This window comes from Thalassophryne amazonica, chromosome 18 (assembly GCF_902500255.1).
Source record: "Thalassophryne amazonica chromosome 18, fThaAma1.1, whole genome shotgun sequence".
Lineage (NCBI taxonomy): Eukaryota > Metazoa > Chordata > Actinopteri > Batrachoidiformes > Batrachoididae > Thalassophryne > Thalassophryne amazonica.
This window is the reverse complement of record NC_047120.1, coordinates 23,395,743-23,467,831: the sequence shown is the minus strand read 5'-3', so window position 1 is coordinate 23,467,831 and position 72,089 is coordinate 23,395,743. Positions and strand designations below refer to the sequence as shown.

At 41.6% G+C, this 72,089-nt stretch overlaps 1 protein-coding gene across 2 annotated transcripts; it reads left to right on the top strand.

Moving 5' to 3' along the window:
• The first annotated feature begins 50,338 nt into the window (after positions 1-50,338).
• On the top strand, positions 50,339-71,274 carry LOC117531435 (catechol O-methyltransferase domain-containing protein 1-like). 2 transcript variants are annotated; one of them, XM_034194539.1, is made up of 7 exons: positions 50,339-50,441; positions 60,432-60,553; positions 60,661-60,766; positions 60,940-61,058; positions 66,553-66,607; positions 68,443-68,576; positions 71,056-71,274. In XM_034194539.1, exons 2-7 carry the CDS (start codon positions 60,452-60,454, stop codon positions 71,209-71,211), a joined length of 672 nt encoding a protein of 223 aa, XP_034050430.1. In that variant the 5' UTR covers positions 50,339-50,441; positions 60,432-60,451; the 3' UTR covers positions 71,212-71,274. The 2 variants fall into 2 exon arrangements, with proteins under 2 accessions (XP_034050430.1, XP_034050429.1); XM_034194538.1 differs by lacking the exon at positions 50,339-50,441 and adding an exon at positions 50,782-50,937.
• Positions 71,275-72,089: the final 815 nt, after the last annotated feature.

The following is a 72,089-nucleotide window of genomic DNA, read 5'->3' as shown; positions in this document are numbered from 1 at the left end:
AAAAGTCCGGATCTCGATGAGAAACACATATCTTTTATTTTGAGTCCAGGTCAACCCTTGGTGGACCCTTGGCAGACATCAGAAATCTCAGATTACTGTTGTTGTAAAATGCTTTTCAATGCATATCGGTTAATTGACACACCCCTACATAAGGTACTGCGTCATCACTCTATTCCAGCCACTCTATTCAAGTTCTCTCAGGCTTCCTGCTCCTCAGAGGATCAATGTTCTACATTCACGGGATAAATGAAGCTATACTTTACATTTTGTGCTTTTCAAACAACATATAGTCATGGCAGTACAACAGTATATTTTTGTTGGTGTGCTCTCTGGAGGCCATAGCCGGAGACACTGTAAAGATTAATTTAATGAAAGAGTGCAGCTCAGTAATGACCCAAGTGATTCATATAAAGAAAATCAATTCCACATCGGCTAAGAGCAGAAACAGCAGGTTCGGCAGCTTTAAATCTTGGCAATGGGCAATACACACTAAACTGTAGATTACAATAAACTCCAACATGTCATTAATGTTCAGGGAAAAAAGCAGGACGCGTTCATTACAGACCTGAAAACAGGTACGCACGGACGGAGAGGAAATACTGGTCCAATAATGCGGCTTTGCAGAGAATATAAAAGGCAGATCCAAGGAGCTGCTTTGTCGCCGCGCTCAGACCGGCCTGTTGTTCTTTCCATCTGTGATTTAACACGGCAGAGCACGACTCAACGGCACCCTGGAGATGACTTGATTTTCATGTTTGCCGGTCTCCCTTTATATTTAACCGTGGCGACCATAAATACATTTTTATGCCTGCGGGAGAAACGATCAAAGCAGCAGCTTGTCCAAAGTCCTGCTTGGACTCACATGGCAACTGATTGATGACCAAAGCGGAGTTTAGAAGACGCCCTGGAGGGTTTTCATTCCCGTTTGTTTTGGAGTTTTAAACCAGCAAAATTGTAGCTCGGCTGTATTTATGCTGGTTTTGGTCACGTCTACTCAGAGCATTTTCTTCCCACAGTTCACTAATTAGGGTTAGCAACACTGGTCACGGTCACATCAAAAAGCATTTTGGACTGGAGATCTGGTCAGCCAAAGAAAGGATTAAAAAGGAGATGGCTTACAAATGCGCTCCCTTCACGGAAATGTTCATTTACTTTGGGTAGGTGATGCACGAGTTAGCTTGCTGGCTAGCCTAGCTTAGCTCACCGACTACAGTTGCTCTGTGCTACAGGTTAGCCACGGTGTGGTTCTGCTACTTGGGAAGCACATCTGCATCAATGGATGTCTTTGTGCAGAAGAAAATGACTGCATTTCTATTCTTTTACCCAGACTGACATCACATACCTAGAATTCCGTGCACAACACATAATGAGAATGATGGCAACAGCTGGATTTGTCATATTTCACACTGAAAGGGGTAAACACAGCCTTGTTGTTCAAATTTACAGACCACTACCGGACATGAATATTGGTCACGTCATTTGTGTAGTCACTGGGTAAATGTCGCGGATGTAGTATTCAGGGTTGTGGTAAGATCTCGTGCCCCCTGACTGTTCCAAAAGCTTTACTTTGAAAATCTCTCAACTCATCAGAAGGAAACCATTGTGCTTGTGTGTCATCACCATGAGTCATGAGTCACAGAAACTCCAAAGCACAGCACAGCGAGATGTGCACTTTCTATTCCACAAAAAACGGACAGTGCACATGTCGAGGAAGAGGGAGGAAGGCGTGCTGCTTCCTGACTCCCGATGTCAGCCTCAAGTGGCCATTCAAGGAACTGCATGATTTTCCAGACAGCCAGAGGTTGGGGCTTGTCCGGAATGTGTCAGCTAAGTAAATAACAAATTATGACTTATCAACTATTATTATAAAAACTTGTTAACTAGTAAAAATCAGTGGTTCCAAAAACTCCGACAAGCTAGTCAGTTGAGTTTGTAGTAAAACCTTTTACAGTGCCTGCATATTGTTCTGTCTTTTACTGCACATGATTCATTCTAAGAAAGTAGCAGATTCATGACAAGATGGTAAGTTAAAACATTTCAAAATGCATGTGCATTGTTGTAATTTTGACTTTCAGCCAAATTTAAGGCTATTCTTCTGACCATGTATTAAAAATAGTGTTAAAATATTACCCTATGTTATTCTTGTGACCCCAGTATCTTGTATCGTCTCATCTCGTGAGCTGAGAGCCATCACACCTCTAGTAGTAATACTAGAACTTAAATGTTTGTAGTCTGTTGTCTGTTTTGGGTTTGCTAGGGCAAGAGTGATCTATGACTTTAATGCAGAGAGCTTGTTGCCTTTAATTTTCAGTTGTGTCTCTTTGGGAGGTAGGTCTAGTTCCTTGGTGTCAAAGGTCAGATTCACACCTGGCAATGAATTGTGTTGTTTACCAGGAAATTCTATCCTAAACAAGGTGACTACATCCTCATTGATGCTTTACTTACACACCCAAACTGCCACATCCCTTAGCATCTTCGTGTCCACTGGTACTATTGCCTAGTATGAAGAGATATTATGTAACGCCTAAATAGAACTTTGTCATTTGATTGGTGGTTTGTATGTCACGTGATATGACCATTTGCCATTTTGTTCCTTTTGCTGTGAAATTTTGGTTCTATTTATCATGCTATTTTGGTGCTATACGTTTTGCGCTATTGCATGCCACAGCCATCATGCACTCACACTAGTGGTGACGGCGCTTAGCTTAAAAGCAAACATGGCGGGGTTTGTTTTGGTGACAGATGACGATTTAAATTAGCTTATTGATGGAACAGTACGTTGTAAGCCATCTGCAGGCATTTGTCGTATTCACTAGGACGTCTCTAGCTAAAATATAAATTTCTGTTGCGATTTTTCGCTGGATTGAGGAAAGCAGACGGCATTCTATACACGAAGAAGTCAATGCACAGCATCAGCTACAGACTACAACATCAGGACTGTTTTTGCAAGTTGACTGAGAACAATTTTGGATTGGATTAGACTACTATTTAAAGTTCGTGTTGGACTGTTTGGAACATCTTGACCTCAAAGGACCAGTGATGCACCAAAATATAAGTCCCTTTTCTCTTGTTTATAAATTAATAAAATACCAAATGACAAGGATCTATTTTAGGTGTTATATAAAACAAATAATGAATGTTTTTTTTTCATACATGCAATGAAAAGAATATTTCATGAGGTGAAAAATGGAACGTTTCATCTTTCACCTCATGAAATATTCTTATTCATTGAACAAACGAACAAACATTCATTACTTGTATACTGAACAACTGGCGTAATTAGAGCCAGGAAGAGAAGAACATCTTCTCTTCCTTTCTGGGAAGATGGGAGTTGTGTTTGTGTTGGCGATCCTCCTGTCCTGTGCACCAACAGCAATTCTTGTATATTCTTCCGTGAATTGTTCTGTGAATTATTTCTGTAATTTATGTTTGTAGCATGGCCCAAGCAGAGGGTCACCCCTTTGAGTCTGGTCTGCTTGAGGTTTCTTCCTCAGAGGGAGTTTTTCCTTACCACTGTTGCTCTGGGGGTTGGTAAGGTTAGACCTTACCTGTGTGAAGCGCCTTGAGGCAACTCTGTTGTGATTTGGCGCTATATAAAGGAAATAAATTGAAAAATAAATTGAATTGAAATTCCTGAAAAACATAGTCTGAATGCAAACTCAATTTTTTTTTTTTTTTTTTTTGCACAACTGACTGTAAATGTAAATGTTGTAAATAAATTGTGTGTGGTTGTTTGAACACTTTTTGGAGGTGGCTTTCTCTCTGTGTGTTTTGGAATAATTCATTAGATTTTTTTTTTTGATTCATGTTTTTTTTTTTAACTTAAAAGTAGACAAAGTAATTGAAGAGACAGGGACAGGTTTGTATAAAACATCCATTGGTATCTAAGTATTTCTTTCATTGGTCAACATTTGAACCTTGTGCATTGTCCCAACTTCATTCATGTTAGTCATGGGCATGAAGACAATAAGGGTGACAGAAAACGGAAACCATAATAATTCACCTCTGACTGACCTTGACAGGACAATTCTGGAAACCACCCAACTTTGTGCCACATCTGGTTCAAACTGGTTTGATATCAAATTTGACCTTGACCTTTCACAATTCTTTAAGGAGTACTTTGGGGTAAACCTTCACTGACATACACAGTTTAGTAGAAATCAGTAACAGGAACTTGGATGAGTAGGCCAACAAACAGACTTGATCTTTGGCTAAAATTATCTTGCTTGTGCATTTCCCAAACTCACCTCCACATGTGTACCAGGTTTGGTGCGAATAGGAGTAACAAATTTAAATTTTTATCTTTCACCTCAATAACCTTGACCCCAATGATTGAACCTTGGTAAATTTGACCTTGTCTTGGTAATTCCAGAAACCACATTCATATGTGTGCAAATCCAAGTGAAAATCCAAATTTTGACATTTGGCTCCAGTGACCTTGACCTTTCCCAAAACAAACCTTTTAAAAGCAATTGTGCAACCTATTTCCATGCCGCATTTGGAAGAAATTAGCCAAAAGGCTTGGGAGGCGAAGGGGAACAAACAGACAGATAAACCAAAATTTTGACTTTTGGTCCCAATGACCTTGACCTTCGCCAAAACAAACCCTTTAAAGAAAGGCCTGGCTCACCCTTCATGCACATACCAAGTTTGGTGGGAATCTGTCAAAGAACCTGGGAGGAGTGGGGGAACACACAATCAGGAAAACGTCTCTGCTGTCGATTTGACAACTTCCCATAATGCACTGCACACACAGTAGTTCCAGGCTGGTGGTTTGAGTGGAAAAGCTGAAAGCTTGCATCATCATGTCAAACTGAAGTTACAGTTAGCGGCATTACAGCGCCCCCTATTAATCATGTGTCATTCATACACAGTTACGTGTTTAAACTGGTTTGATTTTGTGTAGAATTAGACAAACATCAGTGTCATTTTTGCCACGGTGTCTGAAACAGAAGCGATCTCCTGCTTCTTTTGAAAAATAAAACATGATTTTAATTTTGAAAAATAGAAGAGAAATAAAATTAATCTTACAAACATGCCGTTAAGGTTTCACTGGAGATCCTTGAATGCTTTGTGGGAATACAAGTTGTCCCATCTGTCTCATTCCTGCAGATTGTTTTGGTGCTCATTGCTGGAAAATCTGTAGAATGTTACCTTTCTGTACACTTCTCCAAAGATAACTTCTTTGGACAATTGGTTTAGGAGGTATGGGCATTTGAAATTTGACAGTCATGCCATTTTTCGCTAAATTTACACACAAAAAAAACAACGCCTCGGCGTTTAGGAGTAGTCAGGACTGTATCTACATTCTCAATATGACATCATCAGATCTGTTCTCAGTGGACGTTGGACTCTGCCAGGTCTGCCCTTTGTCACCAATCCTGTTTGTGATTTTCAAGGACAGGATTTCAAGGCACAGTCAGAGATTGGAAGGTGTCCCGTTTGGTGACCTCAGAATTGCATCATGCTTTTTGTGAATGATGCAGTTCTGTTGAACTCATGAGAAAGTGACCTCCAGTGTGCACTGGACAGGTTTGAGGCCAAGTGTGAAGCAACTGGAATGAGGATCAGCACCTCCAAAACTGAGACCATGATCCTCTGTCTGAAAAGGGTGGATTGTCCCCTCTGGGTATCTTGGGGTCTTGCTCATGAGTGGGGGTAAGTTGGAGTGTGAATCGATCTACGCTCCTATCCTCACCAATGATCATGAACTTTGGGTAATAACTAAACAAACAAGGTTAATAAAAGCCTGACAAATGAGATTCCGCCATCTGGTACAGGGGCAGGGTGAGAAGCTCCAATATCTGAGAGAGAGTCAGAGTAGAGCCACTGCGTCTTCACACAGATTGAAAGGAGCTAACTCCGGTGGTTCATGTATCTGGTGAGGATGCTCCCTGATCGTCTCCTTAATGAGGCCTTCCAGGCACATCCAACTGGCAGGAGGCCTAGGAGAAGACCCAGAGGACACGCTGGAGTATTTATATGTCCCAGATGGCTTGGAAACACATTGGGATCCCTCATGGAGAGTTAGAGAACTTGGCAAAGGAAAAGGAAGTGTGACCTGATCTGCTTGGTCTACTGTCACTACGACCCAGACCTGGATGTTGTTGTCCATTTGGCTGCTCCCGTTTTGTTTGCTGTTGCCACAGCAGATACAGCCACATCTGCATCGGTATTTGGCAGAAGTTTTACACTGGATGCCCTTCCTGATGCAACTCCAGTGTAACCTGGAGAAATACACACAGCCGCTGGTGTTCCAAAGAGGTCTCCCATCCAAGTACTAACCAGGTCCCGCACTGCTTAGCTTGTGAGATCTCACGGGATCAGGCTTAAACAGAGCAAATTGATGACCCAGACCTAATTAAGTGGCAGAAAATGAATGAATGAATGAATTCTGCACAACACAATAGCATGGATCAAAAGACAAAAATGGTCTGATCTTTGTAATGTTCCATAACTGAAAAATTGCTACTTTTGCCATCCCTTTAGTACAATACAATGTTAAAACAGGTTTGTCAGTGTTGGTGGCCCCAATAACTATCAGTTCTCTCTTGTTTGAGTTGAGGAGTAGAAAGTTAGTTGACATTCATCTCCTCATAGCAATCAGAAAGGCCTCAATTTTACTCACCATACTAATGCTGTCGTCTCTCCAGGGAACGCAGGCAAGTACAACTGCAAAATGTCTTCATACCTGGAAAATAGCAATGGGCCTAGAACCAAATCATGAAGGACACCATGCTTAACAGTGGCAAATCCAGATGACACATTGTTGAAACCAACACACTGGGATCAACCCAACAAGCATGACCTCACCCAGAAGATGTTTGTGAATCCATATTAAATAATAAGCTGAACTTTGGGCATTGGGCAGCAGGGTAGCTTAAGTGGTTACCACTGTTGCCTCACAGCAAGAAGGTCATGGGATCGATTCCCACCTGTGGCCTTTCTGTGTGGAGTTGCGTGTTCTCCCCGTGTTTGTGTAGGTTTCCTGCGGGTGTTCCGGCTTCTTTAGATTGTCCATAGGTGTGTGAGCCTGTGTGAATGTGTTTGTTTGTCTACAACCCCAATTCCAATGAAGTTGGGACATTGTGTGAAATGTAAATAAAAACAGAATACAATGATTTGCAAATCCTCTTCAGCCTATATTCAGTTGAATACACCACAAAGACAAGATATTTAATGTTCAAACTTTGTTTTTGTCAAATATTTGCTAATTTTGAAAGGGATGCCTGCAACACATTTCAAAAAAGCTGGGATAGTGGTATGTTTGCCACTGTGTTACATCAACTTTCCTTCTAACAACACTCAATAAGCGTTTGGGAACTGAGGACATTAATTGTTGAAGCTAATTGTTGAAGTCATTGTGGTGTATTCAATTGAATATAGGTTGAAGAGAATTCGCAAATCATTGTATTCTGTTTTTATTTACATTTCACACAACGTCCCAACTTCACTGGAATTGGGGTTGTTTTTGTGGTCTTGCGACAGACTGGTGTCCTGTCCAGAGTGTACCCCGCTTACGCCCTATGACTGCTGGGATAGGCTCCAGAGTGAGAGTGAACTTTGGGTATTGACCAAAAGAGTAAGATCACAACTAGAATTTGTGGAAATGAGGTTCCCCTGTCAGTTCTCTGGCTTTCACTCAGGGACGGGTTGAGAAGCTCGAATAACCAAGAGTTACTTAGAGTAGAGCCACTGCTTCTTTGCATCAGAAGAAGCCACCAGAGGTAGTTTGAGCAGCTGGTGAGGATGCTTCTTGTAGTCTCCCAGGTATGTCCAACTGAGAGGATGCCCCGGAGAAGACCCAGGACATGCTGGAAAGATTATATTTCCCAGCTAGCTTGGGAATGCTTCAAAATCCCCCAGGCAGAAAAGTTAGAGGACAAGCACCCTAGATTGACTTCAGTGCACTCAATGTGTCCGGAGAAGAGTGTTATTGAGGTCAATACAAGTATCACATCGGGAATCGGTATTGAGGGATACTGAAATCAGGGACAAAAGAACTTGATTATAGTCACATTCTTTTCATAATGTGATACGCCTAATAACTAACAGATGACATAGTGAATAATTTATGCAACAGATGACCCAGTAGGAACATGCTGACAAATACGACTGACCTAAAATACACGATAATTCGATGATTGTAGTCACCCTGTCCAGACTTGTCACCTTGAACAGTACAATCTGTCAGTGGTTTGAGCAAACACATTATTCATACTTTTGCGTTACCCAACTTCATGATACAGCTGCCTCTGCGGGGATTCTGTCACCAATTTGAATCCATTTCAAAGAACAATGATTCGCTGTGTTTGAACTGATATCTGACACTAATTTATTTGGATGGTCACCCTTTGTTTGCACAGAGGAAACATTGAATTTTAAACATTTTCAGCTGTCTTGTATTTAATTTTATTTCAATAAACAAACTGTTTTATACTGATGGCACGCCACATGAAGAGTTTGCCGAAATCCACTTGGGATCACTTGAATTTGTCAATTGTAACTTCTAGTGGAAGATTTCTTATTTATACAAGAGTTGTTCAGACATGTAGAAACCAGAAGATGTGTATCATCAGTGTATCCACAAGTTCAGTGATATTAAGAATAACTAGAGCACCGCAAACCTTCATCAACGCTAGTTTACAATTCCACAAAATGTTACTTTGGAAATTATTTTCAAGGTCAAAGTCCTGTTAGAAGTGAATTTTCATAAGCTGAATTAGATGGGATCAAATGTCAGGAGTTTGTATTTAGTTCATGCGCTTGAATTGAAGGTTTTTGTGGTGTTGTCAGGTTTAGTTTAGTTTTTTTCTCTCTTCAACTTTTTTGGTTTCTGAATTCTTTTTCAGATAATTTTCACAGAACATTGGTTATCTCTGCTGTGCACAGTTTGTCATTGCTTTTTGGCGCTTGGTTTCCGACTGATAACTGGAAGATCGACAAACAGGCACAAAATTGGAACCTCCATCCAATTGTGGTGGTGTAAGTAAATCCAGAACAGAAAAATGAGAGTGACTGAGGCACTTTTGATTGAGATATAACGTAAAATGTCCACCAAATGGGCTTTTAAATATTAAATTCAAATGTCCACAATCCAGATCAGATCTGGATCAAACTTTGTCAGGTGATAATGAGTGCCAGTCTGCACCACAATTTCAAATATGAGAGTGATTGGGGCATGTTTGATTAAGATATAATGTAAAATACACATTAATCAATAAGACTCAATAAGACCAGACAGATAGATGCTTGTCTTGTCAATTGTGTATTATTATTATTATTATTATTATTTACAGTGTACAGTGGATTTTTGTTTGAGTATTTATTGTTTTTTTTTATGAGCCAGTTGAAGAATTTCTGTGACCTTTTTGGGACAGACAATAAAGTTTATTCTATTCTATTTTATTAAATGGGGCTTTGAATGTTAAATTTAAATGGCCACAAAATCTGCAGTTTGGAGCAGATCCGGTGTCGCAGACCAAACGGTCCGCCCTGCCTCCACTGAGCATGCATCATTTCGGAGGTCAGCAGCTCATCTGAGACAGAGTCTCTTCACCCAAAGCGATCAGTTGAATTAATGGGATTATTAACCATCAGATGACAAGGTAAAACCTCTTAAACATTCTAAAGTCAGTTTTAAGAAGCAGAAACGAGGCAGTTTTAAGCAGACATGAGGTGATACTCTGTGATGCATTGAAATAACCGACGCGCGGTGAACGCATCAGCTAGCAGCTCGTGTAGCTGTTGATTTACTGCTGGTGAATTAATGCCTTAGGTGCAGTTATTTCTGGCTGACTGATTCTGCTCTTTTTCTCTCTGTCCGATGCGCTGATAAGACCTTCTATCAATGCTGACCCTGCACCTGAGGGTGCAGGACTGACCTCAAGAAGCCCTGTCTGTTCAAGACCTTGAGGCAACAATTAAGCACCAAGAAGCACTGCCTTTAATCTCAATAGCGAACTCTGTTTTTGTTGCTCTTCAGTTTTTTGTTTTTTTTCTGTTTCTTCTGTTCATATAAAAATGGTAAAACTTTGTAAAACCTTGTAACTGTTAGAATGGCCTAAGCAGTGGGTCACCCCTCTGTGTCTGGTCTGCTTGAGGTTTCTTCCTCATATATCACCAGAAAGAGTTTTCTTTACCACTGTTGTCTGTGTGTTTGCTCAGGGGGGTTGGTAAAGTTAGACCTTACTCGAGGCAGCACTGTTGTGATTTAGCTCTATTTAAATCAAAAGAACTGAATTAAAATAAATAGAATTGTATGCACTCATTCATCAAGCAAAGGTTGTGAAATTAAAACAAAACATTGATATTAGCAAATAAACATTTATGCGGGTAAGGGATTTTTTTTATCATTTACTTGCAGATAGACATTGTAGCAGGATTGCCAATGATCCAATAAATAATCACTTTTTTACCCTGCCGGTGAGTACTGGCTGGACATCAGCAAAGTTAGAAGCATTATCACCACTAGCAGTGGATGGTACACCAAAAAACAGCAAATAGACAAGTGTAGTATGTAGTGTGTTTATTGTTGCCATTATCAAATAAAAATGATGAGAACTGCACAGTACATTTTGCAATGCCACTCTGTTAGAGTTCATTTTAATTGCAACAAACTGATGTTAAACTGACCATTATGTTAATGTGTTAACATTTCAGAATTACATTTCCTTTACTGAAAGTAAAACATTAACATGCACCAGCACTGGATAGTGGAGGAACTTAACACCACAAGTCTATAGACTCTTTTAAGTGTTAATATTCCACAATGTGTAGTTAATAATTTACACATTCAATGTGGAAATTAGTTTCACCAACATAAGGGATGTTTTACATGGTGGGCCCTATCTTGACAATATACAGTAAAACCCGTATATAATGGATTCAGGTGGACCAGTGAATTTTGTCCGTTATAGTCTAAACCCGCTATATGTATGTATGTATGTATGTATGTATGTAAACAGACAGAATTCGCTATTTGTGTGTCACGGATTAAATAGTTACAGTCAGGAAGTGCCGAACAATCTACAGGGAATCCCCAACACCAATTAGGTTTACGTATTTCCTTGATTAAATACCTTGAATCGGGACCTACCTCATTTAATGGCCGGTTGAAATGTCGTCTGAAAAAATAAACCCCTGCCTTAAATAAGTGTTGGGCATTATGTGCATTAAAAAGATTACATTTGGTCGAGTCACTCTTTTTTCTAAGTCAGCTGCAGAGTGGTACCTAAGAATCCTTAAAGTCTGATTTATGCTTCTCCAACTGCGTAACTCCAAGTACATGCAATGACGTTAACATGTGTGGCTCTTTTAAAGTTCTCCGTTACATCTTTATGGAATTTACAGCAGGTACAGTGGCTTTTTCTGGATTAATTCGTCCCTCAACGAGCTCCACTTCTTGATACAATCATCAACCTCCAAACCAACAATATGTTACAACTGATTTCCCTCCATGAATTGTGGGTCATTTGAGTGTCTTTTTCTGACTCCGTGTTGTAAAGTTGATTATATTTGCGGACTTTTTGCCAAACGTATTTGACCCATGACCAAAATGGGATCAGTGGGCGCACTGCAAAACTATTAAAATATGACGAGAGAGGAAACAGTGAAAACGTAAAAGTGAAAAATTGCAGCCTTTGCGGTCTCCATCATTTATCAGGTGCGTGTCATGCTACGGGGAGGGTTCGCAGCCACGTAAAGGGCTCTGATCTAAAGCAATTTTCTTTGGTTCATCATATCCAGGGATATGTTTGAAACGTAATGTCATATTACAGTGCAGGCAGCAGGAATGCACTGCACATGGCCACACCTCATTTTAGCATCAACACGTTAATGGGTGCACAAATGAACCAAGGTAAACTTGTGACTTACATACATAACATGAGCGCTGGGTGTGAAAATCACACAGTTTGGAAACTAGCAGTCACACGTACGTTGCGCTGTTTGCTACTTTCCTGCGTGTGGACGATGGTGCCCCGCATGTTCATCATCATCATCAATTTTATTTATATAGCGCCAAATCACAACAAACAGTTGCCCCAAGGCGCTTTATATTGTAAGGCAAAGCCATACAATAATTACGTAAAAACCCCAACGGTCAAAACGACCCCCTGTGAGCAAGCACTTGGCGACAGTGGGAAGGAAAAACTCCCTTTTAACAGGAAGAAAGGGGAGGGGCAGTCTTCTGCTGGGACTGGTTGGGGCTGAGGGAGAGAACCAAGAAAAAGACATGCTGTGGAGGGGAGCAGAGATCAATCACTAATGATTAAATGCAGAGTGGTGCATACAGAGCAAAAAGAGAAAGAAACACTCAGTGCATCATGGGAACCCCCCAGCAGTCTAAGTCTATAGCAGCATAACTAAGGGATGGTTCAGGGTCACCTGATCCAGCCCTAACTATAAGCTTTAGCAAAAAGGAAAGTTTTAAGCCTAATCTTAAAAGTAGAGAGGGTGTCTGTCTCCCTGATCCGAATTGGGAGCTGGTTCCACAGGAGAGGAGCCTGAAAGCTGAAGGCTCTGCCTCCCATTCTACTCTTACAAACCCTAGGAACTACAAGTAAGCCTGCAGTCAAAGAGTGAAGCGCTCTATTGGGGTGATATGGTACTATGAGGTCCCTAAGATAAGATGGGACCTGATTATTCAAAACCTTATAAGTAAGAAGAAGAATTTTAAATTCTATTCTAGAATTAACAGGAAGCCAATGAAGAGAGGCCAATATGGGTGAGATATGCTCTCTCCTTCTAGTCCCCGTTAGTACTCTAGCTGCAGCATTTTGAATTAACTGAAGGCTTTTCAGGGAACTTTTAGGACAACCTGATAATAATGAATTACAATAGTCCAGCCTAGAGGAAATAAATGCATGAATTAGTTTTTCAGCATCACTCTGAGACAAGACCTTTCTAATTTTAGAGATATTGCGTAAATGCAAAAAAGCAGTCCTACATATTTGTTTAATATGCGCTTTGAATGACATATCCTGATCAAAAATGACTCCAAGATTTCTCACAGGTCAGGGTAATGCCATCCAGAGTAAGGATCTGGTTAGACACCATGTTTCTAAGATTTGTGGGGCCAAGTACAATAACTTCAGTTTTATCTGAGTTTAAAAGCAGGAAATTAGAGGTCATCCATGTCTTTATGTCTGTAAGACAATCCTGCAGTTTAGCTAATTGGTGTGTGTCCTCATGGATAGATAAAGCTGGGTATCATCTGCGTAACAATGAAAATTTAAGTAATGCCGTCTAATAATACTGCCTAAGGGAAGCATATATAAAGTGAATAAAATTGGTCCTAGCACAGAACCTTGTGGAACTCCATAATTAACCTTAGTCTGTGAAGAAGATTCCCCATTTACATGAACAAATTGTAATCTATTAGATAAATATGATTCAAACCACCGCAGCGCAGTGCCTTTAATACCTATGGCATGCTCTAATCTCTGTAATAAAATTTTATGGTCAACAGTATCAAAAGCAGCACTGAGGTCTAACAGAACAAGCACAGAGATGAGTCCACTGTCTGAGGCCATAAGAAGATCATTTGTAACCTTCACTAATGCTGTTTCTGTACTATGATGAATTCTAAAACCTGACTGAAACTCTTTAAATCCTCTGCAGATGATCAGTTAGCTGTTTTACAACTACCCTTTCAAGACTTTTTGAGAGAAAAGGAAGGATGGAGATTGGCCTATAATTAGCTAAGATAGCTGGGTCAAGTGATGGCTTTTTAAGTAATGGTTTAATTACTGCCACCTTAAAAGCCTGTGGTACATAGCCAACTAATAAAGATAGATTGATCATATTTAAGATCGAAGCATTAAATAATGGTAGGGCTTCCTTGAGCAGCCTGGTAGGAATGGGGTCTAATAGACATGTTGATGGTTTGGATGAAGTAACTAATGAAAATAACTCAGACAGAACAATCTGAGAGAAAGAGTCTAACCAAATACCGGCATCACTGAAAGCAGCCAAAGATAACGATACGTCTTTGGGATGGTTATGAGTAATTTTTTCTCTAATAGTTAAAATTTTATTAGCAAAGAAAGTCATGAAGTCATTACTAGTTAAAATTAAAGGAATACTCGGCTCAATAGAGCTCTGACTCTTTGTCAGCCTGGCTACAGTGCTGAAAAGAAACCTGGGGTTGTTCTTATTTTCTTCAATTAGTGATGAGTAGTAAGATGTCCTAGCTTTACGGAGGGCTTTTTTATAGAGCAACAGACTCTTTTTCCAGGCTAAGTGAAGATCTTCTAAATTAGTGAGACGCCATTTCCTCTCCAACTTACGGGTTATCTGCTTTAAGCTGCGAGTTTGTGAGTTATACCACGGAGTCAGGCACTTCTGATTTAAAGCTCTCTTTTTCAGAAAAGCTACAGCATCCAAAGTTGTCTTCAATGAGGATGTAAAACTATTGACGAGATACTCTATCTCACTTACAGAGTTTAGGTAGCTACTCTGCACTGTGTTGGTATATGGCATTAGAGAACATAAAGAAGGAATCATATCCTTAAACCTAGTTACAGCGCTTTCTGAAAGACTTCTAGTGTAATGAAACTTATTCCCCACTGCTGGGTAGTCCATCAGAGTAAATGTAAATGTTATTAAGAAATGATCAGACAGAAGGGAGTTTTCAGGGAATACTGTTAAGTCTTCAATTTCCATACCATAAGTCAGAACAAGATCTAAGATATGATTAAAGTGGTGGGTGGACTCATTTACATTTTGAGCAAAGCCAATTGAGTCTAATAATAGATTAAATGCAGTGTTGAGGCTGTCATTCTCAGCATCTGTGTGGATGTTAAAATCGCCCACTATAATTATCTTATCTGAGCTAAGCACTAAGTCAGACAAAAGGTCTGAAAATTCACAGAGAAACTCACAGTAACGACCAGGAGGACGATAGATAACAACAAATAAAACTGGTTTTTGGGACTTCCAATTTGGATGGACAAGACTAAGAGTCAAGCTTTCAAATGAATTAAAGCTCTGTCTGGGTTTTTGATTAATTAATAAGCTGGAATGGAAGATTGCTGCTAATCCTCCGCCCCGGCCCGTGCTACGAGCATTCTGACAGTTAGTGTGACTTGGGGGTGTTGACTCATTTAAACTAACATATTCATCCTGCTGTAACCAGGTTTCTGTAAGGCAGAATAAATCAATATGTTGATCAATTATTATATCATTTACCAACAGGGACTTAGAAGAGAGAGACCTAATGTTTAATAGACCACATTTAACTGTTTTAGTCTGTGGTGCAGTTGAAGGTGCTATATTATTTTTTCTTTTTGAATTTTTATGCTTAAATAGATTTTTACTGGTTATTGGTGGTCTGGGAGCAGGCACCGTCTCTACGGGGCTGGGGTAATGAGGGGATGGCAGGGGGAGAGAAGCTGCAGAGAGGTGTGTAAGACTACAACTCTGCTTCCTGGTCCCAACCCTGGATAGTCACGGTTTGGAGGATTTAAGAAAATTGGCCAGATTTCTAGAAATGAGAGCTGCTCCATCCAAAGTGGGATGGATGCCGTCTCTCCTAACAAGACCAGGTTTTCCCCAGAAGCTTTGCCAATTATCTATGAAGCCCACCTCATGTTGTCTGTATAATTTGGCACTGTGCTTTCAACATTGCAGAAATTACAATGTGTATTAAAATAATATGTAAATGTTTAAATATTAATTGTCATTAGTACTATAACATTTTTTCAAGTTCGTTAAATCCCAGCTGGACTATCCACAGAAACCTGGTTCTTTAGTGTTGTCTGGCAGTGATCGCTGACTGCAGCATGAACCTGTCCACTCTGGCAGATGCAAGCTGTCATGAATTCCTCTGTTCACAGAACGGGAGCATGGAATGGGAGGATATTATATTTAATAATTTTAATAATTTCAGCTGAAATAACATCATTTGCACGATTCTCCCAAAGATATATATATATATATATATATATATATATATATATATATATATATATATATATATATATATATATATATATATATATATATATATATATATATATATATATATATATATTGGGTAGTGTTTATAAAATACAGTAGGTAGCTGACATTTTTCAAGGGTGATAATTAATTAAGCTTAAGTTTCAATAATGAGTTGGAATGGCGTGTGAGTCCAGAATGTTTTTAGAATGTTAGACCCCAACAGTTTTGACAAGATCTCAACCTCTTTATTTCCTGTTAATTATGTAATTTTTTTAATCTTAATTTACTGTTTTAATGTATTTATAAATTGTTTAGGTTCTTGTTAAACACTTATTTACACTATTGTTATCATTATTATTATTATTATTATTATTATTATTATTATTATTATTATTATTATTATTATTATTATTGCTTATATTCTGTAATTTGATTTTTAAATGGACCACAATGGAAATAAGTGCTTTCACTTTCTTGTGTCATCCATGTATTTTTAACACAGTGACAATTATATTATGTACTTACATTGAACTTACTAAATAAAATTACGCACGCACACATGCAGACTTGGGGTGTGAATCCAGAATGTAAATATCAATGTCCATTGTTCAGTGTTGTTAGCTAATATATGTACTTTCTCAAAAAATATTACTCCTATCAACGTTCTGTTTTGGTGGCATTCATTCTTGACCCAAAATACATAGTATACCAAAGGACAAATGTGAGCTCTCCCCAGTTTGTCCATGATTGAATGCATGCACACATGCACGCTTTTAGTTTTACACACCCACAAGCAGAGACGGTGGTGGAAGACATCAAATGCACTATTCTTCTCACTCATGGTAATGGCAACATGAGACTTAACTAGACTGACCAAACCAATTGAATGACAAAAACACAATAAATCAATAACACTTACAAAACTGTTAAACTAATATGAATCATATTAGCACCCTTTAAAACCCCAAAACGGCGAACTCACTGTGTCCCCACTGTGTCCTTTACTAATATCACTAATTTCTCCAAAAATATTAGTCCTAACAACTTTCAGTTTTCGCAGCATTCATCCTTGACCCAAAATACATAAGCATACACAACAAAATCACCACTGTTAACCCTCTGGGGCCGACGCCGTCATATACAATGGCTGAGACCATGCTTTACTAAATTATAAATAACTTTCTAATGATATGAGATAATAACTTACTTTATTCTGAAAAGATAACTCCGCGGACGTTTGAGCCAGCCATCGGCCATCTTTGTCCTCCTCATAGAAGCTGTGTGATGACGTGCGCAATATGAGTGTCCAATCTCAATTGGTTCACCATCACATGGTTTTCCAAAATCCAATCGTAGGGCAGATTTACCTCACGTGAAAAGCCAAAGATCATTTTCAAGAGTGATACATTACTAGTTGCCTGTTTGAATAGCCCCCTGGGTGCTCCAATGAGTACATACTGTTAGTACATACTCAGTGCACCCTGCACCATTACACACAGCGATCAGTGAAAGCAGATGGAGCAGACAGAGAGCCTCTGATGACAATCTCACCTGCTCAAACAAAGAGTGTGTAACTATCAGGATTGCTCCACTAGTTTGCATGTGAATATTAATGGATAACTCTGTTGCTTTCTCTGCGTAAAGCACTGTTTACCATATCAAAATAACAAAATGCATAGACCATTTCGTATATATTGTTCAAAATGTGCATTTGTGTTTATTGTTTGAACCTTTTTGTTGTACAGTCTTTCTCACATGTCTTCCTTATATGGCTTGCCCTCATCTCATTTATTTCTTTTTTTTTTTTCAAATTAGACATTGTGTATCTACTATTTTTCCGGAATTCCAAACTCAGCCCCCTAAACATCCTTGGGAGGACCTCTTTGAACTACCGCCCCATACAAAAGCTCTTATATCACAGATATATAATCTTGTTCTTTCAATGGACTGTCATCAATCCCAAAATCATCTGTAATTTTCCTTGCCCCAGACTTCAATCATATTGGATTTTTCTATTTTGACGTTAGGTCTCATGTTCTTGGAGTCAGGCTGGAGCCTTGTTCGCTGATCACTATCAAGTCCCCACTGTGTCCTTTACTAAGTCACCGGTTGATGTAATTACCTTTACCTCATTGCTAGCACAACGCAGAATACTATGGTCCTGGAAATCTCCACAGCCACCATACATTTCTTTATGGTTAAGTTTTAAGTTACTTTAGGTTAGTATGTTGGGATTGGATGTTCATGAATGACCGGGTTTTAGCACAAATTTCATTTTACTTTAATTGTGCTTCTACTTTTGAAAACAATGTGCTAGTGTTCTGTCTTGTTGACAAAAAAATTATAAATAAATTTTCCAAAAAAAAAAAAATCCAAAATGACCATGACATTCATGCCCATGATGAGTGTATGTAAACTTTCAACCACAACTGGATGTGATGATTTTTCTTATAGACAGATTTTAAATATATGTTTTCTATTTTAAACATACCTTGTGGTTTCACTGGCGAAAACCGGTTTTCACGTGGATGTGTTCTTAACCGGATTTAACCATGATGCATCACAAATGTCCCAACCCTCTCCTGAATTACCAGATAAATTTACATCGAATCTGAAGTTCGGAGAAACAATCTAAATGGTTTCTGCTCAGCTGAAAGCAAATAGGATGTTCCATAAAAACATTGCAAAAGGCTGGTGTCTGAAAAAAAAATCAATAACTAGAGGACAAAGAACCTACAGCCATCACTTAATTCTCTTATCACCGTGATTTACGGGACGAGGATGATGTTAAATAGCTGTAAATCTTTATCTTTGACTTTGTGGGTGGTTTATGGCAGTTTCAACAGCAGTTCCGACACAGAAAGTACATACCTTCTGCTGCAAAGACAATTTATAGCTTTATTACTCTTTGTCTGAAAGAGTGCGGGAACATATAATTGAACGAGATAGCAACTCGTGAGCAGAAGAGCTGCAGAGGGCACGGAGGAAACGTGAATCATCATCACCACAGACCCATCGTGGCGACGGCTTTATGGCTCCGGAACCAGCACTCTGATTCTTTTTTTTTTTTTTTTTTTTTTGGAGGGGGTTGTTTTTTATGAACCCGGCGAGATCCAATTTTCTGATTCATTTTTAAATGGCGCTGTGATGCCGACCCATGTGAGCGCGGAGGTCACCGAGAGGGCTCAAGGATTTGAAGTCATGAGTATGTACTCACACTGTCATAGGCCGGCTCATATTTTAGGCCGTAGCGACAACGGGCCTATTGTTGTGGATGATAAGGCTCCAGTGTGCGCTGTAATGGGAATGAAGCCGGCTGTAAGTCACAGAGGAATTGGGCGACAGCAGATCAATAGATAAGTGGTGAAGCCTGAGGGATCATTAGCCAAGAGCTCCCCTTTGTTTGTCCACTGGTGGGGAACGTTAGTGGACGTTCACATCTCAATTAACTGTCCAGCGTGAGGGACATATTGAGCTCTTAACAGAGGGTGGGTCACGTGTTCGGGGCCACGGGTTCATTAAGCTGACCGATTGGTTTTCATGTCCAGTCAGCCGTCATTGCGACACCAGACATCGACGTCGAAACAAAGGCAACACTGCAAATTCTGGCTGGACTGGCGTTTATTTTCATGATAATATTGAGCATTTCTGAATACATTTCAACTCTGAAATATTCCTCAGCTTTGGAGAAGCCCTGGCATGTACTATGGAAAATGCAGCGAGTAGATAGATAGATAGATAGATAGATAGATAGATAGATAGATAGATAGATAGATAGATAGATAGATAGATAGATAGATAGATAGATAGATAGATAGATAGATAGATAGATAGATAGATAGATAGATAGATAGATAGATAGATAGATAGATAGATAGATAGATAGATAGATAGATAGATAGATAGATAGATAGAAAGAAGTCCATCCCCTCCACGTTGTTAACATGATAACTCCGAAATAAGAAATGTTATCATCTTGTACTGTAAGTCTCTGTCTTAAAATGACATATAACAAGGACAAATTTACTACATCTGGTGCACTTTAATCCTAAAAGCAGTTTTGTTTTGCTATTGCTCAATATTTTAACTATGAAACTTGTGCAGTTTCCTAATATTATTAAGATACTTATTACGTCCCCCAAGGACGTAATAAAATCATTGGCGTTTATCAATTTTTGTATTTATTTGTCTGTCTGTCAGCAGGATTACATCAAAACTACTGCATGGATTTTGACAAAAATTTTCATGACAGAGAGATATTAGGCCATGGAAGACTCCATTAAATTTTGAAGGTGATCCGGATCCGCATCCAGATTCTGGATCAAGATTTCTCTCTATATAGGCTTTGAAGGATTACGTCAAAACTACTTCATAGATTCTCACCAAATTTGCACCACAGATAGATATTAGGCCATTGAAGACTCCACTGAATTTTGGATGTGATCTGGACTGGTGGTTGTCAAATCTCTGATTTCTCTTTTTGAACATTCTGATTATTTGCCTTGCGAAAGACTGGAGTCCTGTCCAGGGTGTGCCCCGCCTCACACTCTATGGGGGTGGAGCGTGGGCAATCCCAGTGTGACCTGGGTGAGAAGAACGAAGCTCCCCACCTTGTACTTCCGGTGGGTTGGTTACAGTTACAGCTGCAATGTTTAATTGATTATTAATCGACTAAACTTAAACATCCAAATTATTTGATTTTAGCTTTTTAAATGCGAATATTTTCAGTTTTATTTTACTGTCTGGTTTACTGCCATCTGGAGAAAAACTGATTAACTTTCGGCTGTGTATATATATATATATATATATATATATATAGTGAGGAAAATAAGTATTTGAACACCCTGCGATTTTCCAAGTTCTCCCACTTAGAAATCATGGAGGGGTCTAAAATTTTCATCTTAGGTGCATGTCCACTGTGAGAGACATAATCTAAAAAAAAAAAAAAAAATCCAGAAATCACAATGTATGATTTTTTTAATAATTTATTTGTATGTTACTGCTGCAAATAAGTATTTGAACACCTGTGAAAATCAATGTTAATATTTGGTACAGTAGCCTTTGTTTGCAATTACAGAGGTCAAATGTTTCCTGTAGTTTTTCACCAGGTTTTCACACACTGCAGCAGGGATTTTGGTCCACTCCTCCATAAAGATCTTCTCTAGATCTTTCAGGTTTGGAGTTTCAGCTCCCTCCAAAGATTTTCTTTTGAGTTCAGGTCTGGAGACTGGCCAGACCACTCCAGGACCTTGAAATGCTTCTTACGGAGCCCTTCCTTAGTTGCCCTGGCTGTGTGTTTGGGGTCATTGTCATGCTGGAAGACCCAGCCATGACCCATCTTCAATGCTCTTACTGAGGGAAGGAGGTTGTTTGACAAAATCTCGCAATACATGACCCCATCCATCCTCCCTTCAATACGGTGCAGTCGTCCTGTCCCCTTTGCAGAAGAGCACCCCCAGAGTATGATGTTTCCACCCCCATGCTTCACGGTTAGGATGGTTTTCTTGGGTTGTTCTCATCCTCTAAACATGGTAAGTGGAGTTGATTCCAAAAAGCTCTATTCTTGGTCTCATCTGACCACATGACCTTCTCCCATGCCTCCTCTGGATCATCCAGATGGTCACACTGGTGAACTTCAAACGGGCCTGGACATGTGCTGGCTTGAGCAGGGGGACCTTGCTGCCCTGCAGGATTTTAAACCATGACAGCATCATGTGTTACTAATGTAATCTTTGTGACTGTGGTCCTAGCTCTCTTCAGGTCATTGACCAGGTCCTCCTGTGTAGTTCTGAGCTTTCTCAGAATCATCCTTACCCCACAAAGTGAGATCTTGCATGGAATCCCAGACCAAGGGAGATTGACAGTCATCTTGTGTTTCTTCTACTTTCTAATAAAGTCCATCCCAGCCTTGTGCAGGTCTACAGTTTTGTCCCTGGTGTCCTTAGACAGCTCTTTGGTCTTGGCTATGGTGGACAAGTTGGAGTGTGATTGATTGAGTGTGTGAACAGGTGTCTTTTATACAGGTAACAAGTTCAAACAGGTGCAATTAATACAGGTAAAGAGTGCAGAATAAGAGGACTTCTTAAAGAAAAATTAACAGGTCTCTGTGAGCCAGAATTCTTGCTGGTTGGTAGGTGTTCAAATACTTATTTGCAGCAGTAACATACAAATAAATTATTAAAAAAATCATACATTGTGATTTCCGGATTTTTTTTTTTTTCGATTATGTCTCTCACAGTGGACATGCACCTAAGATGAAAATTTCAGACCCCTCCATGATTTCTAAGTGGGAGAACTTGCAAAATCGCAGGGTGTTCAAATACCTAAAAGAAAAGTGAATTTTGTTGTCACTGTTTTCTTGTTTTTTGCATAGTGTTTCCACAGAGGACATGAGCTGTGCACGGTGGGAAAAATGTAGAGCAGGAGGAGGGTTGATGCCCTGCAGGCTGGGGCTGCAGCTACAGGATGAAAATGCATTAGTCCTAATCTTTATAGTGTTCAAAGTGATTAGCGACAACATGTGACATCTCCAATAAAACTGATTCCCCCTGAAGTTCTTATGGCAAACACACATATTGTGGCCGTCACTTGCCAGCATTCTCACTTAAATGCACAGATAATTTGTTGCTGCATTGCATTATTGCTGCCCCATAACCAGGCCCAGCTGAGTGAGCAACGCTCCACTGATAACTAAAGATATTAATTAGTATATCACAAAGGGGGCACTTTCATTTTCACTGTTAATAAATTCCAAGCCATCAGGTTGCAATTTAATTCTGAATTATGTAAATGGCTGCCGTAAATCATTTAGCGCTCTGCATTTTATTAGCTAAATGGGAGAGCCGGATGCAGATGTATCACAGTGACGAGGCCTCGACACTCCAGGATCGACAGCAGAAGTACAGCAACATTTGGAGGCTGTATTTCAATGTATAAGCCTAAAACCAATGGCAGAAAATAGCTTCCATTTAAGAATAATTGATAGATGACATTTGCTGGCTACTAAAAGAATTATGCTCACCTGCAGACTTTGTAGTATAAAATTCGAGGTGGTATCTAGATTGCAGTACTATACAGTCCACTCTTAATTGAATGTAGTACATTATTATGTTGTTTAACAATAAAGAGCATGGATTTGTTTTCCTGAGGCTGACTCTGGATCTACTCTAACGGGATTCAAATATTCTTGTTCCACTTTAATTAAATTTTCAACACTGTGTCCTCATGGGTTGTTTTTCCATCTGGGTTTGGATATGAATTGTGGATTTTACCAATAAAATATACAACCATTTTCTTAGGATGAGGCACCCACAGAATTCAAATGACTGAATTAAAAATTTCACATCAAGTTAAATGTCACAAGGCTAAAAAACAAAACAACAATGACAACAAAAAAGTATTCACAGCGCTTCACTTTTTCCACATTTTGTTATGTTACAGCCTTATTCCAAAATGGAGTACATACTTTTTTTCTCAAAATTCTACTCACAACACCTCATAATGACAACATGAAAAAGTTTTTTTTTTTTCTTTTGAATTTTTGTAAAATTTATTAAAAATAAAAAACTAAGAAATCACATGTACATAAGTATCCACACTCTTTGCTCACTACTTTGTTGATGCACCTTTGGCAGCAATTACAGCCTCAAGTCTTCTTGAATATGATGCCACAAGCTTGGTGCACCTATCTTTGGGCAGTTTTGTCTATTCCTCTTTGCAACACCTCTCAAGCTCCATCAGGTTGGATGGGGAACCTCGGTGTACAGCCATTTTCAGATCTCTCCAGAGATGTTCAATCTAATTCAGGTCTGGGCTCTGGCTGGACCACTCAAGGACATTCACAGAGTTGTCCTGAAGCCACTCCTTTGATATCTTGGCTGTGTGCTTAGGGTCATTGTCCTGCTGAAAGATGGAACCGTCGCTCCAGTCTGAGGTTAAGAGCACTCTGGAGCAGGTTTTCATCCAGGATGTCTCTGTACATTGCTGCATTAATCTTTCCCTCAATCCTGACTAGTCTCCCAGTTCCTGCTACTGAAAAACATCCCCACAGCCTGATGCTGCCACCACCATGCTTCACTGTAGGGATGGTGCCTGGTTTTCTCCAAACATGACGCCTGACATTCACACCAAAGAGTTCAATCTTTGTCTCATCAGACCAGAGAATTTTGTTTCTCATGGTCTGAGAGTCCTTCAGGTGCCTTTTGGCAAACTGCAGGTGGGCTGAAATGTGCCTTTTACTATGGAGTGGCTTCCGTCTGGCCACTCTACCATACAGGCCTGATTGGTGGATTGCTGCAGAGATGGTTGTCCTTCTGGAAGGTTCTCCTCACTCCACTGTGGAAAGTTGGAGCTCTGACAGAGTGACCATCGGGTTCTTGGTCACCTCGCTGACTAAGGCCCATCTCCCCCAAGTGAAATATTTACTGGTGCTGATCCATCTTTTGCCTTTTGTGCAAATCTTCAATGGAAACCTGGCTTTTTTGTGATCCATTCCTCCTTTTATTTATGATTAAAGGTTAACATGGGCATTTAGCTCAGCGTACTGTACTGTGCCAGTGTTTATTCTTAGACACTTTCATATGAAACAGATGCGAGTCCATGACTCCCCCTTGTATGAGGCACCTGTTCATCACACTTTACTTCCCCAGGCCAGTGCACATCTCCACCTGGGTGGACTGGGAAAGAACACAGACAGGTAGTCTGAAGCACACATCTGGAATTGAACCCTGATCTATATACTGGTTGTCCAACTCCAATATATATCAGTAAGTATATATACAATTACTAAGCAACCAGTATTTTTTATTTTTCCCTCCAGTTGTAGGATGTACTGCAAAAAAAAAAGTGACGTCACAATGAGAAGAACAAAAAGATTTTTTTTTTTTTTTTTTTTTTTTTGCCTTTCAGCTTCTGTGGGGGAGGGGGGCTCCACCCCACAGACCCCCCTTATTTCAGCCCTCTTAACCCCCTGCTACTTTAAGCATTTTTTTTATGTAGATGTAAATTAATATTCAGTCTTTTCAGCTAGTTCACAGTAGGGCTGTACAATATGGCAAAATTATTGTATTTCAATATTGTCATATCAATATGATATAAGATATGACTGATTTCACACAAAGTGCAGCAACAGTGAAAATTAAACATTCTTAAAAAAAAACACTAATAATACCACACTCATTTTGCACTCATCATAAGGTTCAGGTACAGTGCCCTCCAAAAGTATTGGAACACTTTGTATTTCAAATATTTTAATTTGTTTATGCCATTTCAAATACAAGAAATACAAAAAATAAAATAAAATAAATAAAGAATAAAAATTTCTAAAATTATCTTCCTCAAACTCAAACTGAAAGCACATCTCTAAAACTTGATAAAAACCTGTAAATAATAATCAATTTTATTGACAGTTTTCTTCAGACAAGTTAGGGGATGGAAACATGAACATTTCCAAGACACTGAATATGTTTTGGGCTTTATTTACTTCAGTTATGAAGAAACACAAATTTTCTTTCACCAAAACATCAAATCTAGGCTTTCATCTCAAATGTACTTTCTAGCAAATTGTAGCTGGATGTTCAGGTCTTATTTTTAAGAAAATCCTCCTCTACACCACTTCATCAGGAAGCTGGATTTTATATTTTTAATTAATTTGTATCAAGTTGTAGAGATTTGTTTTCAGTTTAAGGAAGATAACTTTAGATTTATTTATCTAAAGTTATGTCACTGGTGTGTCATTCAGACAGCAAAATTAAGAGGTTATTTAATCAACATCTGCCTGCTCATTTAAAAATCACTGGAAAAACACACATATATAAGGCAACCCAAATTGAAGGAGAAATGCTGCTTTTAACAACCTGGACCACATTTATGGCATAAAATACGGTTGTTTACTCACCAATATAAGTTTGGTGTCATTATTAGACCATGGTTCAAACGGCATGTTTAGTTCAAATCTGAGGCAAATATTTTTCTTCTTCTACTAAGGTGGATTAGAACTTTTTGTGGTACACAGCACCAACTACTGGACAGAAGGAACCTAGCAGTCAGTATGACTCACTGATTTCAAAATGCAGCTCTTTTCAACCAGAAGTGCAGTGCCGTGACATGTCAATCATCTGTGTCCAATCACATTTCAGCCACCCATGCTAGGAAGTGTTCAACATTTGACATTTCCTGTTTCACTGTGGACTCAAAATTTGCCACTTCCTGTTTCAGTGTGAACTTACCACTGAGTTCCAGCGAGATTCTATGAGATCTCGTCTGCCAATCCAGGAAGTGTTGGACATTTGACATTTCCTGTTTCACTGTGGACTCAAAATTTGGCACTTTCTCTTTGGGACACCCAAAGAGAAAATACCATGATCATGTTCAATACCATGCACCATGATCAAGTTTGTATTAGTAGTATGAAAAAAAGTATTCAAAAGTGGACCTTTAATCTAGGGGTGTTGTGGGGGAGTTCCCCCCCCCCCCCCCCCCCCACACACACACACACACACCATCTTCCATTTGGATTCACCCCTGGTGTGTTGTCTGAGAAGGATGAATGGATAATATGTATTTATGCAGAAAACATGACCAGATTGACAGGTAAGAAAGTTTTCTCAGTGTTTTTTTTATGTCGTGTCATCCTCAGAAAGGAACTTTAGGCACATTTTAGTGGGGAAAAAAAAGCGTTAGCATTCATGGTTAACAGATCAGCTGTTTTTAGTGAGGACACACACAGAGTGGCTCAGAGTTTTTTTAAAAAAGCATTAAAAATGTCTTTGTAAAGCTCAGTGCATGTGTGCTGTCGTCACTGCGGTTTGAGAGATGACAACTGTTTTTCAACTTGGAGCTGCTGCACAGAACTGTGGATGAAAAGCACAGCTCGTTGAACGTGGGCGAAGTGGGCATTTCAGTCAAACTCTGACCTCCGGCTGGGAAGTTTTATTGCTGTGATTGACCCACAGTATTGATCAGTACATCTGGTATTTACATTGTGTATTTATATTTATATTTGCAAACTGCTGCTGGAACTTCAATTTCCCTGAGGAAGGGATCAATAAAATTCTATCTAATCTAATCTAAACAATGCAAAAATAATAGTAACGCACAGTGACTTGGAAAAATAGCTTTAATCTGATTACTGATTTGGAAAGATTAACATGTTAGATTGCACGTTACTGCAAGAGCGATCCGATTAGAGTAACATGTTGCTAAGTAACGTGTTTCCGGCATCCCTGGCTGTGACCAAAGGGAATGAAACACTGAGTTAAAGCCTGGTAATCTCCCTGAACAACCCACACTCTTTTCCAAACTTTTTCCTGCTTTCTCTGAACAGTCTGATATCACAAATTCTTTTTCCTTTTGTTATTATGAGCAGCTGCTGCTCATTAGAGTGAAAAAATAGCGTGGAAGATATGCTTAGGGATGGTTTTAGTAACATTTGGCATTACCACCATAACTCAGCACGCGCTTCCACATAGTTACAATAGTGATGTAACAGTTACTCAAAAGAGTTGTGACAGAAAATTAACTGGCAGCAGCTTTAATGAACCTTTTAAATGAATTATTAAAAAAGTCAAACAAATATAGTTTAGGCTTTGCAAACCTGAACTCGACTGAAATGACTTTTTTTCTTAATCAGTCCTTCAAAACAAGAAAATAAATGACAAACATTCCCTATTTCCAGCTTTTCAAAATGTTTTGTTTGATCTAAATGTAAATGTACTTCACCGCTGCGTCTTTGATTTGCAGCTGGAAAATTGTGATGAATATTTTACATAGATTTTGGCAGTTTTTAACTATTAAACCATGTGTGTGCTTGTGTATATGTATGTGTGTGGAGAAAACTAATGAAATAAAAATAAAGAATAAATCAAATACAGTAAAGTAAAATTAATAAATGGATAAATAATGCCTTTCAAACAGATACGTGGGTAAAAAAAAAAAAAAAAAAAAAAACAGCACAACTTGATGTGGAACATGCAGCTTGGGTCTAAAGGGACCATTTTTTCTGTTATTTTAGCCTGAAATGAATATTATTGATAACTAAATTGTTTTCTGACCACTTTTCATTCTTGTCAAGTTAATGTGTCAAGTTGATGTAGTGCCAGGAACATGGAAGTATATTTGGTTTGAAGACGCTTGTCAAATCAAACTGTCAGGCTGCACTTTTTTGATGGAGTCACATCACTCACTCAGCTGTCAGTCAAAGAGAAAGACTGCTGCCAATGTCAAACCGCAGAGCCGAGGGGCGCGGACGTTTGAGACGCTTTACCGCCTGTGAAAGCAGAGTGGTCTGAAGAGAAGAGTTCAGACGTTTAAACGTTGTAGGCGACGTGCGATTGTTGTAAAGTGTATTTTCACAGAGGATTCATATCCTGATAGGCAAGAACCGACTCAACTTTCAAGGTCGTAGATCAAAGCTCAAAGTCAGGTAAATTATTGGAAAAGTAATGAAAAAAATACCTATCCTTTAACGTTGAATGAATTTTCAAAAATTTGTAACTCTCAATTTCAATTTCAATTTATTTTCATTTATATGCCGCCCAATCACAACAAAGTTGCCTCAAGGCGTTTCACACAAGTAAGGTCTAACCTTACCAACCCTACTGACACAATTTACGAAACAATTCACTAAATGAATATACAGGAAATGTTGCCGGTGCACAGGACGTGAGGGTTACAGAAACAGACACCAGATCCATCCCTGGATAGAGCCGCACCTCAAACAGAGAGAAAAAAACAGAATCAGGCATCACAAAAACAACAAATACAGTATAATTTGTCAGCATTAAGCAACAAGAAAAACAGAAGAAATACTAAGGTGATCGCCGGCCACGAGCCCTAAGCTTCACTAAAAGACCCAGAACTTAGATAAAGTTGAGGCCATGTCCGCTTCGATAAATAATAAAATGAATTAAAAGAGTAAAAAGCGTAGTAACATACGATGCCAGTATGCTAGCCATACAAAAGGGAAAATAAGTGCGTCTTAAGTCTGAACTTGAATCTGACTCTTTTATTGACGCAGGGAGATCATTCCACAGAACAGGGACATGATAATAGAAAGCTTTTTTATTCACCCTAGGGATAAAAAGTAGTCCTGCAACCTAAGAACGCAGAGCCCAGGCCGGTACGTAGGGTTTAATTAGGTCAGCTAGGTAGGGAGGTGCCAGTCCGTGAACAGTTTTATAGGTTAGTAGCAGAACCTTAAAATTTGATGTCACAGGGACAGGAAGCTAGTGAAGAGACACCACAATGGGTGTAAAGTGGTCAAACCTTCTGCTTCCTGTCAAAAGTCTTGCAGCAGCATTTTGAACCAATTGGAGACCCCTAATGGTGGACTGTGGGAAACCAGAAAATAGAACATTGCAGTAGTCCAAACTAGAAGAAACAAATGCATGAATCAGAGTCTCAGCATCAGCCATAGACAGGATGGGATAAATCTTCACTATATTTCGCAGATGGAAAGCAGTCCTCGTAATATCTCTAATATGGAGGTTAAAGGACAATATAGGATCAAAAATTACACCAAGGTTCCTCACTTTGTCAGTGTGATGTATGACACATGAGCTGAAGCTAAGCATTAACTGGTCAAATTGATGCCAATGTCTCACTGGGCCAAGAACCATCATTTCAGTCTGATCAGAGTTTAAAAGTAGGAAGTTGCTAGACATCCAGCTTCTCACTGATGCAAGACAATCTTCTAAGAATTTTATGTGGATGAGATTACCAGCAGTTATCAGCATGTATAACTGAGTATCATCAGCATAGCAATGAAAGGTAATCCCAAACCACCGCAATATGTGCCCAAGGAGTGCTATATAAAGGAAGAAAAGCAGGGGGCCTAAGACAGACCCTTGTGGAACCTCAAATTTCATGTCACTAAGGTTTAGAGGTAGTGTTATTGTACAAAACACAGTGAGAACGACTGGTCAGGTATGATATCAACCATGCAGGGGCATTCCCAGTAATCCTAAAATGATTCCCCATCCTGTTATGGTGATCCATGGTATCAAACACAGCACTAAGATCTAACAGCACCCGAACCATAGTGGTGTCTGTATCCACTGCAAGCAGAAGATCATTCACCACTTTAGTGAGAGCTGCATCTGTGGAATGATATTTTCTAAAAGCAGACTGCAGTGGCTCAAAAAAATTATTCTCACTAAGGAGGTCCACAAGCTGCTGTGAAACCACCCTTTCCAGAATTTTAAAGAAAAATGATAGCTTTGATATCGGCCTATAGTTTTACAATATAATAGGGTCAAGATTAGATTTCTTAAGTAATGCTTTAATCACTGCAGCTTTAGGAACAGATCCAGAGGTTAATGAGAGATTAATCATGATAAATAAGGTTGTTGTTCCGCTAAACACGGCAGCGAAACTGTAAACCTAACAAGTGCCTCTTGCAACAGAAACCACTGATGCAAGAGGCATGATGTCAATATTTGTGACAGCAGTGCCACATGCGAGAACCAAATCCAGGGTATTTCCACTAATGTGCATCAAATCCTGAATGTATTCCTGGAATCCCAATACATCCATAATTTCCATAAATGATTTGCAGAGGGGATCAGAAAGCTTATTTATATGAATATTGAAGTCACCAATAATCAGAATGTTATCCGCTCTAGTTGATAGGTTAGAAATAAACTCACCAAAATCTTCTAAGAATTCAGAGTATGAGCCAGGTGGCCTATACATAGTGACAAAGTAATACGGCTGATTTTTATTCTTGTGATCTTGGCAATACATAGCATCGTGGGCAGAGCGGAGAATTAGATGTTCAAATGAATTATATTTATGACCCCCAACAGCTAATAAACTAAACCTAGATTTATAAATAAGACCAACACCCCCACCTTGCTTCCCATCATGAGGGATGTGGCTAAATGTGTACGCCGGTGGGCAGGCCTTATTTAAGGGGAGGGCAACTGTAGGTTTAAGCCAGGTTTCACATAACCCAATCATATCTAAGTAGTTAACTATAATTAGATCATTAATCAGCAATGATTTTGAGGACAGTTATCTTATGTTAATAAGATCCAGATGGATGGATGGATGGATGGATGGATGGATGGATGGATGGATGGATGGATGGATGGATGGATGGACTTCATAATAATGTCACACAGAAGTCATATGATAAAGTCATACATAGTCAAAAATTGCTTGTATGAAAATGCATCTTTGTTCCACTCCATGATGAAACTATGACTGGTGATGCAAGAAACAAAAGTTTCACTTGGCACAGTTTCTCCAATAACAGCCACAGAAGCTTGTACCTCCTTGAGAGTTACCCTGGGTGTCTTGGTGGCTTCCCTCACTTGTCTCCTTCCACCTGCTGACTTGAAACACTTTTACCACACAGTACCACAGTGTTTGTATTTCATAATGGCTGCTGCAAATTAAGGTGAAGACATATTCATTGGCTTGGAAATGTTCATGTTTCCACCACCACCCCCCACCCTGACTCGTCTAAAGAAAACTGGCTGTAAAAGTGATGATTTGAATGAGAAATATTACTTATATTTAGTTTGTTCAATTAGGCTTTTAAGGTGGCAGTAATTAAACCATTATGTTGGGAAAGTGTAGTGACACAGACCCACAACAGGGGGCGTAAATGAACGGACAATGGAAGGAGTCAAATTATAACACTTTACTGGTGTGAATGTCACAACCAAACACAGCAGAATCAGAATGTGCAACAGTCAATTAACAAAAGGTGTCGTGTGTGTTGTGTGGGCCGCCAGAAGAGGAGGTACTGCTGGCCCACCACCAGAGGGCGCCCTGTCTGGAGTGCGGGCTCCAGGCACCAGAGGGCGCAGCCGGCTCACAGGAGCAGCCAGGGTGACAGCTGTCACACATCACCGGCAACAGCTGTTACCAATCATCTGATCGGCAGGGGTATATCAGCAGGACGACGTCTCCACCTCTTTGCCGAGATATCGTTCTACCTGGAAGGTAATAATCTCAGCTGACTGCTTGACAGTAACCTTTGTGATTTTTGTGAGTGATTGCAGACTTTTTTTCTCCAACGAGAGGTGGAGGTAGCTTCCCTGCCGTGCAGGTTGCTGGGTGCAGACGCGCCCACGTTTAATTGTGTTCTTGTTCCTCGCCAGCAGTACCAGGTCCAACACGCGGAGGCAGTGGCCACCTGGGCGTTCGGAACTTGGCGGCTCCAGTATTCCCGGGGTCCTGTGGCGGAGGAAACCGTATGGTTCCGGTTCTACTTTGGAGAGGCGTCTCCTATCTTCGAGCCTGCCCACACGACACCATTGTGAATTGAATTTTGTCCATTGTTGTAATTTGTTGTATTTGCTGTGCACGTTCGCAACAGTAAAGTGTTGTTATTTGACCTATTCCATTGTCCGTTCATTTGCGCCCCCTGTTGTGGGTCCGTGTACTTACACTTTCCCAACAGTGTGGGCAGGCTCGACGATAGGAGACGCCCGTCTGGAAACGAACCGGAACCACACGATTTCCACCGCCACCTGAACCCGAAGAATACTGGAGCCGCCAAGTCCCGGAGTCCCCAGGTGGCCACCTCTCCGGTGTGTCGGATCTGGTACTGCTGGCAGAAAGCAAAGGACAGTCAAAGGGTGGGTGTGTGAACACCCAGTAACACTGGTGGGAATGCCACCTCCACCTCTCACTCAGCGCGTTGCAGCGGTCTCAGCTGAAAAGGAGCGCCATCTTGCACAGCCTCCTCAAAAACGACCAGTTCTCCTGCAAACACTCACAATAAACAGATTTACAAAAGGCTGAGGATATTACCTCCAGATGAAGATGATATCTCGGCAGTTTGGTGGAGGTGTCTTCCTGCTTTTATACCAGATGTGTTGATTAGTGGCAGCTGTCACGGATGATGGGTGACAGCTGTCACCACGGCTTGTTCCTGAGGCGGCAGCGCCCTCTCGTGCCTGAAGCCCGCACTTCAGGCAGGGCGCCTTCTGGTGGTGGGCCAGCAGTACCTCCTCTTCTGGCAGCCCACACAACAGGACCCCCCCCCTCAACGGGCGCCTCCTGGCCAGGCTTGTCCGGGTGGCGACGATAGAAATCGGCCAGGAGGGCCGGGTCCAGGATGAAGCTCCTCTTCACCCAGGAGCGTTCTTCGGGTCCATACCCCTCCCAGTCCACCAAATACTGGAAACCCCGGCCCATTCGACGGACGTCCAAAAGCCGGCGAACCGTCCAAGCCGGCTCCCCGTCGATAATACGGGCAGGAGGCGGCGCCGGACCGGGTGCACAGAGGGGTGAGGTGTGATGCGGTTTTACCCTGGAGACATGAAAGACTGGATGGATCCGCAGTGAGGCTCCAACTCCCGGCCTTGAGGATGGGGAAGGGTCCAATGAAGCGGTCCTTCAATTTGGGGGACTTGACCTGGAGAGGAATGTCCTTGGTGGAAAGCCACACCTCCTGCCCGGGCTGGTAAGTAGGGGCCGGGGACCGTCGACGGTCTGCATGGGCTTTAGCCCTCGTCCGGGCCCTCAACAAGGCCGAACGGGCGGTGCGCCACACCCGACGGCATCTCCGCAGGTGGGCCTGGACCGAGGGCACACCGACCTCTCCCTCCACCACAGGAAACAAAGGGGGCTGGTACCCCAGACACACCTCGAATGGGGAGAGGCCGGTGGCAGAGGACACCTGGCTGTTATGAGCGTACTCGATCCAGGCCAGATGTTCACTCCAAGCCGCCGGGTGTGCGGAGGTCATGCACCTGAGGGCCTGCTCCAACTCCTGGTTGGCCCGTTCGACCTGTCCGTTAGTCTGCGGGTGATACCCAGACGAGAGGCTTACAGTGGCCCCCAGTTCCCGGCAGAAACTTCTCCACACCTGCGAGAACTGGGGACCGCGATCCGAAATGATGTCTGTTGGTATCCCATGCAGCCGGACAACATGGTGGATGAGGAGATCCACCGTCTCCTGGGCCGACGGGAGCTTCGGGAGGGCCACGAAGTGGGCCGCCTTGGAGAAACGGTCCACTATCGTGAGGATGGTGGTGTGCCCCCGGGACGGCGGGAGGCCCGTGACAAAATCCAGACCGATGTGGGACCAGGGGCGGTGAGGCACAGGAAGTGGCTGTAGAAGTCCCTGTGCCTTCTGGTGGTCAGCCTTGCCCCTGGCGCAGGTGGTGCAGGCCTGGATGTAAGCCTGGACATCAGTCTCCAGGGACGCCCACCAGAAGCGCTGCCGGACCACTGCCACGGTCCTATGCACCCCTGGGTGGCAGGAGAGTTTGGACCCATGACAGAAGTCCAGGACGGCAGCCCTGGCCTCTGGTGGGACGTATAATCTGTTCGTCGGTCCTGTTCCGGGATCCGGGCTCCGTGCCAGGGCCTCCCGGACGGTCTTCTCCACGTCCCAGGTCAGAGCAGCCACGATAGTGGACTCCGGGAGAATGGGTTCCGGTGGATCCGACAGCTCGGTCTTGACTTCCTGTTCATGCACCCGGGACAGGGCATCCGATCTTTGGTTTTTGGTCCCGGGGCGGTAGGTGATCCTGAAGTCAAAACGGCCGAAAAACAGTGACCAGCGGGCTTGCCTGGGGTTCAGTCGCTTGGCGGTCCTGATATACTCCAGGTTCCGGTGGTCAGTGAAAACCGTGAAAGGCACTGACGCTCCCTCCAGCAGGTGTCTCCACTCCTCAAGGGCCTCTTTCACCGCAAGGAGCTCACGATTGCCCACGTCATAGTTCCGCTCTGCTGGGGTCAACCTGCGGGAAAAATAGGCACACGGGTGAAGAACCTTATCGGTTTCTCCGCTCTGGGATAGCACGGCTCCTATCCCTGAGTCAGAGGCGTCCACTTCAACCACGAACTGGCGACCAGGATCGGGCTGCACCAAGACCGGTGCAGTCGAGAACCGGCGTTTCAACTCCCTAAACGCGGCTTCGCACCGATCCGACCAGGTGAAGGGAACTTTTGGTGAGGTCAGGGCCGTCAGGGGGCTAACAACCTGACTATACCCCTTAATGAACCTCCTGTAGAAATTTGCGAAGCCGAGGAACTGTTGCAGCTTCCTACGGCTTGTCGGTTGGGGCCAGTCTCTCACCGCTGCGACCTTGGCCGGATCCGGGGCGACGGAGTTGGAGGAGATGATAAACCCCAGGAAGGACAAAGAAGCGCGGTGAAACTCACACTTCTCGCCCTTCACAAACAACCGGTTCTCCAACAACCGCTGCAGGACCTGACGTACATGCCGCACATGGGTCTCAGGGTCCGGAGAAAAGATGAGTATATCATCCAGATATGCGAAGACGAATTGGTGCAGGAAGTCCCGCAAGACGTCATTAACCAAAGCTTGGAACGCCGCGGGGGCGTTAGTGAGGCCGAACGGCATGACCAGGTACTCAAAATGACCTAACGGGGTGTTAAATGCCGTCTTCCATTCGTCTCCCTTCCGGATCCGAACTAGGTGGTATGCGTTCCTAAGATCCAACTTTGTGAAGATTTTGGCTCCATGCAGGGGGGTGAACACTGAATCCAACAAAGGCAACGGGTATCGGTTGCGAACCGTGATCTCGTTCAGCCCCCGATAATCAATGCATGGACGAAGACCGCCATCTTTTTTTCCCACAAAAAAGAAACCTGCTCCCATCGGAGAGGTGGAGTTACGGATCAGCCCGGCAGCTAAGGAGTCCCGGATGTAGGTCTCCATCGATTTGCGCTCAGGTCGGGAGAGGTTGTACAGCCTGCTGGACGGGAACTCCACGCCTGGCAACAAATCGATGGCACAATCATATGGACGGTGCGGGGGAAGAGTGAGTGCCCGATCCTTGCTAAAAACGTCAGCAAGATCGTGGTACTCAACCGGCACCGCCGACAGATTGGGGGGAACTTGGACCTGCTCCTTCGCCTGGGAACCGGGAGGAACCGAGGATCCCAAACACCTCCGATGGCAGGTTTTGCTCCACTGTACCACCACCCCGGACGGCCAATCAATCCGGGGATTGTGTTTCAACATCCAGGGGAACCCCAGAATCACACGGGAGGTAGAAGGAGTCACAAAAAACTCAATCTCCTCCCTATGATTCCCTGACACTACCAGAGTTACTGGTGGTGTCTTGTGTGTGAGTAAAGGGAGTAGGGAGCCGTCTAGTGCTCGCACCTGCAATGGTGTAGGTAGCGCCACCAGAGGGAGCCCTACCTCCCTGGCCCATCTGCTGTCCAACAGATTCCCTTCTGACCCTGTGTCTACCAGTGCTGGGGCCTGAAGGGTTAAATCCCCACTAAGGATTGTAACTGGGAGTCGTGCGGCAATATGTGTGTGTCCCACGTGAAGTTTTTGGCCCACCCTAAGCCCAGTCTCTAGGGGCGGGCGTTGGTGTTTAACCGTTCGGGGGCAATCGCTCAATTGATGCTCCATTGAGCCACAAACAAAACACGCCCCGCGTGGAAACCTCCTCTGTCTATTAGGTGGTCTAAATGTGGCCCTGCTCGTGTCCATAGCTTCGTCAGCAGGGGGAGCTGTCGCCCCACGGGACGTAGAGGCCAGGGAGCGTGGGAAGGGCGGACCCTTCTCGGACCCGGAAGGAAGACGGACGGCGCGCGCCCGGCCACGTCCTTCGTCTCGTTCCCGACGGCGTTCCTCCAACCGATTGTCTAACCGTATAACGAGATCAATAAGCCCATCTAATTCCCGCGGTTCATCCTTGGCCACTAGGTGCTCCTTTAGGACTGACGACAGTCCGTTTACAAAGGCGGCACGGAGCGCAGCGTTATTCCAGCCGGACCTCGCAGCCGCGATGCGGAAGTCGACTGCATAAGCGGCTGCGCTCCGGCGTCCCTGTCTCATCGACAGCAGCACAGTTGAAGTGGTCTCTCCCCTGTTAGGGTGATCAAACACAGTTCTGAACTCCCTCACAAACCCAGTGTACGTGTGAAGGAGCCGTGAATTTTGCTCCCAAAGCACTGTAGCCCAAGCGCGTGCCTCTCCCCGAAGCAGAGTGATCACATAAGCTATTTTGCTTGCGTCTGACGCGTACATGACGGGACGTTGTGCGAAGACGAGCGAACACTGCATAAGAAAGTCCGCGCACGTCTCCACACAACCTCCGTACGGCTCAGGAGGGCTTATGTATGCTTCAGGGGATGGTGGGAGGGGTTGTTGGACCACCACTGGAACATTAAAATCTAGCACAGGATCGACGGGAGGAGGAGCTGCAGCAGCGCCCCGAGCACTCGCCGCCACTTGCGCGGAGAGAGCCTCCACCCTGCGGTTCAGGAGGATGTTTTGCTCGGCTATTTGATCCATTCGAGCCGTAAAGGCGGTGAGAATATGCTGTAGCTCACCAATCACGCCTCCTGCAGATGCCTGCGCTCCCTGCTCTCCCATTGGTTGTTCAACAACCTGGTGACGCCCCTCGGAGTCCATGACGCTGAGATATCCTGTTGGGAAAGTGTAGTGACACGGACCCACAACAGGGGGCGTAAATGAACGGACAATGGAAGGAGTCAAATTATAACACTTTACTGGTGTGAATGTCACAACCAAACACAGCAGAATCAGAATGTGCAACAGTCAATTAATAAAAGGTGTCGTGTGGGCAGGCTCGACGATAGGAGACGCCCGTCTGGAAACGAACCGGAACCACACGATTTCCACCGCCACCTGAACCCGAGGAATACTGGAGCCACCAAGTCCCGGAGTCCCCAGGTGGCCACCTCTCCGGCGTGTCGGATCTGGTACTGCTGGCAGAAAGCAAAGGACAGTCAAAGGGTGGGTGTGTGAACACCCAGTAACACTGGTGGGAATGCCACCTCCACCTCTCACTCAGCGCGTTGCAGCGGTCTCAGCTGAAAAGGAGCGCCGTCTTGCACAGCCTCCTCAAAAACGACCGGTTCTCCTGCAAACACTCACAATAAACAGATTTACAAAAGGCTGAGGATATTACCTCCAGATGAAGATGATATCTCGGCAGTTTGGTGGAGGTGTCTTCCTGCTTTTATACCAGATGTGTTGATTAGTGACAGCTGTCACGGATGATGGGTGACAGCTGTCACCACGGCTTGTTCCTGAGGCGGCAGCGCCCTCTCGTGCCTGAAGCCCGCACTTCAGGCAGGGCGCCTTCTGGTGGTGGGCCAGCAGTACCTCCTCTTCTGGCAGCCCACATAACACATTACTTAAAAAGCCATCACTTGCCCCAGCTATCTTAGCTAATTATAGGCCAATCTCCAACCTTCCTTTTCTCTCAAAAATTCTTGAAAGGGTAGTTGTAAAACAGCTAACTGATCATCTGCAGAGGAATGGTCTATTTGAAGAGGTTCAGTCAGGTTTTAGAATTCATCATAGTACAGAAACAGCATTAGTGAAGGTTACAAATTATCTTCTTATGGCCTCAGACAGTGGACTCATCTCTGTGCTTGTCCTGTTAGACCTCAGTGCTGCTTTTGATACTGTTGACCATAAAATTTTATTACAGAGATTAGAGCATGCCATAGGTATTAAAGGCACTGCGCTGCGGTGGTTTGAATCATATTTATCTAATAGATTACAATTTGTTCATGTAAATGGGAAGTCTTCTTCACAGACTAAGGTTAATTATGGAGTTCCACAAGGTTCTGTGCTAGGACCAATTTTATTCACTTTATACATGCTTCCCTTAGGCAGTATTATTAGAAAGCATTGCTTAAATTTTCATTGTTACGCAGCTTTATCTATCCATGAAGCCAGAGGACACACACCAATTAGTTAAACTGCAGGAATGTCTTTCAGACATAAAGAAATTTCCTGCTTTTAAATTCAGATAAATCTGAAGTTATTGTACTTGGCCCCACAAATCTTAGAAACATGGTGTCTAACCAGATCCTTACTCTGGATGGCATTACCCTGACCTCCAGTAATACTGTGAGAAATCTTGGAGTCATTTTTGATCAGGATATGTCCTTCAATGCGCATATTAAGCAAATATGTAGGACTGCTTTTTTGCATTTGCGCAATATCTCTAAAATTAGAAAGGTCTTGTGTCAGAGTGATGCTGAAAAACTAATTCATGCATTTATTTACTCTAGGCTGGACTATTGTAATTCATTATTATCAGGTTGTCCTAAAAGTTCCCTGAAAAGCCTTCAGTTAATTCAAAATACTGCAGCTAGAGTACTGACGGGGACTAGAAGGAGAGAGCATATCTCACCCATATTAGCCTCTCTTCATTGGCTTCCTGTTAATTCTAGAATAGAATTTAAAATTCTTCTTCTTACTTACAAGGTTTTGAATAATCAGGTCCCATCTTATCTTAGGGACCTCATAGTACCATATCACCCCAATAGAGCGCTTCGCTCTCAGACTGCAGGCTTACTTGTAGTTCCTAGGGTTTTTAAGAGTAGAATGGAAGGCAGAGCCTTCAACTTTCAGGCTCCTCTCCTGTGGAACCAGCTCCCAATTCGGATCAGGGAGACAGACACCCTCTCTACTTTTAAGATTAGGCTTAAAACTTTCCTTTTTGCTAAAGCTTATAGTTAGGGCTGGATCAGGTGATCCTGAACCATCCCTTAGTTATGCTGCTATAGACTTAGACTGCTGGGGGGTTCCCATGATGCACTGAGTGTTTCTTTCTCTTTTTGCTCTGTATGCACCACTCTGCATTTAATCATTAGTGATTGATCTCTGCTCTCTTCCACAGCATGTCTTTTTCCTGATTCTCTCCCCTCAGCCCCAACCAGTCCCAGCAGAAGACTGCCCCTCCCTGAGCCTGGTTCTGTTGGAGGTTTCTTCCTGTTAAAAGGGAGTTTTTCCTTCCCACTGTCACCAAGTGTTTGCTCATAGGGGGTCGTTTTGACCGTTGGGGTTTTTCTGTAATTATTGTATGGCTTTTGCCTTGCAATATAGAGCGCCTTGGGGCAACTGTTGTTGTGATTTGGCGCTATATAAATAAAATTGATTTGATTTGATTTGATTTTAATTATGGCCTCTGAGCATGGAGGCACTGTGCATACAAGTTGATTCAAGTTAAAAATCTTCACTCTGCACATATCTTTAGTGCTTAACCCTCAAGCGACCAAACTATTTTAACAACTAAAATGACAGAGTGAGGTCATTTATCACCACGTTATATTTTATCATTTATTTGTGTGTTTTTGTGTTTATTATGCCTATAATGTTCCTTTATCTAGGACAGATATTCTGAAATGTTACAATATAATTAATTGTTGACTTTATGATAAAATCAAAGCCTGTAATGTTATAACCATAAATTATAAATTTTAAATATTATAAATTGTTACAATAATAATAATAATAGTAAAACACATCTTTCCGAGGTTATAAATCATCCAACATCGCTTTTTGTTATCAATGCTGTACTAATTGGATAATTCCTGTAAATTAATTATTTAATTAATTAATTTAATTAAACTCATAAATATGAAAAGCTGTAGGACAGGTAGATTGATAAATTCCTGGCAGAACATTTTATATATATTTTTTAATATCACAAATATTTGTCCCCATTCAGTTGCTTGAAAGTTTATTTCAGCTCCATTGTGGTTGTGTACAGAGATGTAGTTTTACAGAGGTACAAAATACATACACAAAAAAACAGTCATTGTCCAAATACCTTCGGACCTTTATCGAATAAAATGCAAACTCATATGGAGATAAAACCAACAGGCGGAATAAATATTCATGCAGAAAGCAGGAAGGTTTTTACTGCCCGTCATTTGTGTGACAATACTGCCCCTCTCTGTTTGGATGCCGCTATTACATGTCGTTTTTAATTAATTTATTTATTTCGAGACATTTTTTGTGTGTAACTCACAGATTTACTAAATGAACAGTTACAGACACGGTCAGGTAAGTAATAATAATAATAATAACTGAGTAATAAATGGAGGTCAGAGGTCAGAGGTCAGAGGTCAGCGTTTAGTTAATGCTGCCGCTGTGATTTTATCATTTGTGTGGGATGTTGATAATCTGTACAAATCAGCACAAATGTTTCCAGATGTGCAGACTGGAGTGTACAGATATTTGCCAAGTACATTAATAAATTATGGAATTTACTTTTATGAGACCAACAACCAACAAGGAGCTCTACTTTTCATCAAAAAAGATGTGAAAATGAACATTTTAATTTCAATTAGGGAAGAACCCCCTTGTGTCTGATGATTTGCGGCCGTTCATGCTGTTATACAATCGCAAATATCTCAACAGATAAAGACATTCAGGTAAGCTTCAATTTTGCATATGAAAAAAATAGAACGGTTGGAGTCTGAAAAGAAATCACTCAAAGCTTCGGTGGAGTTATTAACCAAAACAACAGACATGCTAACCAAAGAAAACAAGAAGGCTAATGAAATAATACTGGATATTCAGTCCAGGAGCATGCATGACAACTTAATTTTCTTAGTGGTGTCACTGGATGCAGAAAAACCCTTTGATAAGAGTCAGTTAGAGTTTTCTTATTAGAGTACTTCATAAATTTGGCTTTGGAGAATAATTTATTCATTGGATCACAACTCTATATAACTCACCAAAGGCCACAGTCACAACTAATGAGATTACCTCTCAAATTTTCACTTTGCAAAGAGGGACTAGACAAGGCTGCCCACTCTCACTACTATTATTTGTAATATTTATAGAACCACTTGCGGCTGCAATACGTCAGAACGTTAACATCAAGGGTATCAACTCTTCAATGTCTGACCACAAAATCAATTTATATGCTGATGATATCATACTATATCTCCAAGAACCCTCAAAATCACTACAAGAAGTATTTAAACTGATCACTACTTTCTCACAACTATCAGATTACTCTATTAACTGGTCAAAATCGATGATACTTCCTTTAACCGAGGATTCATGGAACCCTTCACCTCAAGATCCACACTATACCTTTCCCACTGGCAATATTAAGTACCTAGGCATAAACATCTCTCCTATATTAGGAGAGCTGACCCATTTGAACTTCGCCCCACTCACTGACAAAATCTGTAATGATTTGAAACGATGGAACAACCTCCCCATCTTCTTATTAGGACAGATAGCAACTATCAAAATGAAAGTATTACCACAAATTAACTACCTTTTTTCAATGATTCTATTCAAGCCCACAGTCAAATGGTTTCAGACTTTAGATTCGGCCATTTCAAAGTTTTACTGGAAAAATAAAAAAAGCTAAAATTAGTCTTGCTACTCTTCAGAAAAATAAATCTCTAGGGGGTCTGGAAGCACCAAATTTACTCCATTATTATCTGGCTAACCAGATACAATACTTGATTAAATGGATTCATCCCGATCCAGTCCACAGCTCCTGGATGGAATTAGAACAGTTAGAATGTAACAACATCTAACTCTCAGATTTACCCTTTATTACTACTTCCATTAAATGCCATAAATGTTTTAAAAATCTGTTGATTTCTTCCACTCTGACTGTCTGGTTGAAAACCTTAGAAATGACAAACTCACTAATGGAAATCTGTATAGAGGATCCTATTTGGCACAACCCAGACTTTAAGATCAGTAAAGCAACTCTTCATGTCAGCACATGGGAACAGAAAGGAATCGCACACCTTCATCACCTCTTTCAAAATAAAAGGTTTATACCATTTAATAACTTGATGCAGAGGTTTGGAATTATAGGAGGAAATTTTATTCATTACTATCAAGTAAAGCATGCTGTGATGTCAAAAATTCAGACGCATCAGTGCCCACCAGAACCACCAACATTAGTGACAGACATCAAGAACCTCTTCCCAATAAAGAAAACCTTATCTAAGGTATATAAGTTAATATCAGGTGTAGACACTGTCTTACATTTACCCATCTTAAAATGGGGGGTGGACTTCCTCCTCACCTCTGACCCTGACCACACAGATCTGTAAAAACACATTTTCAATGACAAAAAATACCAACTTACAACTCATCCAATACAAATTTTCTTCATAGAACAAACATCACACAATATAAGATGTATAAAATGAGCTTCTCAAACTCTGATGTTTGTTCACAGTATGAGCTAAACACCACTGATACCTATTTTCATGTTCTTTGGCTCTGCTCACCTGTCCAGTGTTTTTGGTCAAAAGTCACTGAAAAATTGTCCTCTATCTTGGGATATAGAGTTCCCTTATCTCCTAATTTATGTTTACGTGGTGACACAACAATTACTGAACTACCAACTAACTAAACAATCTAAAAGTATACTTATAGCACTGACTATTGCCAAAAAAACAATTTTGCTGAATTGGAAAAATAAACAATGAATCAATATTAACCACTGGTCAAACCTCCTTATCGAATATATATCAATGGAAAAAATAGCCGCTTCATAAAAAACCAAGTACCAAAATTTAATGAAACATGGTCCTTATTTATCAATTCATTAAATTTGAATTTGGAGGGCTAATATAAAAAAAAAAAAATAAAATAAAATTTCTTTTTGCCTGTTAGGGAATGCCACTTTTGCACCTGTACTGTATTAATATTAGATTATGATTTGTTCCTATTATTGTTGACCTACTGACTTTTCTCTCTCTTGTGCCACTGATCCAGGTTGCAGTTCTTTGGGGTACTCTTGTTGTCAGAGACTGATACTGTGTGGTTTGCTTGGTTTTTTTTTCCCTCTTCTTTTCTTGAATATGATTGAATTTGTGGAGGAGAGAAATTGTGGTTTTTTAGAGTGGCTGGCCCCTCGGGTGTGGATGGTCTGGTGTCCGGGTGTTGGGTACTGGACTTGCTGGGGGATTTGGGGTTGGGGGTTGGGTCGGGTGCTGGCCTGCGCTCCCTTCGGCTCGTCCCTTGTGGGGCGTGGGTGCGCCTCTGTGCCCGGGGGGGCCGGGCGGCTAGCCGGCCCGCCGGGGGGCCCGGGTGCAGCGCCGTGGGGCTTCTGGTGCTATTGGCGGTGGGGGTGGTGGTGGCGGGGGAGTTTGGCGACCATCGTTCCTTTTCAGTTGGGTCTGTCTGCTCTACCGTTGGTGGGTTGGGGTCCGGTGCCTGGACGGGGGGTGGTGCCTCTCCCCGGGGCTCGGGCGTGTGTGGCCCCGCGTGCCCCAGCCTCTCCCTCCGGGTTTGTGGGGCCTGCCTGTCTCCCCTGGCTCCTCGGCTGCCCCTGCCGGGCCCCCCAGCGCTGGCTGCAGTGGGGAGCCTGGCGTCGGGGGGCCTTGTGCTCTTTCTGACCCCGGGGTTGGGCCTCGCCACTTGTCTGGGGGCTGGGCCCCTCCCTCGTGTGGCTCGGTGGTTCCTACCTTGTGCTTTGGATTCGGTTGCGGTGGCTCCTTTGCTCCCCGTCCATGCCGCCGCTCGCCCCCACCCTTCAGGGCCGTGGCCCTGGTGGCGTGGTTCCGGGGCTCCCCCTATTGGTGGGCCTATGCCAGCGCCCTGTGTGCTTCCCTTGGGTGTGGGGCGGCTCCCTGTGCCTACATTGGGGGGGGGGGTTGTGTCGAGGGTGCGTTCTGGTGCCGTTGGGCTGCTCCCCTGTTGGTTTGCTGTGCTGCCCGGTGGCTCTGGGGGCTGCCTTTCCTGGCCCCCGTGCCCTTCCGCTGCCCCTTTTCTCCTGGTTCCCCCGGGGCCCTGCATCCTGGGCCCACTTCTGTTGGTGCTCGCAGCCGGCCGCGTGGCTTCTGGCGTGCCGGAGTGGTCCATGTCATATGGTAGGGTTCTGTACTCTTGTCTTGGCCCAACACTTCAGCCACAGTAGTGATCGGATATTTAGCTGTGATCTGGGTCTCTGTGTGTGGATGGTTGCGTGTTTGTGGCCGTCACCACAACTTGGTTTTTGGGTGCTCTTAAGAGGATTAACACTACGGTGTTCTAGATTAGGGTATGGATGCTCACTAATTAGACAACAGACTGTTGCTGTCACTGTTCATGTGTGGTTGTTTGTCCTGGTATGTCGTATGGTTGGGGCCCCGTCTCCTCTGTGTCTCACATCACAGTTATTGTCTTCACCACTTGTCTCTCATTCTTGTCTGTCTTTGTGTTGTTTTGGTGGTCGGCCCTTCCTGATAGAAGTTGTCGGTTGGCTTTGAGTAGGATGGGGGTCTCACACACACACCACATTCACTTATGCCCTACATACCTTTTGTCTTGCAAGAATAAATTGCATATATCGGTATTAATGTTCATAAATGGTTCTGCCAGTGTGGCATATATATATATATATATATATATATATATCAAAAGGGTTATTCCCATTCTAATCCAATTCCATCATTTGCACGGTTTATTTTTCTTTAGGTAATTCGGTCGGCGAGGCTTACCGTCGAGGCAGCGTCGCTCCAACAGCGGTCAGGGCGCCGAGTAATCCATCAAATGTGAAAATCCATCAAATCCATCAAATGTGAAACAGTAATTCTGTATTCAATTCAATTTTCAATTTATTCATTTGATATAGCACCAAATCACAACAGAGTCACCTCAAGGCGCTTCACACAAACAATTCAGAAAAACAAAATAAAATTAATTTAAAGATTAAAAAAAGCACAGTAAAATCCACATCAGTACTTTCGTATGGTAGCTTAAATTCACCCATTTCGGCGGCGGCGGCGGCATTGGTACGCGACTTTCTCTCGTTTTCCGCTAACAGCACCATTATGCAAGGGAGTAACTTTGATTTTGATATTGGTGGGGACACAAAAGTGCTCCAAGACAAAGATTTTTTTTTTCCATTACCAATCATAAGTTCATATCATGCAGATGTTATAGGTTAACGAGCCATCCCAATGGTTAGGGAGTTGGTCTTTCAGTCACAGGGTTGCAGGCTCAAATCCCAGCCTTGCCTCTCTTTACACCTCCATCCATGACTGGAGTGACCTTGAGCAAAGCAACTAACCCAACATTGCTCCAGCTATACATTTAAATTGAATTCATCGAGGATGGATATTTAACACGAAGTATTGCAATGACCCTATCTGCTAGTGTTGTGACATCCGTGATTCGTGAATGAATCGATTCCCGTTTGTCTGTCTGTTATTGTGTCCGCCCGCGCAGTCTTTTAATAAGTTCCCTGCAACTGTGCAGTAGCCTAGCTCTAACAATGCGTCCTGCCACGTTGCTAAAACCTGCCTATAGTGCCTAAAGAGCAGAAGAAGCCTAATGCTTTTAAGAAGGGTTTCCATTCATGAAAGGGATTTTGCTTAGTTTTTAAAGCTTGACAGAGACCCTGCACTTACATTCCTGACTGTGAAGAATGAACGAATATCTCGTTTCTTGGGAGGGGGGCCGTCATCCATTACCAAATATCACTGAAGTCTAGCTCAAGAGAGAGAGATAGGGGCGGGGGGGACGGGGCTCGATGGGCGGTCGCGGCCACTGTTTGAAGTGTGCTGCTTGGAGTGACAAGTGGGATAGCCAACCAAGTTAGTGAGAAACGGGTAGCTAATCAGACAAGGATATCTACGTTAAAGAGGGGGGCTTCGAGCAGTGGCATACATTTAACCCTTTATGTGCCATAATAATGGAGGACAGCGGTTTTATTGGTCATGATTACACAGTAGGGGGCTGAATATTGGTAGGGACGTGACCCTAGAGTCCCTACCCAAAATTACGCCCTAGCCATTATAACATCTGCATAGCAGCGCATGAGGCTGGTGTTCTGTTGAATCGCATGTCATGTTGCAAAAATCTATTTATGCAGTTGCGCGGAGGGCTGGCCTCTCGCCCGAATGACATCTCGTCAGAACACCGGTCAGGGTGCGGAGTGATACATCCAAATGTGAAATGGTCGAATATTTTGCCACTGTTACACTGATATTATAAAGTCTGAAATCTCACACGATTAACTGATCAGATTTGTGGAAAAAAATGTAATTGGATTAGAATTGTATTTAACTCATCTGGTTAAGATATGTTAAGTTGCAAAATTATGCATAGTTAGAGGCGTGGCCATTTGGAGTGACAGCTAGTGTGCCGTGTCCAAGCTGTCAGCTGCTGTGGATATGGTGCACTGTCACCACCACCACCTCAAACTAACACCACACCACCTAACCCAGAGTGACAGCAGGCCCACCAAACAACACTGATCAAGAGCCCATGCGTGCACCGTAAGCCACTGTTTGGGGGGACATGCCACGGGGCACCAGAGAGCCACAAACAGAGACCCAAGTATCCCCAGGTGCCCCAACCATTGGTCAATGGTAAGAATAGAGTCCAACTCCCAGCAGCCGCCAACCAGGCACCCCCAGAACGCCAACTAACCACCTCACCATACCCCTCTGCATTGTACACTGAGTGTAGTTATGTAGGGTAATTTGACCAAGAGATCATTGGATTACAAGCATACAGAGCCAGAGACTGGGGTCCAGGCTGTAACTGGTAGACCACCACCCCTGTTCTTCCAGGCCTCATGCTTGCAACCCAAGATTGTCCCGTAGAGAATTTTGTGCAAGAGCAAATGGCAAGGTGAATATGTGATCAGGGCCTCTGTGTTGTCCTTTTGTCCGGCCTTTTCTCACCACTGGTAGGACTTCTTGATATCAGCCACTACCTCTATCTGTTGATGGTACATCACATGGAGGGGCTTGGTCTTCCTTGATACCTCCTCCTCCTCCTGTTCCTTGTCACTGTCTGTCTTCAGCTATCTTAGGCGTTCTTGTAGCAGCTGATCTGGGGGGCGGAGGGGAGGGGGTCTTTGTGATGTATTCATGAATGCTCCTCATCTCATCCTGGATTATGGCTCTGACAGTCACTAATCCTCGCCCTCAATCTTTCCATTGCTCATAGAGCCTCAGGGTGCTGGACATTGGGTGGAGTTTTTGTGTGTTGATATCAGTGGCATCTATCTCCGTGGTCAACTTATTTTCCCAGCTGGGTATCTGATGACTGTTAGGGTGTACGTATAGATGGCTCAGGTCTTATTCCTCTAAATCAAGAAGACATGCACATCCAAAATGTATAAAACGGCGTGCTGGATCAAGGTGAGACAATATGAAACTAAGTGGTGTCTATTAGAGATTTTTGCATGGGAGCGTTCAGGCTGTGTGGATTTTTGCTTTAATTTCATCGGCTCTTATTCCTACCTTTAAGCTGGCTTCTCAGCACCTGTCTTACCTTCTGGATGTATTTGGCTGTGGTTGACCTTCTTGCATCTTCATCATGGTTCTCGTTGGCTTGAGGAGATTCCCAGGTACTTGTAGCTGTCCTGTATGTCCATTATCCTGCCTTCTGGCAGCAGTGGAGACCGTGCATCACCTTGGTCTATTCCGCACTTGATGCAATTGCCTTGGAGTTGGCCTCCAGTGATGTCTTCCAGAGTCCCACTGAGTTCCTGATGTAGGTTATCAGTGTTCTGTTAGCCTTGTATAGTTCCAAGCACTCCAGTATCCATGTTTGAGGCATTGAGCCGTAGGCTTTCTTGTAGTCAAACCACGCTGTGCTCAGGTTGGTTTGCCTGGTTCTCGAGTTCTGGTGTACTGCTCTGTCAACCAGTGGATGGTTCTTTGACCCTCTGGTATTGTTTCCAATGCCCCTCTAAGCTGTGCTCATGTGTTGACTATTGGTTGACTCAACTTGGTTGCTATGATGCTTGAGAGGAGCTTCCATGTTGTGGAGAGGCAGGTACCCAGTATTTTGAGGGTGCTGTACGTTTGTGGGGGTCCTTCATGATTAGGATTGTCCTGCCCTTTGTTAGCCGGTCTGCATGAGTACCTGCTGTAGCTCATGGAGTGCTGTTAGCTTCTTCAGCCAGTAGGTATGGATCATATCCAATCCTTGTGCTGTCAAGCTCTTCATCCCTGAGACTCGTTGTTGGATGTCTGACTTCATGATGTTGATTGGTTCTTGTTCTGGGAGGTCACTGTGGTGTGCTCTTAGATCCACCAGCCACTTTGCATTGGTGTTGTGTGATGTCTCTTTCTTCCAGATGTTCTTCTGTTCTGAGCAGGTCCTCTGCTTCTCTGATATCTCTTCAGCTGAGTAGTCAGAGCAGTGAGCCTTCATTTGGCAGTTTCCAAGGCCTCAGTTAGGGGGCATCTTGTTGTACTTCTTTTCCATCCAGGACCTGTCTCTCATGATGCCCTTCTGTACCTCTGTTAGCTGACCAACATCCTTCCAGACTTTCCAGATTTGGACTGTCAATGTTCTTCTCCACTAGGGGCTGTCTGCGCATTCATTCTTGATCTTATATCCAAGTGTGAGCCAGGGGGGTCACACTTGTGGTTTTGGTGTGGTTTGCTTCAGTCCAGCCACAATCTTCATCCTCAGATCAGTAGATACATCTGTCACAGCAGGTGTTTGGGTCTCATCTGCTTACTTAACACACTGCTCTGTTCTACCAGCATCTGCTCCTTACGTTCACACTGGATCTCCAACCCCGTTTCTCGAGACATTTAGATGACAGTCAAATTTCCATAAGTTGACATTATAATGGGTTTAGAATACATTGTTTCCCAAAATGGAAATGTGCACTGGGGGCAAATATTAGTTTGGAAGATTTTGTTTTAGTTATATAATGTCAGTGTTTGCCCACTGCTGTAATTGAGGTTAGTCATGAGGCCACCCAGGGTAGAAATACAACCAAAGCTGTTAACCAATCATTTATTATGCTCAGATCAACTGGCAGTGTTGCCAGGTCTGCTTAGTATAAGCAACTTTGCGCTTTGTTGTTTGAAAATTCAGTTTAACTATGTGTACATAGCAAAAATATCTTAAGAACGCCTTTTCTGACTTTGATCAAACTTGGCATATGCATTGGGTCTGCAGATGGAAAAAAAATGCATCTCATTTTGGTTGGGTGGGCCAACAATAGGTCAGGGATTAAGGTCAACTGTCCAGCTCCATGGTAATACAAGCAAGAGCGACCTTTGTGGCCAACAGTACCACGGGAATAGCAACAAGACTTCATGTTACTTGATAGGCCTGTCGTTATTTTATGTTTTGGACCTGCATGTTCATGGTTAACACCATGGCTCACAGGTGGAAGTTCACTGGTCCTCACCTGTATTTTCAAAATGTCAACACTACTGCATACAGTGCATTTGTTGTTTCTGAAAAATACATTTTAATTTAAAAGCTGCTTGAATTTTAACTCTGAATTTACTACTATACATGAACTGGTCACCTAAAACAATTCATTTCCATTCAATTTAATTTAATAATATTGCAGTTTTGTTTTTAAAATCACAAATTTTAGAGTTTAAAAAATGAATTGCAAAGTTACATAAACAACGTTTGATTTATTGAATTTCATTAATTAAATTCAGGACTGTACAGTATAACTTATTATTATTATTATTATTATAATTATTATTGTTATTATTATTATTATTATTATTATTATTATTATTATTATTGCTGGTGCTGCTGATGTGATGATAATGTGTGTAACAATTCAAAATTTTTCAAAAATAATTATTTGAAAAATGAATTTTGGACGTTTGTGGGTTTCCTTTTAAAGAGCAAAACAGGCTGTTTATACAAGCATGGGCGCTTGTTTCTCTCTTTAATCTGGCAACTAGCGCCGGCTGCATTGTTTGTGTGGTTTATTCACAGTCTGTGGCTGCATGCTGCAGTAGGAGTTCTATCATCCACTTCCCGAGAAGAAGCTTCCTGCTTTAGGATCACGCTTATTTAGGTAAGTTTTCTGCTACACACTGAATTTTGTAAAACAGCTCATTCCTTCTCGCTGACATTTGTTGCATTCGCGTCAGGGATTATTTTAACTACTTAGAAGAACATAGAATCTTGAGCTTTAACTGACATCTTGATCTTGTGAAGGCAGTATGTGTCGGTTGTTGAGTTTTATAATCCAGCCTCTTTCATCTATTTGGCATTTGCAATCGTTGCACGGCATATTTTATATTTATTAGTAATTAGCATGTGAGAGCGTTGGGATTTCTGACACTCTGTGAACGCAGCAGCTGCCAAACAGCTCTGCTGTGGCGCTTCGCCTCTATTTGTGGTATTACGGTAAAGGCGTTAATGTGTTTTGTGGCACATTTGCGGAACAAAGTGATGATCCGGGTTTCCGATGCGGCTCTGTGTTGCGATGTCTTTCCGCCGTGTTTATAAAGATGTTGTAGCCGGAGTCGTCACACTGGGACTCGTGTTTGTCGGCGGCTATTTCTTTGGTAAGAATGAAGACTTTCAGACTCTGCTGTCAGTGACGTCACAAGGTGTTGTCGGTGCATGTTTTTCATATCCAGTCGGTTTGGGGTCAAAGTTCGGGTTGAGTTTAAATTATGCAACTTATATTTTTCCATCAGGTGTGAAAAAGTGATTAATCACGTGACAGCAGCCGGAAAAATTAAAAATATAAAAAATATTGTTCCAGAAGCCAAAATCAAATGAATTCTTCACATTAGAGTTGCACCAAACAATTTTTAAGTCAGTTTATCTGTTTATTTTTGCTTAATCTATCATTAATCAATATAACACTACAGTTAGTCAAATTAAAATGTATGTCATGTTTAAATATTCAATCATCTAAGCTATGAAACAAAACAAACAAACAAACAAAAATCTGAATGTATGCAACCGCTTCCGTTTTCACGTCAGCTGATGAACACGTGATTTGGCAGAGGTTTCACGCTGGGGGCCCCTCCTGACACAACAATACATTACACAGAGGATGTGCTGATCAACATGACAAAGTCTGCACTACTGCACATTATTCCCCAACAATAAAGCCCATTTTTAACTGGACATCTGTCTTTTAACAATAATAATAATAATTTCTACTTATTTAATTAGTGAAATGTACAGTCTTTGAACAGTTTTGTTGGTTTATGGTCGAACAGACGGGTTGTGATTTTAGCAGAAGTTACAGGTTTTGTCAGCACACCTAGTGAAATAATATCACATTTGGTAAATCTAAGCAATGTATCAGTGATGGCACCCACATCAATAACAGGGTGTAGTGGTTGGACTAAGGCATGCTGGGATATATTTAACCTAATCAAATCAAATCAATTTTATTTATATAGCGCCAAATCACAACAAACAGTTGCCCCAAGGCGCTTTATATTGTAAGGCAAAGCCATACAATAATTACGGAAAAACCCCAACGGTCAAAACGACCCCCTGTGAGCAAGCACTTGGCGACAGTGGGAAGGAAAAAACTCCCTTTTAACAGGAAGAAACCTCCAGCAGAACCAGGCTCAGGGAGGGGCAGTCTTCTGCTGGGACTGGTTGGGGCTGAGGGAGAGAATCAGGAAAAAGACATGCTGTGTAAGAGAGCAGAGATCAATCACTAATGATTAAATGCAGAGTGGTGCATACAGAGCAAAAAAGAGAAAGAAACACTCAGTGCATCATGGGAACCCCCCAGCAGTCTAAGTCTATAGCAGCATAACTAAGGGATGGTTCAGGGTCACCTGATCCAGCCCTAACTATAAGCTTTAGCAAAAAGGAAAGTTTTAAGCCTAATCTTAAAAGTAGAGAGGGTGTCTGTCTCCCTGATCCGAATTGGGAGCTGGTTCCACAGGAGAGGAGCCTGAAAGCTGAAGGCTCTGCCTCCCATTCTACTCTTAAAAACCCTAGGAACTACAAGTAAGCCTGCAGTCTGAGAGCGAAGCGCTCTATTGGGGTGATATGGTACTATGAGGTCCCTAAGATAAGATGGGACCTGATTATTCAAAACCTTATAAGTAAGAAGAAGAATTTTAAATTCTATTCTAGAATTAACAGGAAGCCAATGAAGAAAGACCAATATGGGTGAAATATGCTCTCTCCTTCTAGTCCCTGTCAGTACTCTAGCTGCAGCATTTTGAAATAACTGAAGGCTTTTCAGGGAACTTTTAGGACAACCTGATAATAATGAATTACAATAGTCCAGCCTAGAGGAAATAAATGCATGAATTAGTTTTCAGCATCACTCTGAGACAAGACCTTTCAAATTTTAGAGATATTGCGCAAATGCAAAAAAGCAGTCCTACATATTTGCTTAATATGTGCATTGAAGGACATATCCTGATCAAAAATGACTCCAAGATTTCTCACAGTATTACTAGAGGTCAGGGTAATGCCATCTAGAGTAAGGATCTGGTTAGACACCATGTTTCTAAGATTTGTGGGGCCAAGTACAATAACTTCAGTTTTTTCTGAGTTTAAAAGCAGGAAATTAGAGGTCATCCATGTCTTTATGTCTGTAAGACAATCCTGCAGTTTAGCTAATTGGTGTGTGTCCTCTGGCTTCATGGATAGATAAAGCTGGGTATCATCTGCGTAACAATGAAAATTTAAGCAATTCTGTCTAATACTACTGCCTAAGGGAAGCATGTATAAAGTGAATAAAATTGGTCCTAGCACAGAACCTTGTGGAACTCCATAATTAACCTTAGTCTGTGAAGAAGATTCCCCATTTACATGAACAAATTGTAATCTATTAGATAAATATGATTCAAACCACCGCAGCGCAGTGCCTTTAATACCTATGGCATGCTGTAATCTCTGTAATAAAATTTTATGGTCAACAGTATCAAAAGCAACACTGAGGTCTAACAGAACAAGCACAGAGATGAGTCCACTGTCTGAGGCCATAAGAAGATCATTTGTAACCTTCACTAATGCTGTTTCTGTACTATGATGAATTCTAAAACCTGACTGAAACTCTTCAAATAGACCATTCCTCTGCAGGTGATCAGTTAGCTGTTTTACAACTACCCTTTCAAGACTTTTTGAGAGAAAAGGAAGGTTGGAGATTGGCCTATAATTAGCTAAGATAGCTGGGTCAAGTGATGGCTTTTTAAGTAATGGTTTAATTACTGCCACCTTAAAAGCCTGTGGTACATAGCCAACTAATAAAGATAGATTGATCATATTTAAGATCGAAGCATTAATTAATGGTAGGGCTTCCTTGAGCAGCCTGGTAGAAATGGGGTCTAATAGACATGTTGATGGTTTGGAGGAAGTAACTAATGTCATCTATTTTCTTCTCAAAGTAATCTAAGAAATCTGAGAAGGCTAGAAACGGCAAGCGACTTACAGGATGTTGTCCGTGAAGTAAGTGTTGCCACCATGTTAAACGGGAACATTGAATAATGCTTGTTGTTTTTAATCAAATCAGAGTAGTAGGCCCGTTTTGTAGCCAATAGTGCATGTTTATAGTCTAGAATAGCATTGCACCATGCGAGTTGGAATACTTCTCATTTTAAACTACGCCATTTTTGCTCTAGACTTCTAGACTTGCAGTGCCCTTCAAAAGTACTGGTACACTTGGTATTTCACACATCAACATTTGTTTATGCTGTTTCAAATATAAAAAATACAACAAAAAAAAATCTAAAATGATCTTCTTTAAAGTAGACCTGCATTGAAATAAATGTGGTCAGATTTCAGAAAGAAATAGCTGATATGTATTTATAAGACCCTTGTGACTGCAGTAAAGTAAATCTGTAAGACCAAATTTGTAATTCAGCGGAGAAATCTTCGTTTAAAAATGACAAATTTGCAGCTAAAATTTAGCCCTCTGTGAAAACAGTTTGTACAGCCGTATCATTTCCATGACGTCAGGGACAAGACGACGCGCTCCCGCCTTCAGTCCGATCCCGCATTGAAATTGATTTTATCTGTTAGTAATGTTACTTATACACATCCTGGTTTCAACATCCAAAAGTAAGCTGCATTGAATGTGAGATACAGAGCTCGTTAACTGCTGATGCGGGCCACTCACACCGCCCGTGTCTGCTTTGCAGCCGGTGTTGTGTCAGATTCAGCGCACAACACCGGCATCACCTCTCTGTCTACTGAATGGAGCTGCAGCACACTTGGCACAAGTCCTGAGATTACGCTCACTGTTTTAATGCGAAGCGGCCGGTACACCTGTTACTGCAAGGACAGACTTCTTGCGGCAAAATCCACAGCACCGCACGTCTCGGCAATCGGAGCCCCAGAGCTCCATGGACGCTGAGAGAGGTTTATATATTTTTAATGACTGGGATTCTTTGCGGGTCTCGCCTCCATATCCCGCGATGGTACCGGAGGCGAAAGACAGTAGATTTTCATTGCGACACCACTCAATCAAACGGGCGTATGAAAAAGTCCCCCAAAATAATTTTCAAGCACAAATAAAAGAAATGTGTACTCACAAAACGTGCCGCAAGACAATATGAAGTTTTTAAAAAAGTAGATCCTTCCGTATAAGACAAGAAAAAGGTGCAGATGCAAACTGACGTAAATCCACAAATTACAATTGGCACAATGCATGCTGGGAGAGGGTCTTGTCCGTGATGTCTCGGCAGCGTCCATGATGAGAGGGACAATTTGCGGAGGGCTAAATGTTAGCTGTAAATTCGTCATTTTCAAATGAAGATTTCTCCGTTGAATGACAGATCTGGGCTTGCAGATTTACTTTACTACATTCAAAAGGATCTCATGTGTAAATGTAAGTCATTTTTTGTTCAAAAAATCTGACTGCATTTTTTTCAATGCAGGTCTCCTTTAAACTCAAACTGAAGGCAAATCTCTACAACTTGATATGAAATAATTAAAAATATAAAAGCCAAGATGATGGGTTTCATAAGTAATGGAAAGCTTTGGTATAATACCTGTAAATCAGTTTTATTGCAAGTTTTCTTCAGACAAGTCAGGGGATGGATACATGAACATTTCCAAGTCACTGAATATGTCTTGGACTTTCAGTGGCTGTAGCTTAGCATGGCGGACGAAGAGCTAATTCAGTCAGCACCATCTTTGCTGAAGGCAAAAGTTTGGGCGCATTTTGGATTTTATTATTTGCCGCATAAGAAGGAGCTTGACATGACTTATGCAGTGTGCAGAATCTGCAAAATGAAAGTCAAGTACTTCAGAAACACTTGAAATCCGCAAGCCCACATGCTACGCTATCACCCGGAGCTAAACGGAGTGGAGTAGCGGTCTCTGCCAACTACTGACCAGCACTTTACTAAACTGCCAGCCAACTTTGAACGAGCAAAGCAGATAAGTAAATTTACATCTAGAATCACTTGATTAACCTTGTAAAGCTGCATTTTCTTAAACATAAACATTTTTAAGTAATATAACTATTTCTCAGAGCTCTTTGAATCGAAAATCGATTCTGAATCGAATCGTCACCCCAAGAATCAGAATCGAACTGAATCGTGAGTTGTTGTACGATTCACATCCCTAGTGTCGAGTCACTTTCCCCGTATGAGATCACACCGCATTTGAGTTTAGACACACAACACCACCAACTTATGACAAAAGCTGATCTTTTATATGAAATGGTGTAAAAATTCCATGGATGAGTTTGTGGCTGGACAGACTTTCCTTTTCATTTGAATGGAAAAGTGTGTCCAGATCATTCAGCAGGATAACAACGGTCAAAATCAAAGATCATTCAGCAGAATTACAGGTCATCTGTCAAGATACAACCTCACTGAGACTGGATTAAAGGTCAACCTCAAGGTTCTCGGGCTGAATTTGAAGGAGTCCGTGTTCGGCCGTGGCAACACGTATGTCATGCGGGAAATCTTCATTTACTCTGCTAGAAAACTTAAGACCTTGGTTTGTCCTGAGTTTCTGTAAAGCCTGAGGTCCAGATTATCACTTTAGAACACTGTATGAATATTACAGCAGCAGAGATATTTCCAAACAGATCATGCCGGGGGTCATATGGGTTCCAGCTGGACCTCACGTGGTCAACAGGTGGTGGATAAACATCATTTTATCTGTATGTTTTGTTTTTTTTTTCCACCCGCTGAGGTAAGGTAAAGTTTTCAGTTTCTGCTCCTCCACACCTGAATGCTTGAGACCAAGAGTAAAACTGGTCTTTCCAGCCTCCTTTCATTTGAATCTCTAACGATATTTTGATTGGTCTGAAGCCAAAGAGCCGCTGGGTTCCCTTGTGCAAATTGTTTTCTCTGAAGCTCATCATTCCTAACTTTTTGTAGTGGTTCGATGGCAAAATAAGAGGTCCACTGTTTCACACATGATGAAATACTCAAGGAATGATGAGGAACAACTGGAGGGAGCAGCATAGTTTTTGTCTCAAAGTAATGGAAGCCGCTTACCTCCACATCCAGGAGCAAATGGTATTGTGAAAGTGAACACCCATGACCATAGGTAAGACTAGCAATGAAGATTGGCCAGTAGATCCAGAGCTTTGCCTTTTGGCTCAGCTCCCTTTTTGTCACAACAGTACAGTAGAGGGAATGCAACACCGTCCCTGCTGTGCCGATTCTCCGGCCAGTCTCATGTTCCAAGACCTCATTCCCTACCCGGAGTAGGCAATCCATCGGTTTCCTACTGAGAACCATGGCCTCAGATTTAGAGGGGCTGATCCTCATCCTCATCGAACCGATCCAGTGAGTGCTGGAGGTCACAGGCCAGTGAAGCCAACAGGACCACTAGGGCTGAAACGATTAGTCGAGTAACTCGAATAATTCAATTACAAAAAATGTTCGAGGCAAATTCTGTGCCCCGAAGCTTCGTTTAACGTTGTAGTACATATGCCAAGCCTGTGTGGCGCTGTAACATCCCCAGAAAAAAAAAAAAAAACAGAAGAAGACTAGAGCACGCGCATAAGCTAATCAACTTAGCACAAAAGCTACCGCTTTCAAATGCGGCACACAGAGTAAAATAAAGCCTTTTAGGAAAAAGAGGGTCCACGCTGATCATCTGAAATAGCTTACTGCGCATTTAAAGCGAAGCAGTGTGTTTGTCTGTTTTTAAAAAAAAACACTGTTTAATCCGCTGCCAGATCTACGTGGGGAGTGACTATTCTTCTGGTGGCCGTCTGCTGTTTCTCTCTGCCTGGTGTGAGCGGCTCAGCGCTCCCCTCACACCGGGCGAGTCACAGCTCCATCCCCAGCCACACAGACAAACAGTCTCTGAAAGAAGATCCTCTCAGCTTCTGTGTTTTGCTCAGACTCGCACTGACTGTTTCCTTTTTTAATTTTCCCTTTTTTGGGCAACACAACACTTCACAAACACGGTAATTTAAATAAAACAATAATAATAATAAGAAAAAGCGACTGCGAGGCTGCATGTTCAACTTCCAGCTCAAATGCACCTGCTGAATCGCAGAGAAAGTGATTAAAAAAAGTTCATGCAGGGAACACAAAACTTAAAAATGGTTATATTTTACAAGTTTGGGAAAACAAAAAAAAAACAGAGCCACATCCCATCACCATTTCAGCAAAATATCAACACTTTGGCCCGACTTTGGCTGAGCTCCTGACACCTGGAAAAATCTAAAACTTGTAAAGATGTGAAAAAATAAGTAATTACCCAAATTTCAAGTTTATTCGGTTCAGGGAAAAGAATTTTGCAACAAAACAAAATAAATAAAACTGTTTTCTCAGCCAGTCAACCCATGCAATGAAAGGGTGTAGGTAGGAGCACCTACCCCTTTTACATCAGCAACTTTTACTTATCACAACCAAACCAACAAAACAAACAAAGTGAGCAGAACAGCAAAACAGATAATAATCAATAAACTCAAATTCCTCATCATAGGCACACATTGCATAATCTTTCTGTCTGTCTACACAGTTGAGTGCAAACGTTTACATACCCTGTCGGAATTTTTGTTTTTCTTGGCAATTTTTTAGAGAATATGAATGATAACAAAAAAAACTTTTTTTTTCACTCATGGTTAGTGGTTGGGTGAAGCCATTTATTGTCAAACAACCAAGTTCACTCTTTTTAAATCATAATGACAACACAAACTACCCAAATGACCCTGATCCAAAGTTTACATACCCCTGTTCTTAATAACGTGTTGCCCCCTTTAACATCAACGACAGCTTGGAGTCTTTTGTGGTAGTTTGTGGACGAGGCTCTCTGATGGTAAAGCTGCCACTGAATATGTTTCGGACTTTATTTACATCAGTTACAAAGAAATACAAACAATATGGCACTTTATGGTAAATCTGCATGGGGTAGACCAGGGGTGGGCACTTAATTTTTACAACGGGCCACATAGGGAACCTGAATTATGTCAGAGGGCCACACCATCAATAACTCAGCTGTCTCCCATTACAATTTATTAGCTATTTAATAGCTTTTATAGGTAATTTTTATTATTGTAATAATATGTAAATATACCTAAATAAACCTCTCTAATGATTTGCAACACACAAGCTTGACATTTTTAATATATGTAATAATAATCACAGACCTCATGAGGGCCAGACAGAGACATGCAAAGGGCCGCGGTTTGCCCAGGTCTGGAGTAGACAGTTCTCAAAAACTGAGTAACTGTGCAAGAAGTAGAAGAGTGAGGAAAGCCACCAAGACACCCAGACAACCCAGAAGAAGTTAAAGGCTTATGTGGCTGTGATTGGAGAAATTATGCGTAGTGCAAGCTTTGCATTTTGTATCACCAGTTACCCATCTTCATGATGAAGTGGTATAGAGGAGGATTTTCTTAAAAAGAAGACCTGAACGTTTAGCTACAAATTGCCAGAAGGTACATCTGAGATGCAAGCCTGGGTTTGATCTGTTTTGGTGAAAGAAAATCCTTCTGTGCTCTACTCCACTATGAAGCTAAGAGCAGTGATGCAAAATGCAAAGCTTGCATTTTGTAAATATATTGTCAGTGAGAGTAGCTGAATGTGAAGTTATTCTTGAAAGCCTAGTGATTTTTGGATATAAATTTAAACTGTACATAATATTAATGAAATCCTCTGTCACTTTATGCTTATGCAGATTTAAAAGATCAATATGTATATCTCCACAAACAAATACTCGTTTGTTATACATCTGTAAAAAGAATTTCTCAATCCATTTTTGAAACTCTTCAATTTTAGATCCCGGAGTTCTGTATATGCAACTAATAATTAAATTTTTACCTTTTTCCATTCATTTGTTATGCATTCCAACAGATTTTCCACGGCCATTGTCAAATGATCTTTAATTTTGTATTTAAGCCTTTTGTCAACATTTTACCTATTCAAATTATTGAATTCATAACCTTCCAATTCGTAATTCCTGTCATCAACCTCTGCAAGCCAAGTTTCCGATATGGCAATTATACTAAAGGGATGACAAAATTGCTTTAAATAATCTTTGATATTCCCCAATTTTTTGTACATAGTCCTACTGTTAAAGTGGATTATTGATCATTTCCCATCATTTGAAATGCGGTTGTTGTATTGTTCATCTGTGTAATACTGACAATTACTATTTCTAAAAGAATTCCATATCCTGTATATGGTGCTCAGTATACTGAAAAGATTGTAATTCCTGCACAGAAATAAAATCAAAGGAATCAACTGTCATCATATAATAAAAAGAAAAGCACACAAACCAAAACCCAAAAACAAAAACAGTCAAATTAGGTCCCACTACATAATGTGAACACCCACATAATATGAAAGTCATTTTCCAGAATTGCTTATACCCAAACGCTTATTGAGTGTTGTTAGACGGAAAGGTGATGCAACACAGTGGTAAACATACAACTGTCCCAGCTTTTTTTTAAATGTGTTGCAGGCATCCAGTTCAAAAAGTTTATCAGTTTGAACATTAAATCTTGTCTTTGTGGTGTATTCAACTGAATATAGGTTGAAGAGGATTTGCAAATCATTGTATTTTGTTTTTATTTACATTTTACACAATGTCCCGACTTCATTGGAATTGGGGTTGTAAATGATGCTTTGCTGCTCATTGTTTCCCTCAGGGCGAAAGAAGTCTTCCAGAATGAGTATCTTCAAAAGTCACAGTGGAAAGGACAACCCGCTGCTGCAGTACGTCCTCAGTCACTCCCTGAGGGAGCATCCAGCCCTGAAAAAACTCCGACTGGTAAGACCGCCCTGGTACCCAGACTGTTTCTGTGCACTCGCATCTAATCATATTTCACATTCTAATTCATGGTCATAATGTAATTGTTTTCTGCTCGTTGCTTCCAGAGGACGATGGAAGATTCCCTTAACATCATGATGGTCGCCTGTGAACAGTCCCAGTTCATGGCCAATCTCATAAAACTGATCAATGCCAAAAAAGCAGTAGAGATCGGTAATGACATCACACTCATCTCTGTCACAGTTCAGATGACACACCCCTCTGCATGTTAGAGAGGACGTGGTCAAACTGAACCATGTTAGGAGCACAGGTCTGAAGGAAAGTGTCTTTTTCTGATTTGCACCAGTGTCCCAGCTGATTTCACGGTCTTCTGTTTGATGTTTCAGGTGTGTACACTGGTTACAACACTCTGAGCATTGCACTGGCTCTGCCTGATGACGGGGTCATCGTGGCGTGTGACATCAGCGAAGAGTTTACCAATATCGGCAAACCTTTCTGGAAAGAGGTGCAGCACACAATTATTATTAGAATATTTTTAACACACTTTCGAAACATGGCAGCGGGTGGGGGGGGGGTATTAAAGGTCTAAAATTTAACCAATGCAAATCCAAAATCGAGTTTTAAAGTAATAAATACGACTATGTTAATGCACAGACCCTTGAATTGATTCAAATATACTATGAACCGGTTGAGGGCTCGAATTTAACTTTACAAATAAGTGAATACGCTATCTCAGTATGCGCAATGAATCATGGGTACTCCCAAAGGTCATTTGTGATATAGTTGACCCAGAAGCAATAAGCCGCCAATGTTTTGATAGCGACGTAGAAATCGTCAACACAAAAAGTGATTTAAAACTTGCTTTAGGACCCGATTTTGGACAGGACAGATGAAATTTGTGTAAATTGATGACACGGGGATGAGTTTGGGTGCTTTTCAGCGATGGACAGTGATGAATTTAATAGCATTTTTTTGAAGAAACAAGGAAAAGAAAAGAGGAGTTGGTGGCACGAACATTCAAGAAAAGAACATGGCAATTTTGCCGGACTCGGAACAAGTTGTCCAACAAAACCAGGCAGATTATGAATCAGTACTTAGGGCCAATGACAGGGAAATGATACCACACCCCCTGAAGATTAACAAAGAAAAGTGGATGGGGAGAAGAACAGAGGGTGCCAGTAAACATCTACAATATATTAATTTATTTGAATGAAAAAGAAGCTATATTTGTTATAAAATCTTGCTAAAACAGTTGTTACAGTTTCTGCAGTATATTAATTTATTTGACTGAATAAGAAGCTATATTTGTCATAAAATCTTGCTAAAACAGTTGTTACGGTTTCTACAATATATTAATTTATTTGACTGTATAAGAAGTTATATTTGTTATAAAATCTTCATAAAACAGTTGTTACGGTTTCTGCATTATATTAATTTATTTGACTAAATAAGAAGCTATATTTGTTATAAAATCTTGCTAAAACAGTTGTTACGGTTTCTGCATTATATTAATTTATTTGACTGAATAAGAAGCTATATTTGTTATAAAATCTTGCTAAAACAGCTGTTACGGTTTCTACAATATATTAATTCATTTGACTGTATAAGAAGCCATGTTTGTTATCTAAAAGCAGTTTGCGTAAACAAACATTAGCATTCATGTTACCCGTAAACGGCGGTATCACAGCTCAATTAAATGTCGTATTTACGTAAATCAACAAAAACAACTTCAAGAAAACAGTTCTAATACGCTTCTATTACATATTACTGCTTCATTTCACAGAACAACACATGAAATTCGTCTAAAAACAATGATATAACGGGTGGTTTCGATTCTCGTCAGAAACATAAACAAATGATGGTGTTCATTTTTCCCAGAAACGGCGATCTCTGTGTGCGCTAATATGCTCCACTTTCAGTAAATTTACAACTAGTTCACATTAAATTTGCTAAGAATGGAAGCACAGACACCCAACCTTTGATATTTTAATACGACACAGATTTGAAGGAGTGTTCACAGTTCACTTTGTGACCTTTAAAAAACAAAATCGACACCATTGTTAGTTAGTTAGTTAGGTAGGTTGGTTGGTTGGTTGGTGGTATACCAGATAAATGTACCCGTCTGAGCTTTGTGTTGACGTCACAGTTGAATATTGTCACTGCAGTTCAGAACAGTTCTTCCTGAGGTGAAATCTCAATGTGGAAAAAATCTCATGCTCCAGTCAGTCAGGGGGATTATTTTTTGCTTTATGAGATTAAAAATAAAAATGTTGTGAACAAACATGTTAATGATACTGGGGGGAGGAGGTATTTAATTAAAGTATTCAACAAGAAAGGGTATAAAGATTAATTCAGTTGGTTTGTTTGTTGAATTAAATTGCTCACCGCTCATCCCAGTTTAACTTTATCTTAAACTGAAGCCTGGCATTAAAATAACTGAGCAGCCACATGTTCTACAAGCAACTAAAATAGAGAGAGAAATGATTTGTACTACAGATAAGAGACAGTTAATATTCCATGGATCTGTCAGCATTTATTCATACTAATATTGTAAGCAGTTGGTCATTAAGCGTGACCCCAGTGGTGAAAAATGAAGCAACATGAGTACAGCAGTGTGGCATTTGCAACACATGGGAATTTGTTCAGCAGTAATTTCTGCTTAATTGTAAAGTATTATATAGGAAATATACATTTTTTGTTCTCTAATGAAATGAGCGAGTTGGGAGGGGGGGTGTTGAAACACTGCAGGCAATGCATGCACGCTGCATCCTTGTTAGGGGCTGAGCCCCCCTAAAGATCTGATCCTAGATCCGCCCAGATCTGTAGACATCATGCTGGGCTTTCTATGAGTGACAAAGACATCACACACATGGAAAATATAAATACAATTTTTTTTTTCAACAATTGAAAAAGGTCCCAAGACTGCTATTGGGTTACAAGACATCAATTTCTGCTCTGTACTTTCATCGAACTCACACAGAACTTGTGTTATGCACAATTTCCCTAATCACAGACACAGAAACCGATAACCTCTTCAGGGTTGTCTTAGGTGTCTTGGTGTACTTCCCTCGATCGTCTCCTTGCACAGTTACTCAGTTTTTGGGTATTGACACCTCCAGACAGATTTACCATACAGAACCACACTGTTTGTGCTTCTTAAAAACTGAGGTAAATGAAGTCTAAGAAAACTGGACGTAAAAGTGACTGTTTACGAGGAGAGGTTTTGAGCCTGACCCAGAAAAAGTAGGACATGGTTCTCAATCTTTAGCATTCTGACGAACCAACATTTCTCATGGCGCCTTCACACATAACATGAGGTTGGGTGAATGAGGCCGAAACTGGTCGAGAAAAAAAAGAATTGGCAAACCTCGAAAAATTCCAGCCACTGTCGGGAGGGACAGATTGCGCTCACACAGCAGCAGAAGCAATTAAGTGTTGTACAAATGTACACAAATTGACAAAAATGTGTAAGGACAAAACAATCAGAGCACAGAACATTGTAAGAACAATGAATGTAGTGTTTAAATGTAAGACAATCATGTTACTGGTAATGATGTGTAATTGATGCCTGATGACTTGACATTCTGTGTTGGAAATGATGAGACAAATGGATTTCCTGTTGTCTGCTAAAACATTTAATTCCTGTTATGAAGAGCAGACAACACAAGAATTATTGTCCTTCTGTTCTTTCATGTTCATCAAACATGCCCATGGATGTAAACAAGGAATTCATGAATTGACATAATAAATTGATCCACTTATATCATGATCACATCAGCTGGCTCCACGTGTCCAGCACATGGCGTGCCGAAGGACACCGCGTCATGTGGACTATAACTCACGTGGTGGATGTGACATTTGGCCCCCCGGCAGTTCACAACATCAGACGGATATTTTCACATTAGGCAGCCTGGCTGATGGGGTCTGCAGTGCACACTGAGGTGCAGCTGAACACATTGTAAAGGTGATGTGTGTTTTTATTTTTATCCGAGGCCAACACATGGCCATCGGGTATTGCGAAGACCTGGCGTCCGTCTGTCTGTGTGTCTGTCTGTGTTCAGCATAAGTCCACTTCTTCTACCACAGTCTTCAAATTCACAGGGAACATTCTTGGGACACAGACCTTGGACATGTTCGAGATGGCTAACCTTGACCTATTTTAAGAGGTATTTTAAGACCTTAAAATATCACATTCTGTACCTACTTTTATGGCATAATCTCAGACGTTAGTGCTCGGGCGTGGTGATGTCGCTTCCTGCTATTGCTAGGTGCTAACATTGCTTCATTTTTTGGGGGGGGCCAGAAATAATACCTTTCTCATACATTATGGAAAAGCTAGCGAAAAATAAACACTTCTAAAACTGAAAATGCTGTTTGTAACGTGATAACACCTGTGGAAGGGTTTAAAAAACATTTAGTGAACATTAGCATAGTGATGTCACAGGTTGGTAGCAAAACTGTTTTGTTTTGTGTGTAAATATATCCTCTTATATATTATGTAAAAGCGAGCAAGAAATAAACACTTCTCAAACAGAAAATGGTGTTTTTAGAACCAAATAATACCTCTAAAGTGATTTAAAAGACATTTAGCAGACGTTAGCTTTGTTTAGTTTTGGAATGGCGGGGGTAACAGCCAATCAGAGTACAGTTGCACCATGACATCGTCTGGTTGCTAGCTGCAAACTCAGTTTTTGGAATCTAATAACTACTTAAACAACTGCAAATTATACAGAACACAATGCTTATATGGATGTGGGTATTTTAGCATTGCATTATTTATTTATTTATTTATTTTTCTATATCAGGAGAGCATGCCGACACGTGCATCACGGTGGTGTGGTGAGAGGTGATGTTCTTCATGATATGATATGCGTTCTCCAGCTGTGTGTTGTGATGACACAGCGGACATGACAGCCATGCAGAGCCTTCGCCACCTCAGCCGCACCTTACAATGTTCGATCATGGTGTGGGGGGAAGGGGGGACGACACACTCGCACACCATTTGTGTTGCTTGGGGGCAGACACAACACACTGACCACCCTTTGAGCTTTTGAACACCTGGACTGCAGCTCGAAAGTAGTCTGCCTGCTCTCTACTTTCGTGTTGGCTGTACGAATACCGTGAGTGGTGTTGGATGTTCATGGGTGGCAGCTGGACTCCAGTCGAGATTGGGTCGAATGAGTACGTGCACGCATTTACCCTCATTTGGCTGCTGGTGTGAAGACTGCCTCGATCGCGCCATTCTGCCAGGGTTTGACATGGCCACTGATTTTGTGCAGCCCCTCGGCTGCGGCGCGATTTGTCCAGCCTGCGTTTGACATGCCGTGCGAATCTTGCAAGCACGATCAGATGGCAGTGCGGCCTCATCTTGGCCGCCAGTAGAATGGATTTCTGACGCGAGCAACACGCAAATGTAAAGTGCATGTGCTGTGCCAGAATGGATGTGGCAACTGCTGTATAAGGCGTTCGAGGCGACTCCGAAATGTAACGCGTGGCATTCAAATCCTCGTTTGTGCGCCGTTTGGCCTCAGTCGTGTTTTGTGTGAAGGGGCCATTAAGGTTACACGATGAGTCAGAATTTTGGTGTAGAGATTCCTTTTCACTGTGAGTTTAAAGGGCATCATTTTAGAAATTTTAATGTAAAAAGCCTGAATGATTATTATTTTTATTTTTTTTAATCATTAAAAAAAAATCAAACATGGAAAAGCTCAGGGGTGCACAAACTTTTTCACATCACTGTTATCCCATGAATCTGTTACATGCTCCTTTTACACATAATCTTGTAATTAGGAGATATTGGAATATTTTGAACAGGCGCGATGTGCATCTGCATAATATGTAAAACTACACACTACACCATACAGATTTTGAATATGGGAAACAGCACAACCGAGCTATTTCTGGTGTTTATATAACAAACTCCAAAATAAATATTGTTCATGACAAAGAAATCCGATACCAGACGTTTGTAATTTATTCCTTCCTTTTCTTGTTTGCAGGCTGGAGTTGAACAGAAAATTGATCTCCGCATTCAGCCAGCACTGCAGACTTTAGGTATGATCATACAGTTATTTTATACACTGGACAGAAGTTTGATCTGCATCCAGGACTGGAGGTGGTCCTCTGCAGAGAATTCCTTGTTTGGGTGGGGTGGGGGGGGTGACAGGATTGATACAGTCGCTGTACAATAACTTGCAAAGCCCGACGCTGGACAAGATCTTTAGTTTCATACATTTTGTGTACGGTTGTGATGTTGGACCAGTGACCGAAGGAGATGATTGGATGTCTTTGGTACGAGACACGTTGGGTAGGAATGCATTATGTATTTAAAGACAAAAAAGTTGGGAGTTTTTTTGTATTTTAGATTAATTAGCACTTTCTCATTTCTTTTTAAATCTTGCATTTCTACTCTTACTCCAGTAATTTTTTTTCAGCCAATAATCTACTTTTTACTTTAGGTCATTTGCCATACGGCTTTGTTACTGCTCCAAACTGATATGAGACAGCGTGTAGAGCAGCTGCAAGTCCTGAGCTGTTGCAAGCAGTTTGGTTAGGGTTAGAGAACAATAATGAATGAGAACAACCACCTGGTTTTGGATTATGACTGATGTCACACAGAACAAGAAGCAGCTAGCGACAATCCCTGGCTACATCTGAACACAGTTTTTAATCCAAAATCTACACAAAAAAAAAAACTGTTACACAGTAGAGATAATCTGCTTTTTCAAAACTCGTTTTTCACCCTCCCTGAAGCAGGTGAAGGCCAAGGTGACGGCAGACTGATATTCTCTTTTACAAAGAGCTAAACCAAATAACTTACTTACCGAGAATCATGGCTGCCATTTATGACTGATCACTTAAAACCCTTTCTGCCGCCATTTTGTTTTTAATGCATCTTGTGGATTTGGAGCGCACAGTTCACCCCGCTGAATCTCTGAAGTGCAATGAAAAAGGGAATATGCATGCACATGCTGACAGCAGATGTCGTGGCGTTTTCTGCAATTTTTCAGATCGTCCGCAAATCAGCAGTGCAAAAAAACATTCCACCAGAAATGCATGTTCCTGGTTTAATTATTGTGACACAAGTACAAAGTACTTTGTTGCACCACAGCCAGTGTGTGCATGCTCCTACATTGGGATGAGGTGCACATAAATGTTTTAACTTTTGCTTTGCTGAAGTGGTAATAATCCAAACTGGAGTCTGTGAATGTAATTGCTACTGATGCAGGCGGTAGCGGCAGGAGTTTAGAATTTTCATGGGACCACAGCAAGAAGACAACCCAGACCAACAGCTGAAGAAAATAAGTTGCACTTGGAGTAATTTATTAACTTTGTACTTTTTGACTTTTACTTGAGTAATTTTTTTGGTACTTTTACTTGAGTATAGATGTTACTACATCTCTTTGGATGATCCTTGGGTATCGCTGGAGTGACTTGATGAGGTATATCACTTGCACTGTGAGGGAGTGTCGGCTACAGCATTTTGGCCTTGTGTCACATTTCTCTCTGCCTCGTTGTTGAGGACCCCAGTAACTAGCTGTGCCGAATAGATGGTTTCTTTCAAGAAGTGGGGATGGACCGGTTGTCTGCCTGCATGGTTGCCATCCAGGATTGAAGACCATTCCATAGTGTGCTGAATTTGGTAGCACGCGGCAAATGTGCATGCTTCCAGACTTTACCTGATCCCACAATAATCAGTGTTCAGTACTTACAGCTGCTTGTTTGAAAATACAGTTAACGTGCCGAAAACACACTCATGATATTTGCTTTTTTTTCCATGAAATTATGCAGCCTTAATTTCTGTTTTTCTCAGAATTGTGCAGTAAAGTATGCTTGTAAGTCCTCCTGAAATTAACGTTGCGTTGTCATTTCCCTCGCGTTGCTTTCAGATGACCTCCTGGCTGCTGGTGAGGCCCAAACATTTGACTTTGTTTTCATCGATGCCGACAAAACTAATTATGAGAACTACTACGAGAAGTCTCTCCAGCTGCTGAGAAAAGGAGGCATCATTGCTATTGACAACGTAAGTGCCTTCATCACGACAAGTCTTGGGCTCTGTGCTGTTGATCTCTAGACTGTACCAAGTGAGTGGATCCAACTCTGCTTTACATGATGTGTGTTCTGAGCACAAAGTCAGGCACAGGATGAAAAGCGGTGGGATTTAATCTCCATATTAATTAGGCCCACTGACGGCATGAGGAATGCTGGATGACCCCTGCCTGTGGTGCAAACGCCTGCGTGGACTTCTCATCAAATGCATCTTCTTTTCTTTTGTAATGTTGTGTTGTTTGATTTGCTGTTTTCTGTTTCTTCAGCTTTGTAAAACTTTTAAAATCCTTCTAACTGCTAGAATGGCCTAAGCTGTGGGTCACCCCTTTGAGTCTGGTCTGCTTGAGGTTTCTTCCTCAATATCATCAGAGGGAGTTTTTCTTTACCACTGTCGCCTGTGTGCTTGTTCTAAGGGTTGGTAAGGTTAGACCTTACGTGTATGAAGCACCTTGAGGCAACTTTGTTGTGATTTGGCGCTATATAAATGAAAATAAGTTGAAAATTGTCACAGATTGCACAAAAGAGGGTAATTTACAGGAGCACTACTCATCCACCAAAGCTCCCTGAGGTGAAGCAGATGGGGGAGGAGGGGGTGTCAAATATGTCAGCAGCAGGACAACAACTACACAGCAGGGGTGAAAGTAGGCCGGTGTTGCAGACCGAACGGTCCCCCCTGCCTTCACTGCACGTGTCATTAGCCGCGGTTCACCGATCAACACCTCGTTTCTGCTTCAAACTGCACTCCAGTCATCATCTATCTCAGCGACAGATATCTAAATTTTTTTGTACAAAAATAACTTCCACATAAATTCAGCATTATTTCATCATAATAGATGGATGAAGCAATCAGAGCACCGTGGCTAAACAAGCGGCTAGCTGATGCGTTCACTGGAATTTCGCAGAATTTTGCAGAGTTTCTGCTTAAAACGGCCTCGCTTCTGCTTAAAACTGACTTTTGAATGATTTCAGAGGTTTTACCTTTATCATTTGATGGTTAATAATCCCATTAATCCATTTGATCGCTTTGGATGAAGAGACGCTGTCTCAGACGAGCTGCTGAGCTCCGAAATGATGCATTCACAGTGAAGCAAGGCGGACCGATTTTTAGGGGGCGACCATTTGGTCTGTGACACCGGAACGCTGTACTGGGAAGAGATGAGCAGTCCTCTGTAGCCGGAACACTGTACCGGTGTCACGGTCTCAGCACTCCCCTCATCTGAGATGCAGTGGCAAAACACAGAATCTACAGATACACTTAGATCTCAAATCCAAACATGAAAAATACAGTAACTTCATTGAAATCTATCTTTGATGAGTTGAAAACTCCCAAATAGTATGCTTCACAGATAACAGGTGATCAGAGAAAGGGGAGCTGCCAGACCAGCCGGATGTTCATGTACTGACCCACTGACTGGGGGAGCACTGAGACTGCGGCAGCTCTCTATGGTCTTTTTTTTTTTTTTTTCTCATTTTTCTCTCTTATTTACAAGTTTATTGCTACACAAGCATTTTGAAAAAGGTGATCGAAATGAGCAGACTTTTTAAAGTATAACAAGTGTCCCGACGAGATGAGCTCCACCGTGCAACAGCTCTCTCTACCCTGGACTTGACACTTTTTTTTTTATTATTTATTTACACAAACAAAAAGCGACACAGAAACCTTACAGAGGATAACAAACAGCAAAAACAACATACTCAACTCAACCTTTATTTCTAAAGCACGTTTAAAATTACAGCAGTCAACCAAAGTGCTGTACATAATTTAAAAAAAAAAAGGGCACCAAGTTACCCCAATCGTAAATAAATGAGTGAAAAATAATAAAATTACAACAGGCAATAAAACAGACAAAAGACAAAGTAAAATAAAGAGTAAAAAGTAGTAGGAAATAATTTAATTTGATTTAATTTTGTTTTATTGTATTTATAGCGCCACCATACTCAATAACGGGTCAATTAAAAAAATTCAAGGCTAGGGGGAATTATTTTGTAAAAAATGTGGGAAAAAAAACACCTTTCCAAAGGTACACACATCATGCAAATGTAACAGACAGCAAACTGGAGCAAAGACAGAATCATACAGTTTGGCCAGTGCTGCCTTTGTGTTCCCTGCCTGTAACCAGGACAAGACAACCCAAAAATATATGATAAAGACTAGATTTAATCATGATTTTGTGTATTTTCCATTATGGATTCTCCCCCCAAGGAATTCTTTGTTTTTAGTGAGGGACCAGATGGCTGTGACTGCACGTCCCTGTGTGTACAAGCAGAGAAGGTCGTGAACCCGTCTGTGTCAGGCGTGCCGTATAAACAGCACAAAAACTCTGTGCTGGATTTCAGACCATGTGTTTGCTGCTCTGTGGTGCAGTGACTGTCTGCTGCCTCATGGTGGCAGTGCACCAACACCGTGCACTCAGCATTGATGTGGACTGATGTTTGTATGTGTGACCCTGCAGGTGCTGTGGGGCGGGCTTGTGTTGGACACCCAAACTAACAACGACGTGGACACCGTGGCCATTGACAGACTCAACAAGAAGCTGCACCGGGACACCAGGATCAGCCTGAGCATGCTGACTGTGGGGGACGGACTCACGCTGGCTGTCAAACTGTAGATCGGCGATGAGTGGGTGGATATTGTAGAGGTAGACGTAATCGGCAAGGCCTGTATGTCGTACGAAAAGAAACTAACTTTGTTACGTCACACATCATAACAACCTCATGATGGTTATTTTACATTCGGTCTATACGATATATAGACCGTATAGTGTTGGTGTAAAAGCACCAAGAAATTTTGATTATATAATTTCATATAAATTCAATTTCTGAGTAAATAGTTTTCGTCTGTGTGTCATTATTTAACAGGGTCATATTACACACCTTTATCTTAAAATCTAACTAAAGTTGAAGCCAAATAATACCTCATATGCACTGAAGTGATGCATCTTTTTAAAAAAACCAGGGAGGAATTAAGAGAGTAGTGACCTGAGTCCAAAAGAAATGGTCATGTGCCATCTTGGGTTAAAAATAGCGTTTGCTGTTAATCTATCTACATGTAAATCCAGCAACTTTATTTATTCATTGAAAATGACGGTTTGTTGTGCATTTGGAGGCACAAATAGACACAACAAGGGCTTCAAGATGTACAGATTCCCGTCAGATCCGAACAGAAGAAACATTTGGGAAAATAAAGTCAGCTGTGTGGGATGGAAGTGACTTCATCATCAAAGTTTTGAGTTAAATTTATTGTTCAGTCTCATGTACAGTAAATCTCACCTAAACCATCATCGTATAATCGTATATTCATTCACAGTCACCAGACAAAAAGAGTCCCAATGATTTTGTATTGTTTTCCATGTGATAAACACCGTACATAACAGATTTTTTTTTTGCTCACATAGGATAAAATGTCCCGTCCGATCGCAATGTATTTCCATTTAACCCCTCGCATGTGGAACCGGAGTCATTTCTGTGATTAAAAGCCCAACCTTTT

Coding starts and splice junctions, on each gene's coding strand:
- LOC117531435 (XM_034194538.1), top strand. CDS start 50,838: ATGCGGCTCTGTGTTGCGATGTCTTTCCGCCGTGTTTATAAAGATGTT. Junction 61,059..66,552: donor GCAAACCTTTCTGGAAAGAG/GTGCAGCACACA, acceptor TCTTGTTTGCAG/GCTGGAGTTGAACAGAAAAT. Junction 68,577..71,055: donor GCATCATTGCTATTGACAAC/GTAAGTGCCTTC, acceptor GTGACCCTGCAG/GTGCTGTGGGGCGGGCTTGT.